Source organism: Lagenorhynchus albirostris, chromosome 2, assembly GCF_949774975.1.
Source record: "Lagenorhynchus albirostris chromosome 2, mLagAlb1.1, whole genome shotgun sequence".
NCBI classification, from domain to species: domain Eukaryota; kingdom Metazoa; phylum Chordata; class Mammalia; order Artiodactyla; family Delphinidae; genus Lagenorhynchus; species Lagenorhynchus albirostris.
The window spans coordinates 57,803,203-57,862,773 of record NC_083096.1 but is presented as its reverse complement, the minus strand read 5'-3'; the positions used below and the strand labels follow the sequence as shown (position 1 = coordinate 57,862,773).

At 40.8% G+C, this 59,571-nt stretch overlaps 1 protein-coding gene across 1 annotated transcript; it reads left to right on the top strand.

Moving 5' to 3' along the window:
- The first annotated feature begins 8,566 nt into the window (after positions 1 to 8,566).
- On the top strand, positions 8,567 to 39,761 carry FMO4 (flavin containing dimethylaniline monoxygenase 4). The gene is given in 10 exon segments (XM_060133305.1): positions 8,567 to 8,828; positions 9,445 to 9,584; positions 11,770 to 11,958; positions 12,587 to 12,749; positions 23,014 to 23,156; positions 24,061 to 24,257; positions 25,322 to 25,674; positions 31,459 to 31,528; positions 37,698 to 38,052; positions 38,054 to 39,761. Coding segments are annotated over 10 exon segments (1,731 nt in total). The 5' UTR covers positions 8,567 to 8,779; the 3' UTR covers positions 38,126 to 39,761.
- Positions 39,762 to 59,571: the final 19,810 nt, after the last annotated feature.

Genomic DNA, 59,571 nt, shown 5'->3' with positions numbered 1-59,571 from the left:
ATGCTGATCATTCTTAAAACAGGACCCTTTGGAGGCTGGAAAACTATCACAGAATAGGACAAACTAAAGAGACCTAATAGCTAAATGCAATTTATAAACTTTGATTGGCTATTTTTTTAATGTTTATTTATTTAGTTAGTTAGTTAGTTAGTTGCTCTGGGTCTTAGTTGCAGCAGGCGGGCTCCTACGTTGAGGCTTGCGGGCTCCTTAGTTGTGGTTCACCAGCTCCTTAGTTGCAGCATGAGGGCTCCTTAGTTGTGACATGTGGGCTTCTTAGTTGTGGTCCACTGGCTCCTTAGTTGAGGCATGCGAACTTTTAGTTGCAGCATTCATGTGGGATCTAGTTCCCTGACCAGGGATCGAACTCAGACCCCCTGCATTGGAAGCGCAGAGTCTTAACCACTGCACCACCAGGGAAGTCCCTCAATTGGCTCTTTAATCAGGAGAAATATAACCATAAAAAGTGGCGTGTGGTTCAATGTATGCAAATCAATTAATGTGATACACCACACTAACAAAATAAAGGATAAAAATCACATGATCATCTCAATAGATGCAGAAAAATCATTTGACAAAATTCAACAGTTTCATGATTAAAACTCTCAACAAACTAGATGTAGATGGAATTTACTTCAACATAATAAAGGTTATATATGGCAAGCCCACAGCTAACATCATACTCAATTGTGAAAAACTGAAAGTTTTTCCTCTAGGATGAGGAACAAGACAAGAATGTTCACTCTTGCTACTTATATTCAATATAGTACTAAAAGTTCTAGCCAGCGTAATTAGGCTACAAAAAGAAATGAAAGTATTAACAGAAAGGAAGAAGTAAAATTATCTGTTTGCAAATGACATGAATTACATATAGAAAACCTTAAAGACGCCACACACAAAACAAAGTTAGAACGAATAAACAGACCTATGGTGTTTAGAACAGTATGGTACTGGCATAAAGACAGACATAGAGACCAATGTAACAGAATAGACAGCCCAGAAATAAACGCACACATATACAGTCAGTTGATATTTGACAAAACTGCCAAGATCACACAAGAGGGTAAAGAGAGTCTCTTCAACAAATGGTGTTGAGAAAATCAGATATCCACATGCAAAGTAATAAAACTGGACCCTTCTCTTATACCATGCCAAAAAATCAACTCAAAATATATTAAAGTCTTAAATTTAAGAACTGCAACTATAAAACTCCCAAGAAATAACATATTGGAGAAGCTTTTTGACATTGTTCTTTTTTTTTTTTACCTGCTTTTAATGCTAACCTTGTTAAATTAGGGAAGAAAATAATGTTTAAAATGCCCTGTTAGGAGAATGCAACTTGAAATCGGTTCCTTAAAATCAGCTTAATTTTTTTAACATCTTTATTAGAGTATAATTGCTTTACAATGGTGTGTTAGTTTCTGCTTTATAACAAAGTGAATCATACATATACATATATCCCCATATCTCCTCCCTCTTGCATCTCCCTCCCTCCCACCCTCCCTATCCCACCCTTCTAGGTGGTCACAAAGCACCAAGCTGATCTCCCTGTGCTATGCGGCTGCTTCCTACTAGCTATCTATTTTACATTTGGTAGTGTATATATGTCCATGCCACTCTCTCACTTCGTCCCACCTTACCCTTCCCCTTCCCTGTGTCCTCAAGTCCATTCTCTATGTCTGTGTCTTTATTCCTGTCCTGTCCCTAGGTTCTTCAGAACCTTTTTTTTTTTTAGATTCCATATATTTGTGTTAGCATAAGGTATTTGTTTTTCTCTTTCTGACTTACTCTCTCTGTATGACAGACTCTAGGTTCATCCACCTCACTACAAATAACTCAATTTCATTTCTTTCTATGGCTGAGTAATATTCCATTGTATATATGTGCCACATCTTGTTTATCCATTCATCTGTCGAGGGACACTTAGGTTGCTTCCATGTTCTGGCTATTGTAAATAGAGCTGTAATGAACATTGTGGTACATGACTCTTTTTGAATTATGGTTTTCTCAGAGTATATGCCCAGTCGTGGGATTGCTGGGTCGTATGGTAGTTCTATTTTTAGTTTTTTAAGCAGCTCATGCAGCTCAATATCAAAAAAACAAACAACCCAATCCAAAAATGGGCAGAAGACCTAAATAGACATTTCTCCAAAGAAGATATACAGATTGCCAACAAACACATGAAAGGATGCTCAACATCACTTATCATTAGAGAAATGCAAATCAAAACTACAATGAGATATCACTCACACCAGTCTGAATGGTCATCATCAAAAAATCTACAAACAATAAATGCTGGAGAGGGTGTGGAGAAAAGGGAACCCTCTTGCACTGTTGGTGGGAATGTAAATTGATACAGCCACTATGGAGAACAGTATGGAGGTTCCTTGACATTGTTCTTAGCAATGATTTCTTGAATATGACACCAAAGGCACAGGCAACATAAACAAAAATAGACAAGTGGGATTTCATCAAACTAAAAGGCTTCTGCACAGCAAAGGAAACAACAGAATGAAAAGGCAACCTACAGAAAGGGAAAATGTTTGCAAACCATACATCTGATTAGGGGTTAACAACCAAAATACAAAAGGGACTCCTACAACTCAATAGCAAAAAACAAATAACCCAATTTAAAAATGCGCAAAGAACTTGAATGGACATTTCTCTAAAGAAGACATACAAATGGCCAACAGGTATACTAAAAAGTACTCAGTTTCACTAATTATGAAGGAAATGTGAATCAAGACCACAATGAGATTATCACCTCACACCTATTAAGATGGCTATTATCAAAAGCAAAATAAAAGATATTAGAGAGGATATGAAGAAATTAGAACCCTTCTACTCTGTTCGTGGGAATGTAAAATAGTACAGCAGCTGTAGAAAATAGTATGGAGGTTCCTCAAAAAATTAAAACTAATATGATATCGCTTATATGTGGAATCTAAAAAAAGGGTACAAATGAACTTACTTACAAAACAGAAGTAGAGTCACGGATGTAGAAAATAAACCTATGGTTACCAGGGGATGGGGGGGAGTGATAAATTGGGAGATTGGGACTGACATATACACACTACTATATATATAATAAGAACCTGCTGTATATAGCACAGAGAACTCTACTCAATACTCTGTAATGGCCTATATGGGAAAAGAAACTTCTAAAAAAAAGAGTGGATATATGTATATATATAACTGATTCACTTTGCTGTACACCTGAAACTAACACAACATTGTAAATCAACTATACTGCAAATAAAATTTTTTTTTCAATTAAAACTAGAACTACCATATCATCCAGCAATCCTAATTCTGGGTATTTGTACAAAAGAATTGAATCAGGATCTCAAGAAGATATTTGCACTACCAGGTTCATCACAGCATTATTGACAATAGCCAAGATATGGAAACAACCTAAATGTCCATGATGAATGAATAAAGAAAATGTGTTATATACATACAATGAAATATCATTCAGTCTTAAAAAAAAAGGAAATCCTGCCATGGGTGACAACATTGATGAACCTAGAGACATTACTGCAAGTGAAATAAGACAGTCACAAAAATACAAATCTGTATTATTCTATTTATATGAGGTATTCAAAATTGTTAAACTCATAGAAGCAGACAGTAGAATGGTGGTTGCCAGAGACTGGGGGGAGAGGGAAAGGGAGAGTCCTTGTTCAATGGATATAAAGTTTCAGTTATTCAAGATGAATAAATTCTAGAGATCTGCTGTTCAACGTAGTACCAGTAGTTAACAATATCTTTTGCATTTTAAAAATTTATTAAGTGGGTATATCTCATGTCAAGTATTCTTACCAAAAACAAAGGGGCATGAGGAAACTTTTGGAGGTAATGAATGTGTCTATTACCTTGAGGGGTGATGGTTTCACAGATGTATGAATATGTCCTAGCTCATTAGATTATATACATTAAATATATGCAGATTTTTTGTATATCAATTATACCTCAATAAAGCCATTGAACCTAAAATGACTGGTATACAGATAAATGTTTTAAAAATGGGTGGGGAGGGCTTCCCTGGTGGCACAGTGGTTGAGAGTCCGCCTGCCGATGCTGGGGACACGGGTTCGTGCCCCGGTCCAGGAAGATCCCACATGCCATGGAGCGGCTGGGCCCGTGAGCCATGGCCGCTGAGCCTGTGCGTCCGGAGCCTGTGCTCTGCAATGGGAGAGGCCACAACAGTGAGAGGCCCGCGTACCACAAAAAAAAAAAAAAAAAAAAAAAAAAAAATGGCTGGGGGTGTGGGGAGATCACAGATTTGTAGTGTTTGCCTGTTTCCATGATGTAAATACCCCCACCATGAACAATGTCAAGCTATTGTGTAGAGCATTACTGTGTGTAATGCCAAGCTATCACTGAACTTGGAAGAGATGCATATTCTCACTCTGCAAGCCAGCTCCAGTACACCACTAGATAAGAACATTTTGGGGACAATTGGAGAAATTTGGACTGTATGTTGGATGATGTTATTGAATTTATACTGACTTTCTTAGTATAGAAAGGGAGAATGCCCTTACTCTTGTGAAATATGTGCTGAAATATCCTGATGGCATCCTGATGTTTGAAAACTACTTTCAGATGTGTGTGTACAGGTGTGTGTGTGTGTGTGTGTGTGTGTGTGTGTCTGTGTGTGTGTGTGTCTGTACGTGTGGAGAAAGAAAGAGAGGGGGAAGACAATTTCAATGTGTCAAGTGGTTGCTAGTTGATGAAATGGGTGAAGGATACATTAGTGTGCATTAATAAAATTGTTCAACTTTTCTGTGGGCTTAATATTTTTCAAAAGAAAAATTAATTTGTTGCCAATAGAAGATTTTATATAAAAATCTGAATTTGCAGTTTCTATTGAAAGGAACCTAAAACCTTGCAATTTGGGGCTTATGCTCTCAAATTACACCATTTAGCTGAACCTAATAGGTGGGGGATGTGCTTTCCAGTCAGATCTTATCTCGGCCCTCTTCCCTCATTTGGGTTACCTTCATGACCCCTGTGGGCATCTGCATTTGATCCCCTGGTCTGGAAACTGTTTAATGAGCTTAAGATGGTATTTTATGCTTGTTTCCAAGCACTCAATGGAGAAGGAAAAAAAAAAAAAGATGTTGCCTATTATTATTCTCAGTGCTTACTTCTGTAATTATTCCTCTTCTGAGATATTAGCCCTAGGCTAATACCTAAAAACAATTTTACGCTTTTTCAAACAGGTTTTCAAACAGGTTTTACCAGCTCCCTCTGCTAACCCTTTCCAAAAGGATGAAACAGCTTAAATTCCTTATAAGTTCTGAATTTTGAAATCACACTTCTGGGGTGAGGGAACTCTAGACTTGGGAGAACTTGATGACGTGATAGTCACCTAATTGACTTTCTCCTATGGACAGTTCCTATGATGGTTCAAGGGACTAATTCAAGAGTCAGAATTTAGTACGTAGAACGTCTGTTTTCACTGGGGATCGTGGTTTGGAGTGACTTGGCGCCCTCTAAAGGCTACAATGAGAAGAGCAGTCGCTTACCACGTGCTCCCCTTTAAGTTTAGGGCTCCGTCGGAACTGTGACGTTTAGGAGGGTGGGGAAAGGGGCAGAAGTCGTTTGTGGCCTTCGAATCTGACGGCTTTATTCTAACTCGTCATTTAGCCCTCCTTCGAGAACACGGAAGTATCAAGCTGTTGCCCTACACAACTTTTTTTTCCTCGGTGAGTATACTTTCTGCTGTCACTAGCATGACAGGAAAAACGGATGGTTTCTGTTTTAAACCGAGAGTACTTTGATTAAAGTCAGCATTAGTTTATTTTTTATTTTTCTTTTAGAACAAGGAGTTTGTGTTTGGAATTTTTTTTTTAAGACAAACACTATCTTTGGCTTTGGGCTGTGAGAAATAATTTGTCAAAATATCTGCTCTATGCCAACAAGGTAAGTGTCCTGGATTTTTTTTTTTTTATGGGGAAATGTTTCCAGAAGCTGCTTTCACAGAGGATGAATACTTTCCTTGGTGAGTACACTCCTTAAAAATGAATGTGATCTTCTCCTTCGAGAGCCTCTTGATTAGGGTTAAAGCAGCAGAATTAGAGAAAACCAGGAAGCAAAGGAACGTGCTAAGGAAACAAAGTTATGTTGTAGGGGAAAACCACCCTGAAGGAAGGTGTGTGTGAGAATAACAGAATCATGGGACTGTCTGTGATTCCAGGCTCACTTCTGATTTCATCTTTTGGATGAGATGGAATTGTGAGGCACTGGGAAACACAAAATACTCCACAAGTGTTATGTTAGGAAATACCGTAGCAAAGGAAGAGCACTGGTAGAGTGATAATAAGAAATATAAGTAGATCCAAGTCCAAACTAATATAAATCATAATCAGCTACATAATTTGCTAATCATCCAAGTCTCTCCATGTCTCAAAAATGATTCCTGCATTTTCTGGTCTGTCAGGTATGGGATGGGGTTTTCATGTTGTTCAAAAGTGCAGTTCAGGGCTTCCCTGGTGGCACAGTGGTTGAGAGTCCGCCTGCCGATGCGGGGGACACGGGTTCGTGCCCCGGTCGGGAGGATCCCACATGCCGCGGAGCGGCTGGGCCCGTGAGCCATGGCCGCTGAGCCTGTGCGTCTGGAGCCTGTGCTCCGCAACAGGAGAGGCCACAACAGTGAGAGGCCCACGTGATGCAAAAAAAAAACGTCCAGTTCAGTAGTTTAGAGCTTCTTTCGATTAAGGAACTAAATGTCAGCAACCTTTTGACCTACAATGGACCTTATGTTTATAGCCCACTTTACAGTTTACAAAGAGCTTAACACACCTTATGTCCTCCCGCCCCTTCAAGCCTGCAGTCTTCTCTCCTGCCTTTCAATTCACATCTACTTTGGACACCAATTATTTGGCACGTAAACAGTCTCTAAGTCAGTCTGTAAAGGACAAGGTGTTTTTGCCCAGGAAGAATACAGCCTACTATGTGTCTCTAACTGGATCTCCAGGCATAGCTAAGCAGCCCAAGAGTGTCTGCAAGCATTTGTACCCAGAGCACACTGCTATTACAGGACGTACCACATGATATCATGTGTGTCAGCCTCTCTCCATACAGTGGCATCTTCCTGTGGACAGTCACTGGGTCTATATTTATTACTATTATTTAAGTCACTGGCTCTTAATCATCTTGGGGGTCCCCACGCTTGGCTCAGTACCTGCCCTTAGAGGTACACAGGGTGCATCTGTTGAGTGAATTAATTTGCTGCCAGTCTGTTCACTGCAGCACATTTTGCATTTTAACCAGATCAATTAACAACTATTTCTTTCATATTATTATTGCAAAAACACAGCACAGAGGGATCTGCCAATTCCAGACCTCTACCTAGTGCCCTGGAAGTTTAAGTGTTCTTATTGGTGGAGGCCATTTATTTCTGATTAAAAGCCACCTAAACCTTTTACTCAATCCAAAGGAAGTCATAGGTATGTTTGCCTATATGTTTCCAAACTTGTTGATAAATTTTATCTGCATGAGCTGTCTTTCCCGGGAAGAGAGGAAAGGAGGGAGTCAGTTAGGGAGGTGGGAAATGAATGCTGAGTAAATATTTGGTGCTAGGCAGTTCTGTGTAATTATTATCACTGTTTAAGACCCAAACGATCCTTCAGTATGGCTATTTTTCTTATTTGCAAACAGTAAATCTTAAGGTGTGTAAGTGGGTTGTTTGGGGTCACATGCCTAGTCAGTGGCAGAGACAGAGTTCAAACCCAGTTCTGCTGCCTCCAAAGTCCATTCTTATTGCAGCCTGCCCAACTCTTCCAAATCAAAAGAGACTTCTAAATAAACAAAAAGTCCCAGGGGGAAAAGTGTAAATTTTGCTATAAATAATGAAGCCAGGCGTGAAGGTCTCAACCTTACAAAGGGTAGGGTGGCAGGTAAGATTTGGAAACAGGCAGCTCTGAGAAATCCCTCTGATCCTTGTTGCAAGTCCCTGCCTAGATCCTCCTCTGGAACCAGGTGAGTCCGAAGGGTCCAAGGGCTCAGCAGTCTTCTTCTGCCCTCTGTAAAGTCAGTAACTTCACTTTGGTTTTGTGCCTGGGGGTTCTGATCTGGCTAGGAGGCAAACTACAAAACCAAAAGGACAAAATCCCCCAAGCCCAACCAGAAGGTGTGGCAGCAAACCTGAGCTCAGGTGAGGGAAGAGGCTTAGTAGCAGGAATCACAGGACACTTCAGGCTCTCAGACCAATAAGATGTGCACATCCAGGCTCATACTCAGATACCCAAAGTCTCTCCAGACTCAACCTCTTATTAGCAGAGTGGCCTTAAGTCGTGTTCAGTGATGATGCTATATGTTTTCCCATTTACTGGTATTCAGGGCTCAATAAATATGTTCTCCCTAGGTTCCTCAAGGCAAACACCACTATGGTAAGTGTCATGACACTACAAAAGTCACATAAGAGTTATACAGCAAGATCTCTCCTCAAAAAGTACCATGTCTTCATAGGCAAAGTCAAATCAGTTAAGTATATCTTATAAAGCAAGTACTTTGAGGTCTCAACTACTCTTTGTGTGTTTCTCAGACTGGCCACGAGGGTTGAGGGAAAGGCAGCACTTGAGAGTGAGAACACCTGACACTTCAAAGTCTTCCGTGTGACATAAACCTGATTTGCTGAAATCAACTCGGTGGTTAGCCCATCTGATCAAAGCAAAAGCTATGTTGATGTTTGCAGAAGCCCAAAACATAAAAGCAAGAAAAACTGGTTATAAATCCCCATGACACATTCACACTTCCTCCATTCTTTCCTGACAACATGGCATCCCCATTTCCATATGACCATATGACCACAGTTCTGTATTATGGTGAGTCAACCTTTCTCTGTGCAAAGTTAAGAACCTCCCCTAAATGCATGTAATATCTTTTTTGCTGGCAGGACATGGTCCATGACTAGCTATTCTTTAGAACTTTAGACGCTTTGAATAAAAACTAACATTTTTGCTTGTTGCAATTCCTAGCATTTCAGAGGGACTAGGTGTTAGCAAAGAGTCCTTTTAATACTGAGAGGATCTAAAGTCTTAAGGGGATCAAGGTCCTGGCTCCACTAGCTAATAATAAGAGCAAAATTTAATTGAGCACTTACTATGTAGCAGACACACTTCTATCACCCTTCCAACATATCTCAGTCATCTAATTTCATAACAAATATTTTAAATTGGTATTATTATTTCCACTCCCATTGTGCTGATGAGAAAACTGAGGCACAGAGAGGATAAACAACTAGCCTAAGGTCATACTGTAAATAAATGAAGCGAGGATTCAAACCAAACCAGTATGATTTCAGAGTCCTCATCTTTAAACAAAATGTGATTCTGCCTCAGCTCAAAGATGAAAGGATCACTGTAAAAGTTGACTTCTATGACAAGGGTTCCCTTCTAGCTTTGTCATATAAAGATGGTCTGCTCAACCTATCTCATACAGAACACACCATGGCCAAGCGAGTTGCAGTGATTGGAGCTGGTGTGAGTGGCCTGTCCTCCATCAAATGCTGCTTGGATGAAGACCTGGAGCCTACCTGCTTTGAAAGAAGTAATGACATCGGGGGACTGTGGAAGTTTACTGTGCGTAGTTCATACCCTCCCACTTCCACCAATCATAATCTGGCCGTTTGCTTTGTCCCTGCCGAGGCATGGTCGCTTTAGCCTACCTTGGTGATCATTACGGGAGCAGCTCACTGCAGCAGCACAAGTTTGTTATGGTGTTGTGCTGACCCCAGGCAGGATGCAGTCTGATAGGTGATGAACTTGGACAACTGGCAGGGTAGGGACAAGAGACAGTTGGAGGAGAGAGGAAGAAAGAGTTAAGTCTAATACACAAACATAGTATTGGAAGTTACGATGATTTCTGGAGCAGGGACATTGTAAGACAAAGTAGCAGCATGTCACATTGGGTAGCTGAATGGCATTGGTGAATATGGAGCAGATGACACTTTAGGAAGGACAGAAGTTGGCATCAGGGAGTGGAGCCCCAGCCCCCAAGCACTGTTCAGGTCTTTGGGAAGAGAATTGGCAAGGGTGAGGCAAGAATCCAGACCTTGAAAGGTCTAGGGGGTATTTTTCACATTATCAGAAGAAAAAGAACACAGGCACTAATCCACCGTTCTTAGAAGTGTAATACGCAGCCTAGTGGGGTATGCTCAAGGCTAGGCCAGCTATTAGGTGACTCGAGCATCAGGAAGTGGGGCTGGAAATGACTAAATACCCCCTGCCTCTGGCCAAAATTGGTCCTGGTTACTGGGAATAGCAGGGCCTTCAGAGGCAATAAAGGGACCTGCCCCAGTGGTAGGGTATAAGGTGTCAGAAGACGGGAGGCCCAAGTACTAAATGCTTTGGTTGGGGAGAGAAGAGCAGCCTTTAGTGGGAGCTCAAGGTTGGGGAGGGTGCTTCAAACTGGTATGAATGAGGGAAGCCTTCTTGGAGTAGGCAGCATTTGCCAGTCTTTGATGGATGGTGAAGAAAACAGAATAGCAAATACATGTAAATGATCACAACCCTAGGATTATAACATACTGGGGAAAAATAATTTTTTTCTGGTGTACTATGGGCCTCTTCAAGCCACCAAATGTCAATGTGGAAGAAAGTATTAGGTCTGCTGTTTGACCCCATGGTTGGTTTTGTTTCCTTCTCCTATTGTAAAGTGATACAGATTAATTTTAGAAAACAGTACTGAGTTAAACAAAAGAAAAATACAAATTAAATATAATATCAATTCTCATGAGTCAGCACTAACAAAATTTTGATGTAATTTTTTCCAGTCATACAAATACTTTTTTTTTCAAAAATGCAATTGTAGTATTCATTTTCATCCATTCAACAAGTACTCGTGTTGTCCCTCTACCAGGACCTATGGGAAACAAGATGGACAAGGACCCAGCCCTCCTTACTGTCTGGTGGGGAACAGAAACAGTAAACAGATCACTACAATGCAGTGTGATTGGTTCTGTGCTCAAAGTACAGTGTGCTGGGGCAGGGCACAATAGCTACCTTGTGAAGATCTGTTGGGTCATGGAAGGCTTCTTAGAGAACATGATGGTGAAGGAAGAGACTTGAAGAAGAAAACTTAGGCCACGAGAAGTTCACCGGTGCCTTTAATATAGACCTTTTTGTTTTGTTGTTTTGTTTTTGAGTGACAGAGATCGAGACAAGACAACAAGTTGAGGAGTCCAGGAGAAAACACAGGCTGCCAGTATGTGATGATTCTTTCATGACGACTGAGATAAGACAGAGAGAGACAAGGCTGGAAGGGGATACAGGTTGAAAGGGAGTTTTGTTTTGTTTTGAAAATTTGAGTCTTCAGTATTTTAAGTGTGGATGGGAAGGAGCCAATAAAAAGAGAGCGGTTGAAAATATCCATAGACAATAAATAGAAAAATTAGTGAGGAGTTCCTTAAACAAAGGCAAGAGGAAGAGGTGCAGAGCACGAGTGGACGGAATAATCATGGCAAGGGAAGAAGGAGAAGATAAGCAAGATAGACCGTGGGCCTGTGTTCATGGAATATTTTAAGGGCAGTGTCATTCTTGGAGAGCCCTATTAAATGTTGTTAGCTTCTTTGTAGATTGAGAAAGATATCGTATTTAACAATTCCAACCCCACCAATGATTTCTGATAACTATAGCATGGGGACCCAATGCTAACTTTTCCAGGAACTCTTTGGAATTACAAGTGGAACGCTAACTGCTGATGGTCTCTGTTCTCTTCCTCCTATCCCCCCACCACCCCATCAAGCTAACTGTGCTTTCACCACAGGAAACTTCTGAAGATGGGATGACCAGGGTCTACAAGTCATTAGTGACAAACGTCTGCAAAGAAATGTCATGTTACAGCGACTTCCCCTTCCAAGAAGATTATCCCAATTTCATGAAGCAAGAAAAATTTTGGGACTACCTCCAAGAGTTTGCTGAGCACTTTGACCTTCTGAAATACATTCGGTTTAGAGTAAGATACCTTGGGTTATGGAAGGTTAATGAGTAGGGGCTGGCCCATTCACCAATCTGATGGAAATGGGATACTTAAGTAAACTTCTTCTTGACTTTCTCTCTATATGAATAAGGCAGATAATAATCCTGCTGGTCATGTTTTACTCAAATAAGTCACTAAAATACTGAATTTCCTGGTTCTTCCTCTAAATCCAGACTCTCATTCAGGATAAAATTAAGAATGTGTTTGAGAGGAAAGGAAAAATGGATTTTGTTCATGAAACCCATTGGGAAGAAATGACTAGAAGTCTGAACCACAGATATTATAATGGGTCAAAACTCATTTTCCTAAATTTTTTCAACATTCGGTGTTTTAATTCATCTCCTTCTCACCAGGAATAAAAACTGAATGTTTCTTCCTTGCAGTGAAGGCATTCAGATGTTTTGGGTCCTAATCTATATGACAACTTTTGAGACTTTGCACAAGTTATTTAATTTCTCTAGGGAAAAGATAAGCCAATGTTAACAGACCTCCTATCGTGGGACTGACTTGGCCCACTTGAAATAACAGACATGGTTACCGTACGGTCATTGTATGAGGTCCCGAGATGACTGATGGAAAGCGAGTGTTTGTCTTTTGCTTTCAGACCACAGTGTGCAGCGTAACAAAGCGTCCTGACTTCTCCGAAACTGGTCAGTGGGATGTTGTCACAGAGACAGAGGGGGAGCTGGACAGAGCTATCTTTGATGCTGTCATGGTTTGCACTGGACACTTCCTGAATCCCCGTTTACCTTTGGAGTCATTTCCTGGTGAGTCATTTCTGCCTAAAACCATGCCTACTCTTCTGGGTTCTTCTAGAAGTTACTGATTTGTAATTGGAAATACTTCCTCGTGATTATAGACAACTTTATGTTTACCCTCAGAAATAATAGGTACAAAATAACTTTGAAAGTTATAAAACACTATAGAGGTGTCAGATTTTATTATTTACTTATTAATATAAATGCTGATGTTATCATTTAAGTTTTATCATGCCTGTCTGATTCAAGCTCAGTGATCACAGAAGGCTCAAAACTATCAGATCGGTCATGAAAAAATATAGGCTTTGAATTTCATCATTAAATTACAGGTCATTTGAATCAGGAGTGACCTGTAATTCAATAACTTAAAGGAAGTGAGAATACAAGGAAACTTGACAGAATTTTTTTTAAGAAATAGACCAGAAATTATACATACAAAGAAATATTGTCACCCTTCAAAATAGTCATCACCATAATAATCCATCCACCTCTTAAAGCAGGGCTATCCACACAAAGGAGTTTTAGAAATTCCCCTTTGGAAATGCTTTGGATCCAATGGCACATTCTTTTTAATATGCTCACAATTGGCAAATCTCCATCTTTTGAAGTCAAGTGAGGATTACTAAAATGTAGTGAAGCTACTCTTCTTCCGTTACTCATAAGTGGCCCTAAAGGCAATTGAGTATGAAGTTTTGAAACTTCTTTTAGGAATTAAAAGAACCTTTAAGAAACGAAGATGTGAAGAAGAAAGTCTGCAAACCTTAGACAATAAAAAATGAAATATAAATCTTAAAACGTAATCTCAAATTAACAAAATATTCTATTTTCAAAATGTGTTAGGGACCAAGGGAGAATTCAGTACATAATTTTACAAAGAAGCAATATTGTAAATGGTGGGTCAGCTTCAGGCTTGCTGCTAGTCTATGGGCTAAATACATAATCACATAGTCCCAAAGGAATATATAACTGCCTCTATAACAATGTTTCTATGAGGAAATGTGTCACAAGTGTCAAATAAGAGATGCTTTGGGAATTAAGTGTCTTGTCAGGTTTGAGGTGGCTAATCCTTTACTCCTAACTACCTTCAGTCCCACTGCGACTATAACTAAAGAACACTGCTGCAGAAGAGCAATCAGGGGCTGAGAGGTGATGATCTTTGTGGCAGCATGAAGTGTCCAGACTGGCAGAAGTGGGCCCAAGGAAAGAGACTGGCTAAACATAGAGTAGCAACATAGTTTTGGATCATCTTGAGAGCAGACATTTCTACATACTTTAATGACCTCAGGGAGGTGGGGGAGGAATAACTGTAGTAGAAATATTGAGGTGCCGCTTTCTTTTGCCCTAAAACCCAGATATTGGAGAAGGAAGAAACCCACACACGTAGATTTTAGAGGCTCCCCCTGAGGGGGTCTTGGTTTATGGCCAGACTTTAGAAGAATCTGTTATGGGGGACAGCAGTACAGATAATCCCAGTTTCCTCTGTGTTTCCAGAGTGAGGTATCTTGGTGCGTGGATACGATGTAAACTTTCTAGGAAGTTCTGATCTGCTACAGTTCCCTGCAGGCAATGGCCCTGGATAAGTAGCATTTAGCATAATGGTTATGAACAAAGCTCTGGATCCAGACCCTGTGCTAGTTGCTTAATCTTGGATGAACATAACCTCTCTAAGCCGCAGCAAAGTGGAAATATAAGTTCCCATCTCAGAGTAGTGATGAGGATTAAATGAGATCATCATGTAAAATACTTAGTATCGTACAGAGCACACAGTAAGCACTCTATAAACAATAGCTACTACTGTTATGAATCATGACCTTTAGTAAGCTATTATCCACCAGCTGAGAATTGCTTGGAAGAACCTGCTTCCTAAGAAGCAGATGCGTCCCCCAGACGAAGAAGTATTTCTCCCTCTTAGTTAAGTTATAACCCCAGTTATAAGCCTCAGCAGCCATTCCATCTCAGTGCTGGATCCTCCCAGAGCCCATACAGGAATCACGGGATGGGTGGCACAAAGTGCAGTTCTGCAGGTCACCCCTCTTGATTCTTCTCTCTCCCACACCAACAAGTTGTGTAAACGTGACTCTCTAAACACACATCAGTTGTAATCATTAGTTACAGATTAGTGGTCGCAAATGCCTAATTATATTTGATCAATTATTAACAAATGTTCTTAAACTCTGTGAGCGTTGTGCATGGACTTCAAGCTTCTGGTCTTCCTTCTCCTAAGGTAGTTGCTAAGCATTTTTCAACACATAACAGTAGGGGAATAAGTATAAGATGAAGAAACCACAATAGCAAACTATTCCAGAGATATTTGCTGACAAGGTAAACTAGGCCCTGTGCCTCCTAGCAGACCGTTTTTTTTTCTGAATTAGTAGTTTTGATTTACCAAATAGATTCCTTTGGGGCAGGGGAGGGGGCAAGGCATTATTGACGTATCATTGATTCAGAACTACCTATGCATTCCATACTTTTTCTTGGGTCCCCTGCTCAAATATGCAATTATGGAGAACCTATTATTTGAAAAGCATTGTGTTAGGTACATACAAAATCTATGAACCAAGGTTGAGCCCTCAGGAAGCTTCTCTCCAGCCAAACCTCAGTGAATAGGTTGAAGCCCCACTCTCTAATGCATTCGAGGCACGTGTTCTTCCCCCTTCTTGAAACCCTCTTACGGCTTCGCTTTTCAAATTCCTAATCATCTTTCTAATGTCATTCTTTGAAAAAAAAAAAAATCACCTCCTCCAGGATGACTTCCCTGACTCAGTCTAGGCTGATGCCCCACTGAAGGCATCGTAACACCTCCTGTTCTGGGGGGCAGCATAGTATCATGCTTGACAGCTGAGCCCAGAGTCAGATGACCTGACTTCCCATCCGGCTCTGCTACTTACTGTATGGCCTTGGGCAAGTTGCTTAATCTCTCTGTGCCTCCACTCTCAGCATTAGTAAAATTGCATCATAATATTGTTCACCCTATGGGGTTGTTGTGAGGTTTAAATTAATTAATATGTATAAAATCCTTAGAAGAATGTCTAGGGCTTGCTAGTAAGGTCTGAATAAGCGTTAGTTAGCTCTTGTCTGTTTACCTATTTCTCACTCGAGGATGAACTCTTTAAGGGTAGAGACTGCCTTTTATTCTCACATCTCCTAAACCTAAAACCTGAAACAGTGCCTTGGGCTATACAATGTTGAAAGTACAGGTCATGTAATATAGAGTTATTAACCAACTGTACTTTTTCTTGTAATGTCCCTGCAGGCCTCATCTGTGGGGCTTGTCCTTCTCCTGCCCTTGGTTGCAATTTCAGGCCATTCCCACCGCTTTTCTGCTCACTCTCAAATAATGAAAAGTCCTCCTCTGTCATCTTTTTTTTTTTTTTTTTTGGCCATGCCATGCAGCATGTAGGATCTTAGTTCCCTGACCAGGGATGGAACCCGTGCCCCCTGCAGTGGAAGCAGAGAGTCCTAACCACTGTCCGGACTGCCAGGGAAGTCCCCCAACTTCTCATTTTTATAGCTGAAATGTTCTGTCTCGTGTAATAGTAAAAACTGGCAATTACCTGTAATGATGAAGCTTCTCCCCTCCCCCAGCTGGCTCCTGCTTTGTGCTGACAGCAGCAGTGAGAAGAGATGGCGCGCTTGGCTGTTCTCTTCCTCTGCCAGTTCCTCCTCCAAACCTTTCACTCACCAGCTGCAGTCTCTGGCCCTTCCAGAATTGGAGTCAGGGCAAGGACAAGAAGAAGTAAGGGGGCAGGAAAAGTCTTTCTTCACTGGCACCAACCAGGTGCTAGTTCTCTCAGGCCTTGGGGGTGTTTAAGATCCATGCTTTGTGGGGTGCTTTCCTAGGCTCTGCTCCAGAGAGACGCCCCATGACTAGGGATCGTTCCGTGCAGCCCCTGTTGCTACAGACCAAGCACTCTCAGACTGGCCACTTTACAAGTCCCTAAACCCTAGCTCCTCCCCAGGTCATTTCCATAGACTATCTATTAAGGTCTCATTGCCAGTCCAGATGGCTACCTTGTGCAAAGTCCCTTTAAATTGGCATCAGACAGGCTCTCTCCTACATGGCTTTCATCTGGTCCACATGAGACATGTATTCCACACTGTGAGCAGTAGTAGATGAAAAACTTGCTACTGGTGCAGCCACCCCTTGCAGGCAGTTCCAGTCACAGCCTTTCAAGCGTGGGTCACACACCAGTCTCTGTGCTCCATAGACTCCAAGGGTCGAGGTCTCGCAGGGGTCTCCCAGAAGCCCCTTGAATATTGCTTCGTGTCAAGGAGACAAAAAATGCAACAGCACTTTAAAATCCTTTCCTGAAAGTCTCCAATTTCCAACCTCTGGCCACTTTGACTTCAATCCCTGAAAGTGAGAAGCAAAGGATCACAAAACCTGTCTGCATACACCTTCTTTGCAAATTCTGCCTAGTGGGTTTAGCACTTCCCTAGGAATGTGGCAACTATTTGTTGCCATATTTAGTGCATTTAGTTTTCAGCTTTGGGGGCCTCAGCAGGCAAAGACTCCTATTAAAACATTGTGTTATATATAGTAGCTCTTCAATAAATGTTATTGAGTAAATGAATGAATCAGTGACTGTCTGGTAGGAGAATGATAGGTTCCAGGAGACAGTTTCATCTTTTTACATTAAAATTGCAAAAGTACTTGAAGTATTGGGGTGAGAGGCTGAGGAACCCTCTAAAGTGCAGCGCCTCCCTTTCCGATTCATTGTCAGTGCTTCATCTCACCGGTCACAGGGTCTGAAGGTGGCTGGCCCCATCGCTGTTTATTTCCTCTGCCACCTCTCACTGCTGAAGCTGTTACCACTGACCCTTCCGAGCTGGTCCCCAACGAGGGTCCTCCTGCCCGGTGCTGTTCGAGCCAAGAGGCCAAATTTGGTTCAGAAGCAGAGGAAAGCTTTATTCTTTGATCAGAGAGTGGACAGGTGTGAGACCTGGCTCTAGAGCAGGCGACCCCCAGGACGTGGTGGGGCTGCTTTGCAGGGTTCTGTCAGCAGGGAGGGGGCAGAGACAGGCACAGGCTCACACTCCAGATCGAAGTTTGGACCCAGAGACTCTGCACACAGCCCATCACCGCCACCACCTTCAACTGAGGGTCACGTACTGCGCTTCTGCACACTCCCCTGAGCTGAGGCATCAGCGCAGCCGTTTCACACTAGGAACTCAGGTCTGAAGGGCCAGAAGCGAGGCCTCTGCACGCAGCACCCTGTGAGCAAGTGACACTAGACTAAGCACAAAGGAAAAGACAAAAAGGTTAAACTTTATCTTATTACCCAGACTAGGCTCTGCTGGTGACAAATCCCTCCTCTCTTTTGTCCTTCTCCTCATTCTTGAGGGGCGCTAGGGGGCGCAGGTCCATCTTTTGTACCCCCCGGAAGAGGACCAGACTTCTTCCCAGATGCCTTTTAGATGCGTTTGATGGTCACTAGGCCTCAACACTAACTGTTCGTATTGCTGAGCGACCATCATTTATCTAACCCTTTGGAGACAAAGGACACCAGATAATTTAAGATACATGGTCCAAATATTAGCAAGAGCAAGTTTTTCCTAAAAATGCAGGTATCTAGGTCTTTTGCCTGTAGGCAAACGTGCCCTGATATGGAGGCTCACTGCAGTGGCCTAAGTATCCCTGGTCACACTTTGTTGTTTTTTTGGAAGAAAAGCTTCAGGTCAGAGAGAGGTTCACATGAGTCAGGGGGGGTCCATGGCCCCAGATTGTCTCTCCGGAGGTAGCGTTTAGGGTCCTCTTCACTCAAGGGTGATGTGCCCACAGAGCGATCCCTGCAACGTCAGGGCAGAGTAGGTGGTTAGGGTCACCGAGTGGGGTCTGTTCCTCTTAGGACTGAGCTGGTCTTGCAGGCTGCTGGTTTTCCAGGTTTTTAGGTGTCCCCAGTCTCCTGGCCAGAATGGGTGGAGGGCCAGGTTGGTGCGTGCAGGCAGCACCTGGTTACCATATTCCATGAAAGCTTTCATAGTTTCTCCTCCCTGGAGGGCACACTTGAGTTGTTCCATTTCAAGTTAAGGCGTCCCTTCTCTCGGGCTCGGGTAGTGGCTGTACCATAGATGAGTTCAAATGCACTTAACTTTCACTTATCCCTTGGGGCTAATCACATGCGGAGCAGGGCAACTGGAAGCAACTTCATCCAGTCTTCTTGAGTTTCTGGACATAGCTTGGCTAAGGCCCATTTCAAAGTCTGATTGGAGCTTTCTACTCTCCCCAACAACTGAGGTCTCTAGGCTGAGTGCAAAGTCCGCCCACAGTGCCCGTTATCCCCTTCATCACTTGAGACACAAATGCTGGACCATTGTTACTTTGTAGGGACCCTGGAAGCCCAAACCTGGGAATTATTTCTTTTAGTAACGTTTCTATACGTTACCCAGAAAAAGAGTCTACTAGCACCAAGAGATACCTGAAATTGCCAGGTACTCTCGCCATGCCAGTGAAATCAGTCTGCTAATCTTCCCCAGGATATGTCCCTCTGGTCTGAATGGGCCTCACCTGGGGGCCTCTAGGGGGTCTGGTGTTGGAGTTGTTCATTGTGCAGATGGGGCATGTCTCAACCATCCGACTGATTATACTTTTCATGCCAGGAGTTACCATGACCTCAACTAGCCAATTATATACCTGTAGTGAGTTCCTTGATGAGCCTCCCTGATGGCTTGACAAGCTGCAGTTTGGGTGAAGAAGTATTGCCCGTGTTCACTAACTAGCCACCCATGGCCTCCTAGATCTCTGTCGAAGCCCCATTTTCAGGCTCTGTTTAATTCTTCCTCTGTGCAGATTGAGGAACAATTGGATGGATCTGGCTTTTGAGGTATGAGGGGTAGTTGCCAAGTTACTGGTTCTAGGGCTGCCCTTTCAGCAGTTGCATTGGCCTTGTCAGTTCCCTTTATTACCTCTGCATCCTTCTCTTGGTGACCCCTACAATGAATCACCCACCTTTTTTGGAAGCTGTACTGCTTCTAAGAGCTTCAGTATTTTTAAGCCATGTTTCACCTGTTTATTCTCCACAGCAGGCATACTTCTTTCCTTCCAGGTAGCCCTGTGTGTGAAGGATGGCATATCCTGGGAATCTGTGTAAACATCTGTGTAAAATCTTCCCTGTCTAACACTCAGGTGAAGACTGTCAACTAGGCCTTTTGGACAGAAGTCCCTGGGGGTAGGCTTCTTGCTTCTATGACTTAGGTCTGGGAGGTCACTGCCTATCCTGCCAGCCTTTTTCCTTCTCTCATAAAACTGCTCCCATCTGTGAATCATTCCTCTTCGGTGTTTGGGAGAGGTCACTTCCTAGGTCAAGGCGACTGGAATAGATCGTGTCTATGGCTTCTATACAATCATGCTCCAAGGGCCCTATTTCTGTGGGTAGCAGGGTAGCAGGATTTAGCCTGTGACAGTTTTTTTATGGTAACAACTGGGTTGTCTAAAGGCATAGCCTGAACTTGAATCGACTTTCTGGGGGTTAGCCATTCTGTTCCCTTAGAACTTAACTGAAGCCTGAACCCGGTGTGGAGTCCGTATAGTGATTGGCTGACCAAATGTTAACTTTTCAGCCTCCTTTAGCAGGGTTGTAGTAACTGCTATTGCTGGTAGACAAGAAGGCCATCCCTTAGTAGTCTGATCTAATTGTTTGGAGAAATAAGCAACCACCTGAGTAAGGGGTCCCATTTTTTGAGCTAATACCCCAAGGGCGATTCCCTTTCTTTTATGAATGTAAAGGTCAAAGGGTTTAGCTAAATTTTGGAGGGCCAGGAGAGGAGTCTGAAGTAACTGCTTTTTCAGTTCTTCAAAGGCCCCTTCACATTCTGAATTCCATTCAAAAGGATCATTATCTTTTCTTTTCAACTTTTCATACAGAGTCCCAGCTATTAAACCATAGTTAGGGATCCAGATGTGACAAAACCTGGCCATCCCCAGGAAACCCCTAAGCTGTCTTTTAGTTTCAGGAGGGGTGAGGCAGCAAATGACTTCTTTCCTTTCCCGGGGTATGCTTCTCTTGCCTTCTGTGAGAATGAAGCCTAGGTAGGTCACCCTGGTTTGTGGTGTTTGAACCTTTTTCTTGGATACCTTATATCCTTTATCTGCTAGGTTGTTCAGGGTGGTTATAGTATTTTTGTCAGAGGCCTCCTTAGTAAGGCTGGCAATCAGAATTTCGTCTACATACTTGAGGAGGGTTCCCTCCTCCAGATGTAGATCTTTTAGGTCTTTAGCTAAAGTTTCCCCAAAGATGGTGGGAGAATTTTTGAACCCTTGAGGCAGGACTGTCCAGCAGTATTGTTGTTTTTGTTGCATGTTTGGGTCCTGCCACGCAAAAGCAAAACTTTCTTGTGGCTCTATGGTTAATGGAATACAGAGGAAGACATCTTTTAAATCTGATACAGAGCCCCAGGTCCTGGTGGACGGTAGAGCGGCCAGCAGGGTGTAGGATTAGACACTATTGGGTGTATATCTTCAGTGGCTTCATTGACTGCCCTGAGGTCCTGTACCATCTGGTATTTCCCATTGGGTTTCTTTACAGGGGGAATTGAGGTATTACAGCCTGACTGACATGGTCTAATAAGGCCCTGGTCAGTTAGGCCCTGTGACACGGGCAGTTCCCAACAAGACCTCCCAGCAGAGTGGGTACTGTTTTCTATTGGGCCATGTATGTACAGATTTTAGATGGACTATCATGGGACTGGTTCCTACAGCTCATCCCATCCGTCCCTGGGCCCAGACATCGGCATTTATTCCAGGGAGATCAACTTGCTTTGTCTGGGGAGGTTTGTCCTCAGCCATTAACATTATCATCTTGTGCCCTTTGTCTAAGGGGACACCAGTCTCCAATTTGTCTCCCATTAGGTGTATAGTAGCTCCCAAGATATCTCTTCCTAGCAGAGGTACGGGGCACTCGGGAACATGCAGGAAGGAATGGGTGAGCCTATGTTTGTCCAGTTTACATTCTGATGGTTCTATGAATGCTCGTTCTTGGACCTTCCCTGAGACCCCCCATAATTTTACAACTCTTGTGACTGAGTTTACCTGATCTGGTGTTCAGAACTGAGTAAGTGGCATGAGTGTCAACTAAGAATTCAACAGGCTTTCCCCCCATGTTCAATATTAGCTGGGGCTCCTAGGGGTCAATTGGTGCGCCAGCTTAGCAGCCCCCTGGCCCCATCATTCTTCATCTGTCTGACACTCCCTTCCAAAGACTCAGGGTGGGTGGTAGTATAGATTCAGAGGCATCTCCTGAATGCCCTTCTGCACATGGTCTGCTGAGCTGAAGTGTTAGGCACAGCCATTTCACACTAGGAACTCTGGTCTGAAATGCTGGGTACAAGGCCTCTTCACATGGTATCCTATGAGCAGGTGAAACTAGACTAAGTACAAAGGAAAAGAAAAAGGTTAGACTTCATTACCCAGTTTCTACTTTTATTTCCAGGGAATTGTTAATGGACTTTGCCAGTGACACAGCCACCGCTGTAAATAGCTCTGCTTCCACTGTTACTACCATTCCTAGTTTATATGAATCCATGGTTTATGTCTGTTATATATGCCAAGGAGATAATTACCAAAAAAAACATCAAGAGGAGAAATATTTGGTAGCCCTTTTCATATATAGTATATCAATATCGTAATAGTGATACTTCCATTGACAGAGTGTTAGGAGCTTGAAAGATCAGTCAGAAATACAAATATAAATAACAAAAGAATAAAGTATAAATAAGCATACAGTATAATAAGACATTAAGCGTATAATAAGACACAAAGTAAAATAAGCATAAAGTAACAAGCCTAAATCACAAGAATAATTACTTTATTTACATGAGAACATGCCACACAATTTCTTTTTGTAAAAAGGAAAATTTCTTAATTCAATTTGTAAGCATGTTATATACATAAATCACATTTTTGATAGAATATATCTATTGGGTAAAATAACATGCATCAACAGTCTACTTCTTGTCTAGGATGTTCAGGTCATGCATGAGATGTTTCTTATTATTGTCTGCAGTAAGCTTGATTTCCCTAAGTAATTGCTTTAAAACGGAACACGCATGAAATATAAGTTCTCCTATGTTTTTAACAAGGCATGTTATACTAAATCAGTATCTGAGCTTACAGCATCCAGTGGGATAGGGGATGATATACTGGTTCTACTGCCTGCAATTGGGAGCAAGAACAAAGGGCTGCCATATTTCTGGGACTTGCCTTTTCCCACAGACCCTATGCCTGCCAACGAAGGAGTTACAACTCTAGATATTTCTGATCCCTCTGTCCCTTCAGGAATCCATAAGTTTAAAGGCCAGATCCTGCACAGTCAAGAGTACAAGATCCCAACAGGCTTTCAGGACAAACGCGTCTTAGTGATCGGTCTTGGGAACACTGGAGGGGACATTGCAGTGGAACTCAGTCGAACCGCAGCTCAGGTACACCATCTCTGAATCTGCACTCCCACCCCCAGCATCATTTCTGGTATCTGGAGAGTGGTATTCAAGATTATAAAACACACCGGCCAATCGCTAAATTATGTGGACACAGGGTAAGTGAAAAAAAAATCTTGAAAATCCCTAAAGCCTCTCATAATGCACGCTTTACAGAACTGAAAAGATGTCCAAGAGATGCCCAAGAAGGGTCTAAGAAAATTGTGTGGATGCCAGACCACTAAGTATTTTTCAGAGGTACCCCTGGAACAAGATCAAATGAGCAAATTGTTCTACCCATGCCAACTGTCTTTCTTTCACACTCTCTCTCTGTAATTCTGGAAAGAAAAACCATGTAAAAAGAGAAAGGGGAGGTTGTTTTCTGAACATCTCCAAGTTTTCAATTAGGAGTCAGATTTGTACTTCGTTTTGAGGTAAAAGCACCCGTTACTTTGCCCAAGAAGTACGCATAATGATTGTAGAAATTCCAAGCATAGATCCACAAATTAGAAATCTATTCCACTTTATCATAAATTATAGGACAATGATTAGATTTAGAAATAATAGATTTTTATTTAATTTAGTTAAAATTGCTTGCTCAAAACCTCACTTTAAATCCTATATTATTTACATGTAAAACATTGCCAGCTCAATAGCACATGTCTGCTAGTACTATAATTCTTTACTTTAAACATGATGAAAATACTTAACCGATACATAGGTCAGGTCAAAGTGATTTATGAAAATAATGACAGCAGGGGGAACACCTAGTCATTTGGAGATCTAGGTACAACTTCACCAGTCCTCTGTTGTTATAAGACCAGAATGTTATAAATCGTTTGAAACATACTGAAGAAAAATACTACAAAAATGATGCACATGTATTTATCCTTCTTGCCTTACTTTTTAGGTTCTTCTCAGTACTAGAACGGGTACCTGGGTCGTCAGCCGCTCTTCAAATGGGGGCTACCCATTTAATATGATGGATACAAGACGCCACAATTTTACTGCACAAGTTCTGCCTTCATGTGTACTAAAGTGGAGTCGAGAGAGGGGCTTGAATAAAAGATTTGATCATACGAATTACGGACTAAATATTACTAAGGGGTACTTATATTTTTATTTAATGGTAAAGTTATTTAATCAATATTTCTCATTCTATTTTATTCAGAACTCAAAATGTTCAATAATTGTGACATTGCCTTTGTTTATCCAAGCTTATTCTTTTAAGACAATGTCTATCAGTACCACAGAAGTTCTTGAAACAGGAGTACTCTCTGTCTGGTAGCAAAATAGTAATTGATGAGGCTAGAAGAAAATGAAGGATGGAAACTTTATTTCCAGTTTGAAAATTACGAAATTTAAATTGGCCTTGAGGGTTCACAGGATGGCTGCCATCCACAAATAGAATATTTGCAGCAACAGTGAGTGCAGATGGCCAGCTCTCACTAACCTTTAATAAATGTCTACTCTGCCTGAATGATTAGAGGTATGAATTTCCAATAGAAATTCCTAGAGTTATATATTTTAATACACATCTATATAGAGCTGCACATTGGCAAGGAAAAGGAAAACTGAAATGCATGTAAAGTCATTAAATGTGATTTTTATTATATGCATGACCCAAATATTTTTTCTTGGGTAAGATGGCTTTCAACTTACGAAGAAAATTAATAACAACGAATGATTCAATATGTAAATTTTATAGACATTATGTCTGCGGCAATTAGGTAGAATGATGTTCATAATGAAAATATTTATTATGAAAATCTATCAGTAGATTCAATTTTTCTAATCCAAAAATTTTTTTGTAATTTCCTCTTTGCCAAATGCCAATCCTTTGAGGCCTGGGTGATGTGGACCCAAAACTGACTATCAAATGGATTGTTGTGTACTTGATCCTGACATTGCTCCAGAAATTAGAGCCAAGAGATAGAGAATTTTAAACCCCACAGGAAAGAGTAGGTTTAGTCATTTTCTACATGCCTTCTACTGGGAGCAGGAAAACAAAAGATGTTATAGAAACAGTAAGTCAGATAGACAACTCTGAATTAGACATTGGTCAATTTACTCCCTTGACGTGGCAGATATTTTGAATTGACTAAATAAATCATTTGCTGAGTGTCTTATAAATATAACCACAGTGAATAATTTTCTCCTCTGTGTCAAAGGAAAAAACCAAAAACAATTGTGAATGATGAGCTGCCAACCTGTATCCTCTGTGGGACAGTCACTATGAAAACCACCGTGAAGGCATTTACAGAAACCTCTGCTCTCTTTGAAGACGGGACAGTGGAAGAAAACATCGATGTTGTGATCTTCACTACAGGATACACCTTTTCTTTTCCCTTTCTGGAAGAACCTCTCAAAAGCCTTTGTACAAAGAAGACATTCCTGTATAAGCTGGTCTTTCCCTCAAACCTAGAGAGGACAACACTGGCTATGATTGGCTTCATCAGCCTTACAGGATCCATCTTAGCAGGCACAGAGCTCCAAGCACGATGGGCCACAAGAGTATTCAAAGGTACCTGGACTCTATTTAAAGCCCTATGTGAACAAATGAGTCTTGAAACCAGTCCCCTGAGATTTAGCTAAAATCAAACAAATGTGAGTTAAAGTAACATAGAACATCCAAAAAAATTTTAGTGAAGAATTAATTTTATATATGTGTAATATCATGGTGGGTGTGCTTATGTCATTAATGTGACTGAGTGGAAAAAGAGGCTTTGACTCTGTGGATAGAATAAATTTGGACAACAAAATAAAATCACATTTCTCAGAGTAACTGAAAATATTAGAAGCTTCAGGATCCTGTTTTATACTACTCTAGTCAAATCAAGTCTAGTTTAGTCCATTTACTCCTAAGTCTTTCCATTTATGACTATCAGTAGAGTTTTATATTGCTTCCTAAGAAAGACACTGAAATAATATACGCTGTGAATAAAGTTGGGGTCTAAGGAGATAGTGACTTTTAAGCAATGCCCATAAAAACACTGTAGACACTGGACACAGATTGCTATCAGTTATCACTGTAAGAGCAGAGGTGATAGAGTCAGGGCTACTGGGGTCCAATCCCAACTCATTAGCTTTGCAAGGACCTCTTTAAATTAGAAAAAAATTAGAAAAAGTCCCTTTTTCTGTAAAATGAGGATAATAAAACCTGTTTCACAAAGGTTTTGTAAAATGAATAACGTCTACAAAGCAATTAGCACAGTTCTTGGCACAGAGTAAATGCTCATTAACTTATAGCTGTTGTTCTTACTATTGCTATTATTATCATACCTCTGTAAAGTAGGGCAAGTTTTAGATTCATAAGCATTTTAAAGAATTCCATTTGTAACTGTATTATTGCATTTGTAAAAATATAAACAGCAATCACAGTTGAGCCAACCAGCTGTCCTTTAGCAATATTATACCCTTAATGAATAGAAACAATCACCAATAATTAATAAATAGCATATAACACAATATTAAGTAATATTGATTTCTGTCACACTGTAAAAATGTATTAGATATCAACCATACTTTAAAATGTTCTCCTAAATTGACAAACATGATATTTTAACTGGGAGGGTGAGGAGTGGAGGGGAGGAGAAGGTGATTAGGAAATCTCATTTATTTGTATTACAGAAAAAATTCCATGGCATTTGTGATTAAATTATTACAAATGTTTACTTAAGGCTAATTAAAGTGCTTTCACAGCATTTTCCAATTATATTAAAACAATAGCAAAGATCAATAAAACTAAAAGCTGGTTCTTTGAGAAGATAAACAAAATTGATAAACTATTAGCCAGGCTCATCAAGAAAAAGAGGGAGAGGACTCAAATCAATAAAATTAGAAGTGAAAAAGGAAAAGTTACAACGGACACTGCAGAAATACAAAGCATCGTAAGAGATTACTACAAGCAACACTATACCAATAAAATGACAACCTGGAAGAAATGGACAAATTCTTAGAAAGGTATAACCTTCCAAGACTGAACCAGGAAGAAATAGAAAATATGAACAGACCAATCCCAAGTAATGAAATTGAAACTGTGATTAAAACTCTTCCAACAAACAAAAGTCCAGGACCAGATGGCTACACAGGTGAATTCTATCAAACATTTAGAGAAGAGTTAACACCCATCCTTCTCAAACTCTTCCCAAAAATTGCAGAGGAAGGAGCACTCCCAAACTCACTGCGAGGCCACCATCACCCTGATACCAAAACCAGACAAAGAAACTACAAAAAAAGAAAATCACAGACCAATATCACTGATGAATATAGATGCAAAAATCCTCAACAAAATACTAGCAAACAGAATCCAACAACACATTACAAGGATCATACACCATGATCAAGTGGGATTAATCCCAGGGATGCAAGGATTCTTCAGTATACGCCAATCAATCAATGTGATACACCATATTAACAAATTGAAGAATAAAAACAACATGATCATCTCAATAGATGCAGAAAAAGCTTTTGACAAAATTCAACACCCATTTATGATAAAAACTCTCCAGAAAGTGGGCATAGAGGGAACCTACCTCAACATAATAAAGGCCATGTATGACAAAGTCACAGCAAACATCATTCTCAATGGTGAAAAGCTGAAAACATTTCCTCTAAGATCAGGAACAAGACAAGGATGTCCACTCTCACCACTCTTATTCAACATAGTTTTGGAAGTCCTAGCCATGGCAATCAGAGAAGAAAAAGAAATAAAAGGAATACAAATTGGAAAAGAAGAAGTAAAACTGTCACTGTTTGCAGATGACATGATACTATAGATAGAGAATCCTAAAGATGCCACCAGAAAACTACTAGAGCTAATCAATGAATTTGGTAAAGTTGCAGGATACAAAATTAATGCACATAAATCTCTTGCATTCCTATACACTAATGACAAAATACCAGAAATAGAAATTAAGGAAACAATCCCATTCACCATTGCAACAAAAAGAATGAACTACCTATGAATAAACCTACCTAAGGACGTAAAAGCCCTGTACTCAGAAAACTATAAGACACTGATTAAAGAAATCAAAGATGACACAAACAGATGGAGAGATATACCACATTCTTGGATTGGAAGAATCAATATTTTGAAAATGGCTATACTACTCAATGCAATCTACAGATTCAATGCAATCCCTATTAAATTACCAGTGGCATTTTTTAGAGAACTAGAACAAAAAATCTTAAAATTTGTACAGTGACACAAAGGACCCTGAATAGCCAAAGCAGTCTTGAGGGAAAAAAAACGGAGCTGGAGGAATCAGACTCCCTGACTTCAGACTATACTACAAAGCTACAGTAATCAAGACAAAATGGTACTGGCACAAAAACAGAAATGTAGATCAATGGAACAGGATAGAAAGCCCAGAGATAAAGCCATGCACCTGTGGTCAACTAATCTATGACAAAGGAGGCAAGGATATACAATGGAGAAAAGACAGTCTCTTCAATAAGTGGTGCTGGGAAAACTGGACAGCTACATGGAAAAGAATGAAATTAGAACACTCCCTAACACGATACACAAAAACAAACTCAAAATGGATTAGAGACCTAAATGTAAGACCAGACACTATACAAATCTTAGAGGAAAACAGGAAGAACACTCCGTGACATAAATCACAGCAAGATCTTTTCTGACCCACCTCCTAGAATAATGGATATAAAAACAAAAATAAACAAATGGGACCTAATGAAACTTAAAACTTTTCGCACAGCAAAGGAAACTACAAACAAGATGAAAAGACAACCCTCAGAATGGGAGAAAATATTTGCAAACAAATCAACAAAGGATTAATCTCCAAGATATATAAACAGCTCATGCACCTCAATATTAAAAAAACAAACAACCCAATCAAAAAACGGGCAGAAGACCTAAATAGACATGTCTCCAAAGAAGACATATAGATGGCCAAGAGGTACATGAAAAGCTGCTCAACATCACTAATTATTAGAGAAATGCAAATCAAAATTACAATGAGGTATCACCTCACACCAGTCAGAATGGGCATCATCAGAAAATCTACAAACAACAAATGCTAGAGAGGGTGTGGAGAAAAGGGAACCCTCTTGCACTGTTGGTGGGAATGTAGATTGATACAGCCTCCATGGAGAACAGTATGGAGGTTCCTTAAAAAACTAAAAATAGAATTACTATATGATCCAGCAATCCCACTACTGGGCATATACCCAGAGAAAACCATAATTCAAAAAGACACATGCAGCCCAATGTTCATTGCAGCACTATTTACAATAGCCAGGTCATGGAAGCAACCTAAATACCTGGCGACAGAAGAATAGATAAAGAAGATGTGGTACATATATACAATGGAATATTACTCAGTCATAAAATGGAACGAAATTGGATCATTTGTAGAGACGTGGATTAATCTAGAGACTGTCATACAGAGTGAAGTAAGTCAGAAAGAGAAAAACAAATATTGTATATTAACGCATATATGTGAAACCTAGAAAAATGGTACAGATGAACCAGTTTGCAAGGCAGAAATTGAGACACAGATGTAGAGAACAAACTTATGGACACCAAGGGGGGAAAGTGGGGGCAGGGGGTAGGATGAATTGGGAGACTGAGATTGACATATATACATTAATATGTATGAAATAGGTAACTAATTTTTTTAAAAAGCCACAATGAAATATCGCCTCATACCTATAAGAATGGCTATTATCAAAAAAACAAAAGATAACCTGTGTTGACAAGAATGTGGAAAAATTGGAACCCTTCTGCACTATTTGTGGGAATGCAATAGTGCAGCCACTATGGAAAATAGTACGGAGGTGGCTAAGAAATTAAAATTAGAAGTACCATATGACCCAGCCGTCTCACTCCTGGGTATATATCCAAAAGAATTGAAGTCAGCATCAGAAGGAGATATCTGCACTGCCATATTCATGGAAGCATTGTTCCCAATAGTCAAGATATGGAAACAACTTAACTGTGCATCAGTGAATAAATGGGTAAAGAATATACAGACAATGAAATATTACTCAACCTTAAAAAAAAATCCTGCCATCTGTGACAACATAGATGAATCTGGAGAACATTATGCTAAATGAAATAAGTCACAGAAGGACAAATGCTGCATGATCCCACTTACATGAGGAATCTGAATTAGTCAAGCTCATAGAAGCAGAGAGTAGAATGGTGGTTAGCAGGGACTGCGGGAAGGGGAATGGGGAGTTGTTGTCTGATGAGTATAAAGTTTCAGTTATGCTAGATGAATATGCTCTACAGATCTGCTGTACAGCACAGTGACTATACTTAACAATACTGTATTACACAACAGAAATTTTGTTAAGAGGGCAGATCTCATGTTATGTTCAATAAAAAAATAAGACAATCCCAAAACAAAAACACAGAAGACTCTTAAGTACCTGGATTTTTTAGGTATTTTATAATGAGCTCAAAAATGCTTATCAGAATGACAGAGCTCAGCCCTGCCCCCTCCCCCATTCAGAAAAAAAAAAAAAAAGGAATGACAGAGCTTAGAAAACAAAACTTGATTAGATCACACCATAGCAGTGATTGCAAGCCTCTCCAGAAAGCCTCCAAGAGGCAGTCTGGGAACCACCAAGTGAAGTCTTTCCAGCTTTATACAGGATAAAATGATCCTAGTGGCAAGTATACTACAGAGCTGTCAGGCCTTTCTCATGTAGGTTATTAACCCCACACCCTGGGGTCAGCAACTTGGCAACTGACAAGGGCAGGACTGGCCAGAAGAGAGAGACTGTTCGTGTCTAGGTGGATCGTTGAGAACAAGCACATCCTCACAACAGCTCAAGCAGACAGAGCCTTTGTGAGATTGAGAGACTGCCTGGCCCCTTCCATGCCTGAGCCTCCCCATGTAACAAAATGAAGACATACCAAAGCAGGGTTATAAGAATGGGGTCATTTTAAGTGTTTACAGTTAACCAGCTAATAGTTTTAATGCACACACACAAATATAATGTGGAGGTATATATACAATATAATATAAATAATAGTATATGTCAATATATGTAAAGTGCAAGCAGATGAAGAGGGGCAGGTCCTGATGACCAGTGCAGTGCAGGCTCAGCCACGGGGCATCTGTCCTCACAATTCCAGCAGTACAGTACCCTGCTTAAGTGAATTCAGAGGGGGAATTTACCTCCAAAAAATTACCCTCTGCACTCTAATTCCATTCTAAGCTTTGATGACCACATGTTTTGAGGTTGGAGCAGTGGGGGGCCAGAAATCAGGGGGAGGAGAACTCAACGGAAGAGGCACATGTGACTTTACTGTTGTTTCTGACTTTCCTTACAGGACTCTGTAAGATACCTCCATCTCAAAAACTGATGGCTGAGGCTACGAAAAAGGAGCAGCTCATAGAAAGGTATGAAATATAGCCTGCTACCAATATATTCCATTACAAAAAAAAAAAAGATTTTTAATATAAAAGCCATTCCTAGAGAAGCAATGTGGTAGGATGGAAATAATTGCATTATGAGTCAGAAGAATATGTTTTCAGTCCCTACTTTTCCACCAACTAGATTTGTGGCCTTAGATGTGTCCAGTGGAGGGACCAGGTCACTCCACTGAGTCTGGCCCAGGACAGATGGCAATCCTTTGTTCACTTGCCCCCAAAGCCCTGTTCTCTTTGTTCTCCTCCTACTTCTCAGGCTGCTCTTTCTAGGCATTTACAGGTGTCTCCTCTTCCTCACTCCTGAAAAATGGTGAACCCCAGCCTTAATCCTCAGACCTCTTCTCACTTCTATTAACACTCACTCCTAGGTGGCCTCACCAGGCCTGTGGCTTTAAATGCCATCATACACTCATGGCTCCCAAACTTGGATCTCTAGCCCAAATCTCTCCTCGGAACTCCAACTCTTAATCCAACTCCCTCTAGATAGCTCCACTTAGATATGTAATAGGTGTTTGAAATTTAATATGTCTAAAAACTAACCCTCGACCTCCACCTGCACATGGGCTGCTCTGAGACTTTCCCCTTCTCAGTCAATGGCTACTTATTCCAGTTGAACAGTCAAAAACTTTGGAATGATCTTTTTTTCCTCTTTTTCTCTCACATCCTCAGCAAATACTGTCAACTCTTACCTTCAAATAAATTCAGAATCCAGACCCTTCTCACGACCCTGGCTGCTACCACCCCAGAACAGGCCACTATCATCTCTCACCAGGACACTTGCTGTCACCTCTTATCTGGTCTCTGTACCTCCCATCTGCTATTCTACAGTCTAACCTTGACGTTGCACAAGAGTGACCAATGCTAACATTGCTCTTCTGTTGAAAACCCTCTGACTGCTTCCCATTTCACTCCCAGAAACTTCCCTGCAGCTCTGCACCCCTACAGGCAACCAGCTACCTCTATGCCCTCATTGCCTCCTGTTCTCCCACCTCACCCATACTGCTCTAGTCACTCCAGACAGCTCCCTGCTCTTCCAACATGCCAAGCATAGCCCCCTCAGAACCTTTGCACTTACTGTTCCCTCTGCCTGGAATGTTCTGCCCCCACCCCGTACCTGTAGGTTCACTCTGCTCAAATATCACCTCATAAGAGAGAAGCCTTCTCTGAGAACACTGTATAAAATGGCAAACCACTCAGTCTCATCATTGCCTCTTCCCCTTTACCCTCCTTTATATTTCTTCATAATTCCTATTACCACTTGATATATTCTATATCTATTTGGCTGGGGTTTTTTTCCTACAGCCTGATGATTTTCCCTGTTAGAATGTAAGTTCCTTGATAGCAAGGACTTTGTTTTACTCACTGTTGAACTCCCAGCACCTAGGATGGTGCCTGTCATGTGATACACACTTAAGACTGATTGATTAATTGAAGGAAAGAATGAATAATTGAAAGAATGACATTGGCACATCATGAAGGTTTACTAACAACAGAAATAAGTGGGAACAGAGCCTTCATATACACTATACAGTTGACCCTTGAACAACACAGGTTTGAACTGCGTGGGTCCACTTACGTGTAGAATTTTTTCAATATATTGGAAAAATTGGGGGAGGTTTGTGACAATTTGAAAAAACTCACAGATGAATCACAAAGCCTAGAAATACTGAAAAAATTAAGAAAATTTAGGTATGTTATGAATGCGCAAAATATATGTAGATACTAGTCTATTTTATTATTTACTACCATCAAATATACAAAAATCTATTTTAAAATTTATCAAAACTTGCACACATAAACACAGACCATGCATGGCACCATTCACAATCAAGAGAAATGTAAATAAATGTAAAGATGCAGTATTAAATCATAACAGCAGAAACTTAACTGTAGTATATACTGTACTACTGCAATAACTTCATAGCCACCTCCTGTTGCTATTGTGATCAGCTCAGGTGTTTCAACTATCAGCTTAATATGTCATGTGATGCTAATCATCTCTGCAAGAGCAGTTCATCTCTCCAGTAAATTTCGTGTCTCAGTAAAAAGTGATCTCTTGCAGTTACCACGTATTTTCCGTCGTGTTTAGTAAACCTTGAATAATACCACAGGACCCATACAAAAGTGTCACTAGTGATGCTAGAAATGCTCCCAAGGAGGAGAAAAAAGTCATGACATTACAAGAAAAAGTTGATATGTACAATAGACTGAGGTCTGCTAGCTGCAGTTGCCTGTCTTTTCAAGATAAATGAATCCAGCATAAGGACTGTTATTTTAAAAAAGAAAATTTGTGAAGCCATCGCTGTAGCTATGCCAGCAGGCATGAAAACCTTGCACTTTTTGTGAAATACCTTTTTATCTTGTATTGAAAATGTAGCTTTTATATGTGTGCAGAATTACTATAAGAAAGGCATAGTTATAGACTAACATGACTTGAGAAAAAGTGAAGTCATTACACAACAACTTAAAGCAAAAGAAAAGTGAGGAAGATTGTAATGCCAGAGAAGGATGGTTTGATAACTTTAGAAAGAGATTTGTCTTTTAAAATGTCAAGATAGGGACTCCTCTCATGGCGCAGTGGTTAAGAATCCACCTGCCAATGCAGGGGACACGGGTTCAAGCCCTGGTCCGGGAAGATCCCACATGCCACGGAGCTACTAAGCCCAGGCGCCACAACTACTGAGCCTGTGCTCTAGAGCCCGCAAGCCACAACTACTGAGCCCACGTGCCACAACTACTGAAGCCTGCACGCCTAGGGCCTGTGCTCTGCAACAAGAGAAACCACTGCAATAAGAAGCCCGCAGAGCACAACGAAGAGTAGCCCCCACTCACCGTTAACTAGAGAAAGCCCGTGCGCAGCAACGAAGACCCAATGGAGCCAAAAATTAATTAATTAATTGATTAATTTTTTTTTTTAAATGTCAAGATAATGGGAGGAGCAGCTTCTGCTGACCAAGAGGCAGCAGACAAAGTTCCAAGACACCATTAAGAGAAGGATACCTGCTTGAACAGGTGTTTAATGCAAACAAAAGTGCCCTATTCTAGAGGGGAAAAAAAGGCCACAAAGGACATTTATTAGTAAAGAAGAGAACTAAGCACCAGAATTTAAGGCAGGAAGGCGTAGGCTAACTCTACTGTTGTGTGTAAATGCAGTCAGGTTTATGATTAGGTCTGCCTTATCTATAAAGCTGCTAACCTCAAGCCTTGAAGGGAAAAGATAAATACCAGCTGCCAGTCTTTTGGGTGTATAACAAGAAGGCCTGGACAATGAGAACCCTTTTTCTGGATTGGTTCCTTCCATGCCTTGTCCCTAAAATCAGGAAGTTCCTTGCCAGTAAGGGACTGTCTTTTAAAGTTCTTTTGATATTGGATAATGCCCCTGGCCACCCAGAACCCACGATTTCAACACAAAGCGCTGAAGTGCTCTATGGAAGGAATTGTCAGTGCTATGGAAGAAAACAGAACATCGGGAAAGTCTGGAAGGATTACACCATTGAAGATGCCATTGTTGTTATAGGAAAAGCCGTGAAAGCCATCTAGTCTGAAACAATAAACTCCTGCTGGAGAAGACTGTGTCCAGATCTTGCACGTGACTTCACAGGATTTATGACACAGCCAATTAAGAAAACCATGAAAGAGATTGTAGATATGGCAAAAAAAATAAAAAGCAGGGGGTGAAGGGTTTCAAGATAAAGATCTTGGAGAAATTCAGGAGCTAAGAGAGAGGGCTTCCCTGGTGGCACAGTGGTTAAGAATCCACCACCAATGCAGGGGACACTGGTTCGAGCCCTGGTCCAGGAAGGTCCCACATGCTGCAGAGCAACTAAACCCATCTGCCAGAACTACTGAGCCTCCGCTCTAGAGCTCACGAGCCACAACTACTGAGCCCACGTGCCACAACTACTGAAGCCCGCATACCTAGAGCCCGCGCTCCACAACAAGAGAAGCCACCGTAATGAGAAGCCTACACACCGCAATGAAGAGTAGCCCCCGCTCGCCGCAACTAGAGGAAGACCCAACACAGGCAAAAAAAAAAAAAGCTTAACAGAGGGAATTCCCTGGCCATCCAATGGTTAGGACTCTGTGCTTCCACTGCAGAGGGCAAGGGTTCGATCCCTGGTCTGGGAACTAAGACCCTGCATGTCACGCACAGCGCGGCCACACACACACACACACACACACACACACACACACACACACACACACACACACACACACACACACACACACACACACAAAAGAGCTAATAGAAACCATACCAGAGGAATTAACAGAAGACAACTTGATGGAGATGAGTGCTTCTGAACCAGTGCAAGATGATGAGGAAGAAGACATAGAAGAAGCAGTGCCAGAAAACAAAGTGACATTAGACAATCCGGCAGAAGGGCTCCAATTATTTAAGACTGATTTTGACTTATTTTATAACATGGACCCTTCTATGATACAGGCACTAAAACCAAAGCAAATGATGGAAGAAGAATTGGTACCTTATAGAAACATTTTTAGAGAAATGAAAAAGCAAAAAAGTCAGACAGAAATTACAGTGTGTTTCCATAAAGTCACACTACATGTACCTGCCTCTTCAGCCTCCCCTTCATCTCCTCCACCTCTTCTGCCTCTGCCACCCCCGAGACAGCAGGACCAAGCTTCCTCTTCCTCTGCCTCCTCAGCCCACTCAATGTGGAGATGCCGATGAAGACCTTTATGATGACCCACTTCCCCTTAATAAATAGTAAATAATCATCATGCCCTACTGTCAATAGATTTATCTGCTGTGTTTGTGCGTCTGTCTTCATGTGAAAATCTAAAAACTGCACGGCAAGAATTGTATGAGAAGTTTTTGTGTCATCATCGTCATCATTGCTTAAGTATCTGTCATGTAGAACATCGTGTGTAAGACTTGTACTGAAGTGGATAGCCCATCCTTACATAGGTATAAAGTGAGTGATATTTACAGTAATATAAAATTAATAATGTGTTAGTTTTCTTACTATTTTCTAACTTTGCTTTCAAAGAATTACATTACTGTACAGTATGCCTCTTTCTCTCATATTTGGAGAAACTGTCTATCAGCCTGTCATCACAGGTAAGTGGGTTTTTTTAATGTAACAATGTTTCCAATACTGTACTATGAATATGACTGTAATGCTGTATACCATAAAAATTTTATAATGATTCATTCATTAGTATATAGGCTAGGGTTCCATGAAATAATCACATTGCTGCTGCTTTTTCATTATCAATGTATGATTCATTATACTTGTAAATAAATATGAATTTCTTTTTCACATTATCTTTTCATTTTTGATGAAAATGAAAATGATGTCTAGTGTTTGGGATACAAACAAAATCTACAGTATTTTGTATCATATAAGACAATATTGATATAGTTACCAATTGACAATTCATCTTATAAACAGATGACATAAACTCATGGTATTGATGAGTACAGTACAGTACTGTAAATATATTTTCTCTTCCTTATGATTTTCTTAATAACATTTTCTTTTCTCTAGCTTACTCACTCTATTATAAGAATACAGTGTAGAATCATACAACATACAAAGTATGTGTTAATCTACTGTTTATGCTGTCAGTATGGCCTCCAGTTAACTACTAATAATTTATTAGTAGTTAAGGTTGAGGGGAATCAAAAGTTTCATGTGGATTTTCAACTACATGGTGGGTTGGTGCCCCTAACTCTCTCGTTGTTCAAGGGTCAACTGTACTTATATCTGTATCATGTTCAGTACTGCTACGCCAATTACGGTCCTCTCAACTCACAATTAACATCAATAAAAATAATTTAGGTAGCTATATATGTGATGCTTTCTTATCATGTTTATTTATTCAACAAATAAGATATTTTAACTGATCTGATTTTATCCTCCTATCAAATTCAAGAACCTAAAACATTATTTAAATCTCCTCTTCCAATTGCCTCCTTCTACCATCTCCTTTAACAAAATTAATTATGCTCACAAATACCCTATGCAAATAAACTCCTCTTGTTTTTTTCTCTTCAACACAGAAAAACATTCCTGACATGGTTTGACTCCAATAGAAAGAAACAAAATGGTGGGAGGTGGGGTAACTCATAACTTGAAAATCAAAAGTGATCCATCTTCTCTCCTATCAGGGGTTTGATGAAAGATACCAGTGGAGACAAACTTGACTACATTTCCTACATGGATGAACTTGCTGCCTGCATAGGCACGAAGCCCAATGTCCCACTTCTGTTCCTCAAGGATCCCAGACTAGCTTGGGAAGTTTTCTTTGGACCATGTACTCCTTACCAGTATCGCCTAATGGGCCCTGGAAAATGGGATGGAGCCAGAAATGCCATCCTGACCCAGTGGGACAGGACACTGAAACCCTTAAAAACTCGAATAGTTCCTGATTCCTCCAAGCCTGCCTCCACGTCACGTTATTTGAAAGCTTGGGGGGCACCTATCCTGCTCGCCTCCCTTCTACTCATCTGTAAATCTTCACTTTTTTATGAAATTGGTGCCAGAAAAACTATGGGACAGAATTTCTCCTTACTTAATAAGTATTTGGCGAGGATAAATCTGCTTGGTTATGAGGGTTGTACCAAGTCATATTAATTCTATTCCCAAATATCTTGTGTTTTTCACTTCTCTTCTCCATCATAACTGTTATCATCCAAGGTTAGGTCTAATCATCTCTTATCTGAATTATTGTACTATCTTTCTCTCTAGTCTCAGTATCCCCTTTTTTTTGCCTCCTACCTAAGCAATTATTCTAAAATAAAAAATATTGTCATTGTTTCTATCAAGATCCTGGCAGGAATAAGATAGAACTCAAATTAGGTAATTTAATATAAAGATTATGTCAAGTGGTTTGAGCAGAGTGTAGGGAAATCATAAGTAGAATGAAATTCTGCCACACTAGTAACAATGAGGTGCTTCTACCATCCGTAGGCCTAATGAGGAAAGGGGAGAAAACAATTATGAATGAGAGAGAGAGAGATTATGTACAGAGGGCCGCCTCTCAAGAACTATGACCTCCAGCTGACCAATGAAGGCAGTCCATGGTGACTCCAAAAGTACTAGGGAAATTAATTGCCGAATCTTAGGTTCTTCCATCCCGCTGCCCATGCTCCCCAGTGGCCTAACCCAACCAAAATTTAGAGGGCAAGGTTACTGACTATTGTGGATTTAATTGCACCCCCCCACACACCAAAAGATATATTCAAGTCGTAACCCCTGGTACCTGCGAATGTGACCTTACTTGGAAGTAGGATCTTTGCAAATGTATATAAGTTAAGATGAGATCATACTGAAGTAGGGTGAGCTAGATCCACTATAAAAAGAGGATCCTTATAAAAAGAGGATAAGACACACAGAGACACAGTCACAGTGGAGAATGCCACGTGAAGACAGGCAGAGATTGGAGTGATGCATCTAAGGATCGCCAAGCAAGCAAACACTGGAAGGTAAGAGAGAGGCACAGATCAGATTCTCCCTCAAAAGCTCCAGAGGGAGCAACCCTGCCAACAATTCCGGACTCCTAGCCTCCAGAACTGTGAAAGAATAAGCCACCCGCTCTGTGGTACTTTGCTCTGGCAATCCTAGGTTACCAATACACCAACTGATGTGTTAGGAGGCGAGCCTCCTAAGCCACAGAGCAAAGCAAAGATGATGGGGAGTGTATAGGAAAGGGCAACCAGAAAGGATCCAGAGCAGACACGTTGCTTTCCAATGTAAAAATCCTTCAAAGTTTGTCCCTTGATTAGAGATAATAAATTCCTTAGCCTGGAAGAGGAGACTCTTCATGACCTGAGTCCCTTTGCCTAGGTCACCAGAATCCTGTCCTGCAGCTACCCCTCCACTTCAAATCCTGCCATCCAGTACTACCAGACTACGGACTGTGCTGTACCTCCTCACTTTGGCACAAGCTGTTGCCTCTTCCAGCCCCTCGAATCCATACCTGACTGTCTTTCTAGAGAGAGCTTGATCTTCACCCTCTGTGAAGCCTTCCCTGATTCCCCAAAGCAGAGTTGACTGCCCCTTCGTAATGATTGTGCCTCATGTACTACTCTGTCATTGTTCTGTTCTTGCTATAGTATAATTTTCTTTTTCTGTCTCCTAATGAATGGTGAGTTCTTGAGAGGAACCATGTTCAGCTAAAACACTGCCTGATAAAAAGACTGCAAAATAAATATTTGATGACTGAACAGTGACCTCACTGGCTGACGTTCCTTGTCTCTCCTCTTCTACCCACATTCTTTTCTTCTGCCAACTTGATAAATTACCTCAGATTACCTCAGCTCTGCAAATGAACAATGACAGTCCACCAACACCTATTTCACAGACAGTCTTTGTGGCAATCAGAATAAATACAACTAACTAATCCATAACTGAGAGCACTGGTTCAAAGTGCTAACTCTAGTATTCAACCTGGATTATAATCCCAGCTCTTCCATTAGCTGTAAGGCCTTGGCCAAATTACTTAGCCTCTCTGAGCCTCAAGTGTCCTCAGCTGGAAAATGAGGAGAAAAGAATAGTATCACCTACCTCAAAAGTAAACATTAAGTTTACTTAACAATATAGTGTGTTACTTACACAGTAAATTACCTATTAACAGCTGAGGAGTCTGAGGACATTTTTAATTCTCTGAATTAAAGGATTTGAAAATGATTGCCTGTTGCCTAATCAGAGAGTATGGCCTTTGCTCTCTGTGGATTGTCTGGTAGCACTTTCCAACTACGATTACTCTTTTGTCCTTGTGCCCCACCCCTACCCAAACCTTGAGGTGTGCTGCCACCACCATCGCTGCCACTATCACTGCACCACCCTCATGCTTCTCAGATGGACCTTCCAGGATGCAGTAAGCAAATAATAGCAAAGGAAGAATTATTCTCAATCATCAAGAGTGGACCTCCTGTCAGAAGAACCTAGGGGCAAGACGGGAATAAAGACACAGACCTACTAAAGCATGGACTTGAGGATATGGGGAGGGGGAAGGGTAAACTGGGACAAAGAGAGAGAGTGGCATGGACATATATACACTATCAAACGTAAAATAGATAGCTAGTAGGGAGCAGCCTCATAGCACAGGGAGATCAGCTCGGTGCTTTGTGTCTACCTAGAGGGGTGGGATAGGGAGGGTGGGATAGGGAGGGTGGGAGGGAGGGAGACACAAGAGGGAGGAGATATGGGGATATATGTATATGTATAACTGATTCACTTTGTTATACAGCAGAAACTGACACATCACTGTAAAGCAATTATACTCTAATGAAGATGTTAAAAAATAATAATAATAATAAAAAGAGTGGACCTCCTGATATAACTTGTTGATGTGTCTCTAGGTTTTTATTGGCAACAACCCCCAGTCAGAGAAGCACCTAATTCCAAATCTTCAAAACGAGCTAAAGCTGTCCAACAGGAGCAGTGTTGCTGGAGGATGGAGGAAACAGTGCCCACCAAACTGAGAAGGCATCTTGAGACTGAAAAATACGGCTGGTGGCTCCGTATAATCAATGGATCAGTTTATTATGGGGTAACTTACTCACAGGGTGGGATCTGAATCAGGCAGACAACGAACCGGAAGCATTCACAGCTGCACTCCATACCACCAAGGGGCCTTTGGAACAATTTTATAGTTTTCCTAGGGTTTGGGGGGGGTACGTGCTTAGATAAGGGACATGCATTCCTAAGCTAAGACTTATGAACAGGCTAACTAGTCTCATGAGCACCAGAATATGTCAGGGAAGGTTTTCATTATTGTTTGGGGACTAACGGAGCATAGAGGCCACCTGGTCCTAGTGATTATTAAACAATATCTATTAACTACAAAGCCCTTGACAACAGAGAAGTGATTCACTGCACAGTACAGTCCTGGGTAGGGTCAGTGAAAGGACAGGAGAAATTGTAAGGGCCCAAGATGACACCAGTTCTGGCTAACAGCCATACACGTATCATATTTAAGCTATCTATACCCAAGTTCTTGAAGGAGAAAACAAAACTTAGATGTCTTTATTACCTCATTATTTTTAGTGTTGCTATCTTTTTCCATGTAGTGATCTTTAGGTGAGAAATCAAAGACTCACAGAAGTTAAGTACTTTGCCCTGATTCACACAGCAAGTAGAGGCAGAACAGGGATTTGAACCCACATAGAGGTAACACTAAAGCCCAGGCTGCCTCGCTACTTGCCTTGGGAAGCAACTCCTCTATTTGCCTCTTGCCACCTCAGTTTGCTTGTCGACGAAGCCCAAAGCTGGACACCTCCTCCTTCAGGAAGCCTTTGTCTTCCTGCTGTTTTCCTTCCTCTACACCTTGAATATACTTCTAAACATTGTCCCAGTTCTCAAAGAACAAGTGATACCAGGAAAAGGCTACTGCGTAGGAATCATTTTAACTGGGAATCATATTTTCATGGTAAATAGTTGGGGAAATATCAGGTTTTATCAAGATATCAACTTGAGGGGCTTCCCTGGTGGCACAGTGGTTGGGAATCGCCTGCCAATGCAGGGGACACAGGTTCGATCCCTGGTCCGGGAACATCCCACATACCGCAGAGCAACTTAACCTGTGTGCCACAACTACTGAGCCTGTGCTCTAGAGTCCATGAGCCACAACTACTGAGTCCGTGTGCCACAACTACTGAAGCCCGCGTGCCTACAGCCCATGCTCCACAACAAGAGAAGCCACCGCAATGAGAAGCCCGCGCGCCGCAACTAGAGAAAGCCTGCGCGCAGCAACAAAGACCTGACGTAGCCAAAAATAAATAAATAAATTTATAAAAAAGAAAAATATGTCAACTTGAGAAATGAAACAGATTATGAAAGTGTTTGCTTTGTCTCTTATTGAACCAAATTTTAATTATAATTGCAACTCTGTACGAATGGGAATTACCTCATTATCTGAAAATTCACATAACAGCAAATAAAACATCCTCCACCTCATACATTCTCACAACAGTGTACATGGAATTTAATTTCAGGAATCCTCAAATCCTGATAGTGGAGATACTGGGATCTGCTTTAAGAAACTCAGCCCAGCTCTAGTCTGACCATTCCCGATCAAGTATTTCTGATCATATCTCACACACAAGGAAGGAACGACCAATCAAGTGACTGACCTGTTGTGCTGCAGTTCAATGGGAGAGGTTGGAAAATCCAGCTAGGGCTCTGACTTGGGCCTTTAAAATGGTCATGGTTGCAGCTGATGCTGAAACAGTCTCCCTCAGAAGGGGCGGCGAGGAGTCTCTCCTCGGTTGAGAGTGAAACACAGGTCCCAAGGATGATTCATAATCCTATAACATTTAGAAATATTATTATTGGGCTTCCGGGAAGATGGCGGAAGACGGTTTCCGGGAAGATGGCGGAGGGTAAGACGCGGAGATCATCTTCATCCCCACAGAAACACCAGAAATACATCTACACGTGGAACAACTCCTACAGAACACCTACTGAACGCTGGCAGAAGACCTCAGACCTCCCAAAAGGCAAGAACCCCCCCACATACCTGGGTAGGGCAAAAGAAAAAAGAAACAACAGAGACAAAAGAATTGGGACGGGACGTGCACCAGTGGGAGGGGGCTGTGAAGGAAGAAAGCTTTCCACGCACTAGGAAGCCCCTTCGCGGGCGGAGACTGTGGGTGGCGAAGGGGGAAAGCTTCGGAGCCGCGGAGGAGAGCACAGCAACAGGGGTGCGGAGGGCAAAGACGAGAGATTCCCATACACAGGATCACGGCCGAGCGGCACTCACCAGCCCGAGAGGCTTGTCTGCTCACCCGCCGGGGCGGGCGGGGCCTGGAGTTGAGGCTCGGGCTTCAGTCGGAGCGCCGGGAGAGGACTGGCGTTGGCGGCGTGAACACAGCCTGCAGGGGGTTAGTGCACCACGGCTAGCCGGGAGGGAGTCCAGGGAAAAGTCTGGACCTGCCGAAGAGGCAAGAGACTTTTTCTTCCCTCTTTGTTTCCTGCTGCGCGAGGAGAAGGGATTAAGAGCGCTGCTTAAAGGAGCTCCAGAGACGGGCGCGAGCCGTGGCTTAAAGCGCGGACTCCAGAGACGGGAATGAGACGCTAAGGCTGCTGCTGCCGCCACCAAGAAGCCTGTGTGCGAGCACAGGTCACTATCCACACCCCCCTTCCGGGGAGCCTGTGCAGCCCGCCACTGCCAGGGTCCTGTGAGCCACAGACAACTCCCCAGGGAAAACGCACGGTGCGCCTCAGGCTGGTGGAACATCACGCCGGTGTCTGCCGCCGCAGGCCCGCCCGGCACTCCGTGCCCCTCCCTCCCCATGGCCTGAGCGAGCCAGAGCCCCCGAATCAGCGGCTTTTTTAACCCCGTCCTGTCTGAGCGAAGAACAGACGCCCTCAGGCGACCTACACGCAGAGGCGGGGCCAAATCCAAAGCTGAGCCCCTGGGAGCTGTGAGAACAAAGAAGAGAAAGGGAAATCTCTCCCAGCAGCCTCAGAAGCAGCGGATTAAAGCTCCACAATCAACTTGATGTACACTGCATCTGTGGAATACATGAATAGACAAAAAATCATCCCAAATTGAGGTGGTGGACTTTGAGAGCAAGATATATGATTTTTTTCCCCTTTTCCTCTTTTTGTGAGTGTGTATGTGTATGCTTCTGGGTGATATTTTGTCTGTATAGCTTTGCTTCCACCATTTGTCCTAGGGTTCTATCCGTCCATTTTTGTTGTTGTTGTTGTTTTGTTTTCTTGTTTTTTAAATTTTTTTCTTTTCTCTTAATAATTATTTTTTTATTTTAATAACTTTATTATATTTTATCTTACTTTATTTTATTTTACTTTATCTTCTTTCTTTCTTTTTTCCTTCCTTCCCTCCTTCCTTCCTTCCTTCCTCCCTCCCTCCCTGTCTCCCTCCCTCCCTCCCTCCTTTCTTTCTTTCTTTCTTTCTTTCTTTCTTTCTTTCTACTTCTAATAATTCTTTCTTTCTACTTTTTCTCCCTTTTATTCTGAGCCGTGTGCATGAAAGGCTCTTGGTGCTGCAGCCAGGAGTCGGTGCTGTGCCTCTGAGGTGGGAGAGCCAACTTCAGGACACTGGTCCACAAGAGACCTCCAAGCTCCACATAATATCAAATGGCGAAAATCTCCCAGAGGTCTCCATCTCAACACCAGCACCCAGCTTCACTCAACGACCAGCAAGCTACAGTGCTGGACATCCTATGCCAAACAACTACCAAAACAGGAACACAACCGCACCCATTAGCAGAGAGGCTGCCTAAAATCATAATAAGTCCACAGACACCCCAAAACACACCACCAGACGTGGACCTTCCCACCAGAAAGACAAGATCCAGCCTCATCCACCAGAACACAGGCACTAGTCCCCTCCACCAGGAAGCCTACACAACCCACTGAACCAACCTTAGCCACTGCGGACAGACACCAAAAACAACGGGAACTACGAACCTGCAGCCTACAAAAAGGAGACCCCAAACACAGTAAGATAAGCAAAATGAGAAGACAAAAAAACACACAGCAGATGAAGGAGCAAGATAAAAACCCACCACACCTAACAAATGAAGAGGAAATAGGCAGTCTACCTGAAAAAGAATTCAGAATAATGACAGTAAAGATGATCCAAAATCTTGGAAATAGAATAGACAAAATGCAAGAAACATTTAACAAGGACCTAGAAGAACTAAAGATGAAACAAACAATGATGAACAACACAATAAATGAAATTAAAAATACTCTAGATGGCATCAGTAGCAGAATAACTGAGGCAGAAGAACGGATAAGTGACCTGGAAGATAAAATAGTGGAAATAACTACTGCAGTGCAGAATAAAGAAAAAAGAATGAAAAGAACTGAGGACAGTCTCAGAGACCTCTGGGACAACATTAAATGCACCAACATTCGAATTATAGGGGTTCGAGAAAAAGAAAGGGACTGAGAAAATATTTGAAGAGATTATAGTTGAAAACTTCCCTAATATGGGAAAGGAAATAGTTAATCAAGTCCAGGAAGAACAGAGAGTCCCATACAGGATAAATCCAAGGAGAAATACGCCAAGACACATATTAATCAAACTGTCAAAAATTAAATACAAAGAAAACATATTAAAAGCAGCAAGGGAAAAACAACAAATAACACACAAGGGAATCCCCATAACGTTAAAAGCTGATCTTTCAGCAGAAACTCTGCAAGGCAGAAGGGAGTGGCAGGACATCTTTAAAGTGATGGAGAAAAACCTGCCACCAAGATTACTCTACCCAGCAAGGATTTCATTCAGATTTGATGGAGAAATTAAAACCTTTACAGACAAGCAAAAGCTGAGAGAGTTCAGCACCACCAAACCAGCTTTAAAACAACTGCTAAAGGAACTTCTCTAGGCAAGAAACACAAGAGAAGGAAAAGACCTCCAATAACGAACCCAAAACAATTAAGAAAATGGGAATAGGAACATACATATCGATAATTACCTTAAATGTAAATGGACTAAATGCTCCCACCAAAAGACACAGATGGGCTGAATGGATACAAAAGCAAGACCCATATATTTGCTGTCTACAAGAGACCCACTTCAGAGCTACAGACACATACAGACTGAAAGTAAGGGGATGGAAAAAGATATTTCATGCAAATGAAAACCAAAAGAAAGCTGGAGTAGCAATTCTCATATCAGACAAAATAGACTTTAAAATAAAGACTATTAGAAGAGACAAAGAAGGACACTACATAATGATCAAGGGATCAATCCAAGAAGATATAACAATTGTAAATATTTATGCACCCAACATAGGAGCACCTCAATACATAAGGCAAATACTAACAGTCATAAAAGGGGAAATCGACAGTAACACATTCATAGTAGGGGACTTTAACACCCCACGTTCACCAATGGACAGATCATCCAAAATGAAAATAAATAAGGAAACACAAGCTTTAAATGATACATTAAACAAGATGGACTTAATTGATATTTATAGGACATTCCATCCAAAAACAACAGAATACACATTTTTCTCAAGTGCTCATGGAACAATCTCGCAGATAGATCATATCTTGGGTCACAAATCAAGCCTTGGTAAATTTAAGAAAATTGAAATTGTATCAGGTATCTTTTCTGACCACAACGCTATGAGACTAGATATCAATTACAGGAAAAAATCTGTAAAAAATACAAACACATGGAGGCTAAACAATACGCTACTTAATAACGAAGTGATCACTGAAGAAATCAAAGAGGAAATTTAAAAATACCTAGAAACAAATGACAATGGAGACATGACGACCCAAAACCTATGGTATGCAGCAAAAGCAGTTCTAAGAGGGAACTTTATAGCAATACAATCCTACCTTAAGAAACAGGAAACATCTCGAATAAACAACCTAACCTCTCACCTAAAGCAATTAGAGAAAGAAGAACAAGAAAACCCCAAAGTTAGCAGAAGGAAAGAAATCATAAAAATCAGATCAGAAATAAATGAAAAAGAAATGAATAAAAGAATAAAATATCTAGGAATAAAGCTACCTAAGCTATATTCCTAGATATATATATATATATATATATATATATATATATATATATATAGTGTCTGAGTCCTAGTAGGTGATTAATGCATACATCACCTTCCCCTTCTCCCAAGGGGATGTTGGCAAATGTCTAAAGAAAGTGTAGTGTTTGTAGATTCTCACAGTATAAACACCCCCACCATGGTGATTTCAACCCATCAACCTGGACACAGAATTGGAAATATACATCCACTTGCCCCTCATATCCCTGTTCTCCACCTCTATAATTCCTCCTCCTCTTTCATAGCTCAACTGAAACACCTGTTCATCAGGGGAGATGCCCTGTTCCCCAGGTTAGGTCAAGTCTCCTATTATTTTTTCTTATAGTATTGTGTGCCTTTGCTTCAGAACCCTTCTCACAATTTGTAATTACACATTTATAACCATTAGTTAATTAACCTTTATCATATCCATTAGAGTGTAAGTGCCAGAAAGACAGACAATGTTTTGGCCTCCATTATTTCCCCAGCACCTAGCTCAAATCTGGTACAAAATAAGGGTTCAATAAATACATGTTGAATTAATCAAACAACCGAACAACTGAAGATGGATAGGAGGATGGATGGATAGATGGACGGATGGAACTGAATTTTTGTCCCTCATCCAAATTGTACATAGTTACTTCCCCTCTAATTGGTGCTCAGCCCTCCTCTGAATGCTTTTGCACAAAGTTGCTCAAATCAGTCCTCTCCAGAAGTAAAGCACTTTCTGATGGTTAGAGAGCCGCAGTACGGTGGCAAACTTCCTGAATGGTAGTCATCTGACTACCTGACACCTCTGTAATTGAGACAGTTCTCCAGAGTCCACTTTGGAACTTGAGTCCACATCCAATTTCCTTCTCTTCTGCATATGTTTCTGTAAAAAGAAAAAATTAATAGAAACCTCAATTAAGTAGAGTTGGGAAACCAGGAAGGGGAGCTCTCTTGTCCTTAGCAGAGCCCAACAGGAAGAAGAAAGACTCCTCTTCTTTCCTGGTAAGGACTCAGTCAATGAAAAGCCATGGACTCTTTTTTTACTATCGCCCTCCCAGCTTCCTTTTCCCCACTATAAAAGTGTTCTCCTTCCCTTGCTATGTGGGGACTTTCATATGGCTCGCCATGGTTGCAGACCCGGAATTACCATTTTGTGCTGACCCCAATAAACTCATCTTTCCTGGAGAAATATCTAGCAGTCTATTTGCTTTAGGTCAACATTTCTTACCACTACTCATACGTAATGCCTTCTATCCAAGTTCCAGATTAAGGTCAACATTTACTCAGCTTGACTCTTCCAGAGAAATAATTTTCATTCATAACTAGAAGTATTTTTCCATATTCAGAATTATCTTCTCCACTATTCAAAGGCATCTTGGTTAAACTAAGTAGACTATCCCTCAAGAAAAGAAATATGCATTCTGAAGTATTTTCTAGTATGTTGTATAAAAAATAAGTCTTATTTAAAACTTCTGGTTAAACATAGCAGATAGAACGTGATTATTTTTATTTCATCTCTTTAAAACAACAGTAAAGGGGGAAAAAAGACAACAACAGATGGGCAATGTCATCACATTTTCAATAGATAAAAAGCATATGGAAGCTAAGTAACTGGCTAACAGTAGAGAAAGTTTACAGCCTAAATTAACATAGACATAAATGTCATAAAAGGCCACAGAACCTTAGGAAAGCTCAGGATCTAGAGGCATCCAGCATGGCAAAGGGCAGGGATGGGGCAAGTAGATAAAACAAGGAGAGTTAAAGTCTCCATTCTGAAGGATGAGCCCCAGATCCCTTCTCCCTGCCCTGCATCCAGGCATAAGAGTGGCACTTCTCTGGAAAATCTGAATGGCTATAGAGAAAAATTTCTGGATTCTAACTTTTAGGGGACCCCAGCAAAAAAAGTGGAGAGCCTAAAATCCCAGCCTGATTACATCATGATCAATCCCACTGGCAGAAAAGTCCTGCACAAGCACACAAAGTCACAAATCAACAGTTTGGTACTGTGCTCTGAAATGTGAACAAAAAGACAAGGGTCAACATATGTTTCAGGAAATCATCTCATACAGAAGGCAGTGACCAAAACAAACACAGAAGAAAAGAAGTTGGAGGAATAAAAATAATGCATGAATTAACATCCAAAGAATTATAATTCAGGAAATTCAGGGAATTAACGTCAAAAGAATTATAATCCAGTGGTTAGGACTCGGTGCTCTCACGGCTGAGGGCGTGGGTTCAATCCCTGGTCAGGGAACTAATATCCCGCAAGCTGCATGGTACAGCCAAAAACAAACAAACAAAAAAAGAATTATAATTCATGTCCTCTGAGAGAAAAAAGATAGTGTTGGGCCCATAAAACAAGAACAGAATATTATTGTAAGAGGAGCAATAGAACAAGAAGGAGCTTGTAGAAATCAAAAAAAAAAATGAATAGAAGATAAATTCAGGAATTCTCTGAATTTATTCTCTGAATAAATTCAGTTCAGGAATTCTCACAGAAAGTGGGACCAAAAAATAAAATGATGGACAATACCAAAGCAAAGAAAATTTAAGGACCCATCTAGGAAATTTAACATCTGAATAACAGGACTTTCAGAAGAAGAGATTAAGCATGATAAAATTATTGTAGGGAAGCAAAATTTGCCACCCCAAAATGTATCTCTTTGGCATGAGGATTATTTTTAAGAAAGCAGAAGTCTCAGGAAGTCTTTCTTTTTACCTCCCCCTTAGTTGCATAAAGAATAGATAAAGGGTCTGTTCCTGGAATAGTGCTATTACCAGAAATATCTACAAAAAATATGGGCTAGGTGTGCTGGGGGAGACTTGGCAGGACCTAGAGATCAGAGGTCACTCTGTGTCCCATTGTCTCTGTATGGCCCAGCAAACACCTGTTTTCCAAACATTTTCTTTTCCATCTCCATGTGAATTGCCTTCCTCCCCTTTAAAGTCCCAAACTACTACCCCAATATCCTGTTTGGTCTTCAGCTGAAGATGGTATTTAATGTGAGGGCTTTGGCCATTTTGGTGAGTTACTCAGTTTTCCTGGGTCTCTCCCATGTATATGTTATTAAATTTTTGTTTGATTTTCTTCTGTTAATCTGTCTCATGTCAGTTTAATACTCAGAGCAGCCACGAGAACCTAAAGGAGTAGAGGAAATCCGCGCCGCCCTCCGCCAACTGAAGACTCAGTGGAAATGCACACTGAACATGCAGCACAATGAATGAAAAAAGCCTCAAAGTGAGGCATGGTGGAGTTGTTTTAGACACATGAGGTTTGAGCAGCTGTTACAAATACCAGTGAAAATATCACATAAATAGTTCGATACAGGAGTCCACAGCTCAGGGGAGAAATCAGGGTTGTGATGAAAATTGGAATGCATTAGCTTGTAAAAAGTATTTGAAGCCAAAACATTGAATAAAATAACCTACGGAGAGTTAAATGGAAGAGGAGAGAAGGGGGACTTCCCTGGTGGCACAGTGGTTGAGAATCCGCCGGCCAGTGCAGGGGACACGGGTTCAATCTCTGGTCCGGGAAGATCCCACATGCCGTGGAGCAACTAAGCCCTTGAGCCACAACTACTGAGCCTGCGCTCTAGAGCCCACGTCCCACAACTACTGAAGCCCACGTGTGAGCACGTGCTCTACAACAAGAGAAGCCACCACAATGAGAAGCCCGCGCACCGCACCAAAGAGTAGCCTCCCGCTCACCGCAACTAGAGAAAGCCCGCGTGCAGCCAAAAGTTAATTAATTAATTTATTTATTAATTTTTAAAAAGAAAGAGAAAAAGGAGAGAGGGGAAAAGGAGAAACAGAAAAGAGAGAAGGGAAGAGACTAGGGCTCAGAGCAGAGTCCAGCAGAGGAGATAAATGCTATGTCTCAGGGAACCGGAGAAAAGAGTACTTCAGAAGGTGAGCAAGATCAACTGTATCAAAGGCAACCAGGATGGAGGAAAATAGGAGTACATAGGAGATTTGATTGTTGGATTTACTGAGTTGGAGAGCACAAGTGACCTTAGTTAGAACTGCACACATTTTAGAAGCATTAATTTTTTCAAGGAGTATAGTGGGATAGAGAAAAATGTGGGATATTAATAATTTAAGTGCCAAATAATGTAAAACACTGTTTTAGTATTAAAATAAATGTGGACAATTTATGGAACAGAATACAGTATTTGCATTATTTTTTGAGATAAATCAGGGGACTTCAAAGAAATTGGGCCATGTGAGGGCTTTGCTGCCATATGTTCCTTCTCTCCCAAACCTCACAGAAGTATTTTGCTCAGTGCCCAGGGCTGCCCAGACTTAGTAATATTAAAGTATTAATATTATACATCGGTGGGAAACTTTGAGAAGTCCCACCCAAAACATGAATACATTAACAAAGAGCTCCCCCTTGTGACTCAATTTTTAGAGAAGCCTTCAAAAGCCACACTACTATATTTAAAATAGATAACCAACAAGGACCTACTGTATAGCACAGGGAATGCTGCTCAATATTCTGCAATAACCTAAATGGGAAAAGAATTTGAGAATGAATAGATACATATATATTTATGACTGAATCATTTGCCGTACACCTGAAACTAACAACATTGTTAATCAGCTATGCTCCAATATAAAATAAAAATTCAAAAAAAAAGAAAAGAAAGGAATATTTGGGGTGAAATATTAAAAAGTCACATCTTTGGGAAAAAAAAAAAGCCACCCTTCGGGAGACAAGATTGATAAACAAGCCAGAGCACATTTGGTGAATCCTCATGCAGCATTGACGGATCCAACTCACGTACTGCTAATCTTGGGCAGCCTCCTGTCACTGTAGACTGTATTAATGTCTGCTAAGTATTTGAGGAAATCTTCCCGTAGAGCTTTCTGAGAAGTCATTTACTATGTTTACATTCAATTAAATGAATCGTATGCCTGTTTTTCAGTGGGAGTCACAACAATGAAGGGGTTGGACTAGATCAGTGGTATTTAACTTCGCTGTTATCTACTTCAGGGGATCAAAGATAATTGAGTGGGAGGAAAAAACTAAAGCATGGCTTCTCCTCAACCCAACCCACACTGCTGCTTTTTATCATTATTTTTTTAACATCTTTATTGGACTATAATTGCTTCACAATGGTGTGTTAGTTTCTGCTTTATAACAAAGTGAATCAGTTATACATATACATATGTTCCCATATCTCTTCCCTATTGCGTCTCCCTCCCTCCCACCCTCTCTATCCCACCCCTCTAGGTGGTCACAAAGCCCCGAGCTAATCTCCCTGTGCTATGCGGCTGCTTCCCACTACCTATCTATTTTACGTTTGGTAGTGTATATATGTCCATGCCACTCTCTCACTTTGTCACAGCTTACCCTTCCCCCTCCCCATATCCTCAAGTCCATTCTCTAGTAGGTCTGTGTCTTTAATTCTGTCTTACCCCTAGGTTCTTCATGACATTTTTTTCCCCTTAGATTCCATATATATGTGTTAGCATACATATACATATATTTGTCTTTCTCTTTCTGACTTACTACACTCTATCTGACAGACTCTAGGTCCATCCACTTCACTACAAATAACTCAATTTCATTTCTTTATATGGCTGAGTAATATTCCATTGTGTATATGTGCCACATCTTCTTTATCCATTCATCCGATGATGGACACTTAGGTTGCTTCCATCTCCTGGCTATTGTAAATAGAGCTGCAATGAATATTTTGGCACATGACTCTTTTTGAATTATGGTTTTCTCAGGGTATATGCCCAGTAGTGGGATTGCTCAGTCATATGGTAGTTCTATTTGTAGTTTTTTAAGGAACCTCCATACTCTTCTCCATAGTGGCTGTACCAATTTACATTCCCACCAGCAGTGCAAGAGTGTTCCCTTTTCTCCACACCCTCTCTAGCATTTATTGTTTCTAGATATTTTGATGATGGCCATTCTGACTGGTGTGGGATGATATCTCATTGTAGTTTTGATATGCATTTATCTAATGATTAATGATGTTGAGCATTCATTCATGTGTTTGTTGGCAGTCTGTATATCTTCTTTGGAGAAATGTCTATTTAGGTCTTCTGCCCATTTTTGGATTGGGTTGTTTGTTTTTTTGTTATTGAGCTGCATGAGCTGCTTATAAATTTTGGAGATTAATCCTTTGTCAGTTACTTCATTTGCAAATATTTTCTACTATTCTGAGGGTTGTCTTTTGGTCTTGTTTATGGCTTCCTTTGCTGTGCAAAAGCTTTGAAGTTTCATTAGGTCCCATTTGTTTATTTTTGTTTTTATTTCCATTTCTCTAGGAGGTGGGTCAAAAAGGATCTTGCTGTGATTTATGTCATATAGTGTTCTGCGTATGTTTTCCTCTAAGAGTTTGATAGTTTCTGGCCTTACATTTAGGTCTTTAATCCATTTTGAGCTTATTTTTGTGTATGGTGTTAGGGAGTGTTCTAATCTCATACTTTTACATGTACCTATCCAGTTTTCCCAGCACGACTTATTGAAGAGGCTGTCCTTTTTGCACTGTACATTCCTGCCTCCTTTATCAAAGATAAGGTGACCATATGTGCATGGGTTTATCTCTGGGTTTTCTATCCTGTTCCATTGACCTATCTTTCTGTTTTTGTGCCAGTACCATACTGCCTTGACTACTGTAGCTTTGTAGTATAGTCTGAAGTCAGGGAGCCTGATTCCTCCAGCTCCATTTTTCATTCTCAAGATTGCTTTGGCTATTCGGGGTCTTTTGTGTTTCCATACAAATTGTGAAATTTTTTATTCTAGTTCTGTGAAAAATGCCAGTGGTAGTTTGATAGGGATTGCATTGAATCTATAGATTGCTTTGGGTAGTAGAGTCATTTTCACAATGTTGATTCTTCCAATCCAAGAACATGGTATATCTCTCCATCTATTTGTATCATCTTTAATTTCTTTCATTAGTGCCTTATAATTATCTGCATACAGGTCTTTTGTCTCCTTAGGTAGGTTTATTCCTAGATATTTTATTCTTTTTGTTGCAATGGTAAATGGGAGTGTTTTCTTGATTTCACTTTCAGAGTTTTCATCATTAGTGTATAGGGATGCCAGAGATTTCTGTGCATTAATTTTGTATCCTGCTACTTTACCAAATTCATTGATTACCTCTAGTAGCTTTCTGGTAGCATCTTTAGGTTTCTCTATGTATAGGATCATGTCATCTGAAAACAGTGACAGCTTTACTTCTTCTTTTCCGATTTGGATTCCTTTTATTTCCTTTTCTTCTCTGAATGCTGTGGCTAAAACTTCCAAAACTATGTTGAATAAGAGTGGTGAGAGTGGGCAACCTTGTCTTGCTCCTGATCTTAGTAGAAATGGTTTCAGTTTTTCACCATTGAGGACAATGTTGGCTGTGGGTTTGTCATATATAGCCTTTATTATGTTGAGGAAAGTTCCCTCTATGTGTACTTTCTGCAGGGTTTTTATCATAAATGGGTGTTGAATTTTGTCAAAAGCTTTCTCTGCATCTATTGAGATGATCATATGGTTTTTCTACTTCAGTTTGTTAATATGGTGTATCACATTGATTGATATGCATATATTGAAGAATCCTTGCATTCCTGGAATAAACCCCACTTGATCATGGTGTATGATCCTTTTAATGTGCTGTTGGATTCTGTTTGCTAGTATTTTGTTGAGGATTTTTGCCTCTATGTTCATCAGTGATATTGGCCTGTAGTATTTTTTCTTTGTGACATCTTTGTCTGGTTTTGGTATCAGGGTGATGGTGGCCTCATAGAATGAGTTTGGGAGTGTTCCTCCCTCTGCTATATTTTGGAAGAGTTTGAGAAGGATAGGTGTTAGCTCTTCTCTAAATGTTTGATAGAATTCGCCTGTGAAGCCATCTGGTCCTGGGCTTTTGTTTGCTGGAAGATTTTTAATCACAATCTCAATTTCAGTGCTTGTGACTGGTCTGTTTATACTTTCTATTTCTTGCTGACAGTCTCGAAAGGTCATGCTTTTCCAAGAATTTGTCCATTTCTTCCAGGTTGTCCATTTTATTGGCCTATAGTTGCTTGTAGTAATCTCTCATTATCCTTTGTATTTCTGCACTGTCACTTTTTTCTTCTCCTTTTTCATTTCTAATTCTGTTGATAGGAGTCTTTTCCCTTTTTTTACTGATGAGTCTGGCTAATGGTTTATCAATTTTTTTATCTTCTCAAAGAACCACCTTTTAGTTTTATTGATCTTTGCTATCATTTCCTTTATTTGTTTTTCATTTATTTCTGATCTGATATTTATGATTTCTTTCCTTCTGCTAACTTTGGGGTTTTTTTGTTCTTCTTTCTCTAATTGCTTTAGTTGTTAGGTTAGGTTGTTTATTGGAGGTGTTTCTTGTTTCTTGAGATAGGATTGTATTGCTATAAACTTCCCTCTTAGAACTGCTTTTGATGCATCCCATAGGATGTGGGTTATCATGTTTTCATTGTCATTTGTTTGTAGGTATTTTTTGATTTCTTCAGTGATCTTTTGATTATTTAGTAGTGTATTGTTTAGCCTCCATGTGTCTGTATTTTTTACAGATTTTTTTCCTGTAATTGATATCTAGTCTCATAGCGTTGTGGTCAGAAAAGATACTTGATACAATTTCAATTATCTTAAATTTACCAAGGCTATATTTGTGACCCAAGATATGATCTGTGCTGGAGAATGTTCCATGTGCACTTGAGAAGAAAGTGTATTCTGTTGTTTTTAGATGAATGTCCTATAAATATAAATTAAGTCCATCTTGTTTAATGTGTCATTTAAAGCTTGTGTTTCCTTACTTATTTTCATTTTGGATGATCTGTCCATTGGTGAACGTGGGGTGTTAAAGCCCCCTACTATGAATGTGTTACTGTCGATTTCCCCTACTATGGCTGTTAGCATTTGCCTTATGTATTGAAGTGCTCCTATGTTGGGTGCATAATTATTTACAATTGTTATATCTTCTTCTTGGATTGATCCCTTGATCATTATGTAGTGTCCTTCTTTGTCTCTTATAATAGTGTTTATTTTAAAGTCTATGTTGTCTGATATGAGAATTGCTACTCCAGCTTTCTTTTAATTTCCATTTGCAGGGAATGTCTTTTCCATCCCCTCACTTTCAGTCTCTATATATCCCTAGGTCTGAAGTGGGTCTCTTGTAGACAGCATATACATGGGTCTTGTTTTTGTATCCATTCAGCCAATCTGTGTCTTTGGTTGGAGTACTTAATCCATTTACATTTAAGGTAGTTATTGATATGTATGTTCCTATTACCATTTTCTTAATTGTTTGGGGTTTGTTATTGTATGTCTTTTCCTTCTCTTGTGTTTCCTGCCTAGAGAAGTTCCTTTAGCATTTGTTGTAAAGCTGGTTTGGTGGTGCTGAATTCTCTGAGCTTTCACTTGTCTGTAAAGGTTTTAATTTCTCTGTCGAATCTGAATGAGATCCTTGCTGGATAGAGTAATCTTGGTGGTAGGCTTTTCCCTTTCATCACTTTAAAGATGTCCTGCCACTCCCTTCTAGCCTGCACAGTTTCTGCTGAAAGATCAGCTGTTAACGTTATGGGGATTCCCTTGTGTGTTATTTGTTGTTTTTCCCTTGCTGCTTTTAATATGTTTTCTTTGTATTTAATTTTTGACAGTTTGATTAATACGTGTCTTGCCGTATTTCTCCTTGGATTTATCCTGTATGGGACTCTCTGCACTTCCTGGACTTGACTGATTATTTCCTTTCCCATATTAGGGAAATTTTCAACTATAATCTCTTCAAATATTTTCTCAGTCCCTTTCTTTTTCTCTTCTTCTTCTGGGACCCCTATAATTCGAATGTTGGTGTGTTTAATGTTATCCCAGAGGTCTCTGAGACTGTCCTCAGTTCTTTTCATTCTTTTTTCTTTATTCTGCACTGCAGTAGTTATTTCCACTATTTTATCTTCCAGGTCACTTATCCGCTCTTCTGCCTCTGTTATTCTGCTATTGATCCCTTCTAGAGTATTTTTAATTTCATTTATTGTGTTGTTCATCGTTGTTTGTTTCCTCTTTAGTTCTTCTAGGTCCTTGTTATCTGTTTCTTGCATTTTGTCTATTCTATTTCCAAGATTTTGGATCATCTTTACCATCATTATTCTGAATTCTTTTTCAGGTAGACTGCCTATTTCCTCTTCATTTGTTAGGTGTGGTGGGTTTTTATCTTGCTCCTTCATCTGCTGTGTGTTTTTTTGTCTTCTCATTTTGCTTATCTTACTGTGTTTGGGGTCTCCTTTTTGCAGGCTCCACGTTCTTAGTTCCTGTTGTTTTTGGTGTCTGCCCCCAGTGGCTAAGGTTGGTTCAGTGGGTTGTGTAGGCTTCCTGGTGGAGGGGACTAGTGCCTGTGTTCTGGTGGATGAGGCTGGATCTTGTCTTTCTGGTGGGCAGGTCCACGTCTGGTGGTGTGTTTTGGTGTGTCTGTGGCCTTATTATGATTTTAGGCAGCCTCTCTGCTAATGGGTGGGGTTGTGTTCCTGTCTTGCTAGTTGTTTGGCATAGGGTGTCCAGCACTGTAGCTTGCTGGTTGTTGAGTGAAGCTGGGTGTTGGTGTTGAGATGGAGATCTCTAGGAGATTTTCGCCGTTTGATATTATGTGGAGCTGGGAGGTCTCTTGTGGAGCAGTGTCCTGAAGTTGGCTCTCCCACCTCAGAGGCACAGCACTGACTCCTGGCTGCAGCACCAAAAGCCTTTCATCCACACGGCTCCAATGCAGGAACTCGGCAGGGCAGAGACTCGGGCTCTCCTTTCCGAGGGTGGGAGAGACGAAAACACAGGACCCGTTTTCTCTGGAAGGTTCCAAAAGAAAGGTGCACACCCCCTCTCCACACTGCTGCTTTTTTATCTGTTTTACATATTGGGGTACCCACTAATATTTTATTGAGGGAAAATTATACCCTGCTAAAAATTTAAAGGCCCGTCATTCCTACTAACTCTAATAGAAGAGGATTCTGTGTGTAAACGTTACACTCAGTCATTTCACTCTCGTCCCTGGTTCTGCATCCAAGTGGAGATGCCCAAGAGGTAGCTGGATATTCAGGTCTGAAGCACCTGAAAGACAGTGGGTTCTCATTAAAAAAACAAGGGCTGGATAATATAGGACACTGCATTTCTGTGATAAAGTCAGGAGGAGCATTTCTTATAATGTTGCTCTGTGTATTAAATGATGTTATAAGTCACTAAAAGCAATTTTATGAGGGACCAAAATAGCCAAGTATGAGTAAGCAGGTATCTGATAATCTGGAAGGACTACATATCCTTTAGAAATCTTCCCTGAATATTATTCCTCTCAAATGAGCTTTTGGCAATGGTTCAGCTCCCTACAGATACCTGGCCAATTAAGGGAGTATCTTTGCCAAAGTATATAGAAACATTTGCACAATTACGAGGACTCAAACCTCTATAACATAGAGCTTGCCTGCAATAACTTTAGCCTGAAAAAAATCCTATGCTCCAATTTAAAATGAAAATGTTACCAATTGCAACTGGTAAAAAGAAAAATCAATAAAATATTTTAATTTTAGCAGTGCACTTTGCAGTGAACCCTTCAAGATATTATAGTTGAAATATGTAATCCTGGGTAATTAAATGAATTAATCTGCTTGTTTATTTTATTTTTAAAGAACTGGCTTTTTAATTATTTTTTATTTTATTCATTTGTTTTAGGCCATGTTGGATCTTCGTTGCTGCGCGCGAGCTTTCTCTAGTTGCCGCAAGCGGGGACTACTCTTCATTGCGGTGCATGTGCTTCTCATTGTGGTGGCTTCTCTTGTTGTGGAGCACGGCCTCCAGGTGCGAGGGCTTCGGTAGTTGTGGCACACAGGCTTAGTTGCTCCACGGCATGCGAGATCTTCCCGGACCAGGGCTCGAACCTGTGTCCCCTGCATCGACAGGTGGATTCTTAACCACTGCGCCCCCATGGAAGTCCCTGCTTGTTTATTTTATATGAATCAATTTAACGTTAGAGCATACTTCCTGAAAATGATATGTAAAATAGGTATAGTGCCTGCCCTTTTAGAGCTTACATTCACGTGGAAAGATAGCAATTAAATCATCACAAGTAAATACATGATTACAGACTGAAAAATGCTTTGAAGGAGCAGTCTAGTAAGAGAAAATGACAGACCTAATTTAAACTGTGAAGGGATTTTATCAGGGCATCTCTCTGAGGAAGTGACATTTAAACTAAGATGTAAAAGATTAGTAATAGCTCTCCAGCTAGAGTGGAAGGTTAAAGGTATCTCAGGCAGAGGACAGCAGTAGGAAGTCCTTGAGACAGAAGATAGTACAGCGCTGCTGGAAATCAGTGAGCAAGGTAATTGGGCGGGGAGGCAAAACCAAACAAGCCAAATAAAGCAAGACCTTATAGGTCATGGGAAGGGTGTCTGCTTTTACCAAGATAATTGTTGTAAACAAAAAGTACCACAAAGGTTTTTTTAACAGCCTTATTAAGGTATAATTGACCTACCATACAATTAATCCATTGTAAGCCTAGAGTTTGATGAGTTTTATTAC